The 70,833-nt window shown below is 37.8% G+C and overlaps 6 protein-coding genes across 11 annotated transcripts; 3 read left to right on the top strand and 3 right to left on the bottom strand.

The window, feature by feature from the left end:
* Positions 1-20,252: 20,252 nt before the first annotated feature.
* Positions 20,253-27,869, top strand: LOC122084307. Of its 6 annotated transcripts, none has more exons than XR_006141867.1 (9): positions 20,253-20,446; positions 20,926-22,131; positions 22,215-22,305; positions 22,514-22,671; positions 22,766-22,817; positions 24,533-24,612; positions 24,723-24,816; positions 25,016-26,720; positions 27,067-27,869. XR_006141867.1 is itself a non-coding variant. In XM_042652443.1 (7 exons), the coding sequence occupies exons 1-7, from the start codon at positions 20,953-20,955 to the stop codon at positions 25,621-25,623; spliced, it is 2,262 nt and encodes a 753-aa protein (XP_042508377.1). In that variant the 5' UTR covers positions 20,253-20,952; the 3' UTR covers positions 25,624-26,844. The 6 variants fall into 6 exon arrangements, 1 of the variants encoding a protein (XP_042508377.1); XR_006141868.1 differs by having other exon boundaries at positions 20,911-22,131; XR_006141869.1 differs by having other exon boundaries at positions 20,253-20,809.
* Positions 27,870-31,094: 3,225 nt separating this feature from the next.
* On the top strand, positions 31,095-32,667 carry LOC122083471 (myb-related protein 308-like). The gene is made up of 2 exons (XM_042651291.1): positions 31,095-31,280; positions 31,658-32,667. The coding sequence occupies exons 1-2, from the start codon at positions 31,148-31,150 to the stop codon at positions 32,380-32,382; spliced, it is 858 nt and encodes a 285-aa protein (XP_042507225.1). The 5' UTR covers positions 31,095-31,147; the 3' UTR covers positions 32,383-32,667.
* Positions 32,668-36,971: 4,304 nt separating this feature from the next.
* LOC122084518 (pyridoxine/pyridoxamine 5'-phosphate oxidase 2) lies at positions 36,972-39,570 on the top strand. The gene is made up of 7 exons (XM_042652819.1): positions 36,972-37,168; positions 37,377-37,426; positions 37,497-37,554; positions 37,679-37,711; positions 37,921-38,016; positions 39,013-39,180; positions 39,276-39,570. Exons 1-7 carry the CDS (start codon positions 37,064-37,066, stop codon positions 39,372-39,374), a joined length of 609 nt encoding a protein of 202 aa, XP_042508753.1. The 5' UTR covers positions 36,972-37,063; the 3' UTR covers positions 39,375-39,570.
* Positions 39,571-40,139: 569 nt separating this feature from the next.
* On the bottom strand, positions 40,140-52,523 carry LOC122084517 (methyltransferase-like protein 17, mitochondrial). The gene is made up of 12 exons (XM_042652817.1): positions 52,303-52,523; positions 51,929-52,194; positions 51,773-51,846; positions 51,524-51,618; positions 50,329-50,426; positions 44,084-44,167; positions 43,277-43,357; positions 43,094-43,174; positions 42,901-42,996; positions 41,230-41,309; positions 40,870-40,958; positions 40,140-40,659 (listed from the first exon to the last, which is right to left on the bottom strand). The coding sequence occupies exons 1-12, from the start codon at positions 52,433-52,435 to the stop codon at positions 40,325-40,327; spliced, it is 1,512 nt and encodes a 503-aa protein (XP_042508751.1). The 5' UTR covers positions 52,436-52,523; the 3' UTR covers positions 40,140-40,324.
* Positions 52,524-55,690: 3,167 nt separating this feature from the next.
* On the bottom strand, positions 55,691-58,748 carry LOC122083181 (60S ribosomal protein L10a-like). Its single transcript, XM_042650889.1, has 5 exons — positions 58,626-58,748; positions 58,375-58,420; positions 56,496-56,715; positions 56,033-56,404; positions 55,691-55,932 (listed from the first exon to the last, which is right to left on the bottom strand). Exons 2-5 carry the CDS (start codon positions 58,377-58,379, stop codon positions 55,879-55,881), a joined length of 651 nt encoding a protein of 216 aa, XP_042506823.1. The 5' UTR covers positions 58,380-58,420; positions 58,626-58,748; the 3' UTR covers positions 55,691-55,878.
* Positions 58,749-60,277: 1,529 nt separating this feature from the next.
* On the bottom strand, positions 60,278-65,222 carry LOC122083686 (probable trehalase). Its single transcript, XM_042651560.1, has 11 exons — positions 64,408-65,222; positions 63,762-63,881; positions 63,095-63,210; positions 62,849-62,949; positions 62,656-62,765; positions 61,971-62,043; positions 61,698-61,865; positions 61,523-61,610; positions 61,069-61,168; positions 60,766-60,979; positions 60,278-60,435 (listed from the first exon to the last, which is right to left on the bottom strand). The coding sequence occupies exons 1-11, from the start codon at positions 65,013-65,015 to the stop codon at positions 60,352-60,354; spliced, it is 1,782 nt and encodes a 593-aa protein (XP_042507494.1). The 5' UTR covers positions 65,016-65,222; the 3' UTR covers positions 60,278-60,351.
* Between the last annotated feature and the right edge of the window lie 5,611 nt (positions 65,223-70,833).

Genomic DNA, 70,833 nt, shown 5'->3' with positions numbered 1-70,833 from the left:
ATTCCCTGTGCTATGACCCTTTTCAACAGGGGTTGAGGTGTTAGGTTATCATTTGGGAGGAAGCAGTGGTCATGGTTGTCGGGTCACTGTGGTGGTTAGACATACAACCCGACTGGTTATTAGGATAGTCGACAACTTCAGTGGTATATTCAAGAGGGTCAATTATACTGCTTTTAAATTGCCGGGGTCGACACCTTTACATTTCAGTCATTTACTTTTATGTTGAGAGCCGGTGGTCGGTATGCTTTACTTTTCTGAGTACTCACGGTGGGCCTTCTGCAACAACTCTATGGGTGTATCGCGGGATGGAGTTCGCGACTTGTACTCGGGGCATACACGCACTGTGGTTGTAAGTAGCATATAACCTAAGACTTAGTAATGTTGTTTAGGTGGATAAGATTAAAATGAATTCCACTGCATATAGTGCATATGGATGTGAATGTTGTGTGGTCTTTCTTTTCACTTACTGAGCTAGTGAGCTCATCCCACGTGCACACCTCTTTTAGATGATTTTGCAGGTCACTCGCTTGAAGATCAGGAGTTAAGCCCCATAGTCGAGTTTTCTGTTGAGGATTGGTGAGTCCCTGAGGAGTATGAGCATGGTGCTGATTGCATATGCGAGGGCTGTGCTGCGGGACAACAGTAATGACACCATACAGGATTTCACTTATTGATTTTTGATGATCTCCCCTTTTGTGTACTTGATATGTAAATTGTTATTCTTTTTGTGTAAATATCATGCCTACGAGCCCACATGTAGGGGTGTCAATTTGTGGCCCGAACCGGGTAAACCGACCAGGACCGACCGTTTAAAGACCGGCCCGGCCCGGACCGTTTATTAAACGTGTCGGGCTTGAGCCCGGCCCGTTTATAAATGGTCGGTCTCAGTTTTGCTACTTGAACCGTCGGGCGCCCGATCGAGACCGACCGAATAACGCCCGACCGAGACCGGCCTATTGTGCACCGACTTGGCCCGACCCTTTAATGATTGTAAAATACCTATTTTACCCCCCCAAATTAAAGAACAAAAACTAAAAAGTAAAGACATGTTCACATTTTAAATAATGATTATATTTTGTATCATTTATTGATTTATTGTCATTTTTTTGGGCTTGCATAAGTGGGCCGGAATATAATAGCACATTTTAAAGAGGGCCCGTTTAAAAACCGGTTAAAGCCCGTTTAACATTAAACATGTCCGTAGCCCGGTTAAGGCCCGACTAAAGCCCGATTAAGGTGGCCCGATTATAACCCGAGACCGACCGACCGAATATAAAGTGTACCATGCCCTCAATAACTAAGCCCGATTAGTTAAATGGGCGGACACGGTGTGGCCTTTGAAAGTCTTCAAGCCCGATTAAGCCCGACCGAAACCGAACCGGCCCGACCGGTTGACACCCCTAGTGGCAGCCATAAAGTGGGTGATCAACAGCCGTCAGATTTGCTGATAATGTGGGACCAGAAAATAAGACTACAGGAGGGCAGAGAAAGAGAGAAGGACGTGTGGCTGATGAGGAAGCATCAGGGAATATAAAACCCAAAATTAAACATATCTTTGAGGCGTTCGAGGAAGAAGACCAGAATAGAAGAGAGAAATAGGTGTGGGTCCCACCCAACTACTGGAGGAGTCGCTTGCCTAATAGCAAATATGTATTTTATTTTTCCTCACTAGCCAAGCAAAGAATCCGGGCGACCATCTCTCTTTCTTCTCTTTATCCGAGGGTGAAAGAAATGGATGACGCCACGTAATTAGCTTTTCAGACGTGGACAGCACGGAGATGGTGCTTCACACGTCACCAATTCTCCCCTATCCCTTTCTCGAAACTTTCAATCTTTCCAGAAGTCTTCCCTTTCTCTTTCGTGTAAAGCTGCTGCGCAATAGAAATCGTTTCAGATTTCAAGGTTTTACGGGGCGTTTGATTCGATAAATCAAATGATATATGTTTCATATATGAATGTCCATTTTTTTATAGGTATTCTTTTGAATTATGTTTCTTTTTAAAAAATCGTTTGATTGCCTTGAGATTAGGATATGTTTTTCACGGGTTGAGATATTGACTTTCGTAGAAAATGTCTTTTCGCTTTCTCCTTTTATATTAGGTAGTAAAAAAATTACTCAAATCTGAGTTTAAGTGTTGAGGTGAACTCAGATTTAGAACACATCTTTTGTAATATGATCATTCATGAAAAGTAAGATACTCACTTATGAGGGTTATCCTAGTGGAACCAAACAACCCCAAAAATTAAGAATTATCATTCTAAAGAATGTTACTCTAAGTCGGATATTTGAATCAATCTTCAATCCGATTCCAACTCAATCGTTTCATAACTCAGTTGAACCCAGAAGGTTATATTTGGAAGCCAAGAAAAAATTGAAAAGTTTTGAATTTGACGAAAAAAAACAAAGATACAAAAAAGAAAAATCATTGTGTAAATAAATTTTTTTTGTCTTATTATGTTTTTTTTTTGTATTATTTTATCTTTTTGTCTTGCAAACATAGCGTAAGGGTTTCAATTGATTGTGCGTAATTTATCTTTACCAATTTACATACATATCCTCTATATAATTCATTTGGATCGTTTTTTCAAGTTCCATGATAAAACAACATCTCATATGTTTTTTCCTTTGAAGTTATGATGGTGATGTTGATCGTATTTGACATTAGGGTTACTTTTTTGGGACCACTATTGCACCTTCTCCTTCCTTTTCCTTAATTTATTTAGAGGGCAAAATATTTGGGATGCAAATCAAGTATCTATCAGTGGATGGTTAGATAGAGCCTACATTTTATGGAAAAGAGATCGGAAGGTTTCTTTTTTCACATGTCACAGTTTAACTTAGTGGAGACTTGTCAAGTAGCAAAATAGACTTTTGAATGTTCGAAACTATGCTATGTAGAATACATAGTTATGCTAGTGGTTAGGGTTTCATATTTGAGAGTGTGGCATGGGGATGGATCGATGCTGATACATGATAGTATATATGCCTGAACTAGGCTTCGAAATTTGACACGTGACCACATGACACAATGAGGATGGGCAATAAGAATGAGTTTTACCTTCTTTTTTTAAACCTAAATAAAACCAATCTAGTGCAGTAAAGGCCCTGACTAGTGTGAGCGTAAAAAGATCAGGGTGCCCCTTGCTTTTATCTGATTATGCTCCTACACACCCTCTCGTTAGGCTATTGATTTGATGTTTCTTATGCTAGACTGACATAGTTCTATCACCCAAAATACAATTACACTTTGTTGTTATTATATGTTATCAAGATACAAGTTTTCATTATTATAAGGCAAGTGTTAGTTGAAATCTTAAAAATTCTATTTTTGTAAGAAAGTATTTTCATTTGGTTGTAAAACTTAGAAGTAATTCTTTTAGCTTTCCAGAGTTTTATGTTCTCATATTATTGGTCACTTCTTCAATAGTTGCACCAATGTAGTTGTCAAACATAATGCTTTACCAATTGAAAGTAGTGTGGCTATTATATTTGTATCTTTAGATTATAGATATTACAAGTTTAGTTTCTAAGATCTTTTCCACTTCATTTTTGAACAATTGATACATGAGATAGACATAAGGTTTGATGTAATTGTGGGTTTTGTGTTTTTTCACAAACACATTAGTCAACTTCAATAGACTAGGTGAATTATGGCAACCATGGAAGGCTTGAATTTCACATGGAGAATTGGTGAATATGTCTGATATTGGGCTTAAGATAGTCAATATGTAATTATGGATTTAAGGAGAAAATATGTAAAATGTTGGACCCACAAATTCATGGGTGTAATCTAATTTTTCTGGTCTAAAATGAGCTTCTAGATTGGCTCTTTGGCTGGTTTGGGTTTTTAATATTCTCTAATATAATATTACCATTGAATTTCTATTGGTATGGAAGTTTTGTAAATTGGCTTATACAAAATCCCTATCTTATAAAGCAGTTTATATCTATTTCATTAAATTTCAAATATAAAATCTGATTATCTATTTTATTAAACTCCAAAGAGAAAATCTGATTATCTTAAATTTATTCATCATTAATGTAGAATTTGAATTCTCTTGCAACAATCAAATATTCATTAATTTCATAATTAGAATATTGTAAGACTATTTCATTAATAAATCACATTTAGAACCATATATATATATATATATATATATATTGAAGGTGAAAGATACATTAAGTAGCAAAAAAAACAAAAAAAGAGCATTGCATTCCACATTCGTATGGAAGGATGGATACATTGAAGCATTAAAATGCATATTTTTATCTATTGAATAGTGGAATATAGATAGAGAGAGATTCTACAAGGGAAGAAAACTAATAATAATTTGTTAGACGTTTATGAGATTGCCTAAATGACACCTCATAGATGTATTTAGAATTTGACATATTCTTTTAATTGTTTCTTGTCTTATCCCCAAATATTATTTAAGTTAATTATTTAAAAAGATTTTAAAAAATAATTTAAAAGTGACTTATTATTAAAAGTTGTCATTGTTACACATATTTTTTAAGTGCGCATATGAATTGCCAAAATTTCTCTTCATTGAAAAAAAATAATATATTAAGAGGACAAAAAAGTAGAAAGGAAAATGATTTTTGTGAGTATGGCTCCTAAACCTAAATACATGAGTGGCAAAATGACTAGCCCTTCTCTTATGAAATGAAAAATGAGATATCTGTGAATATTTGTTTGTGCGCTCTCATTATTCCTTGCGTAAGCATGGGAATCACACTCTTTCACAAGAAATAGTACTCTCCCAAAGTAAAATTATAAATTATTTAATTCATATCTTAGGCAATGTCAATAAAAAAATCCCTTATATAAAAGAAAAGAGTATTGTAGGATGGAAGATGGCGATGTTAGGTATCTCTCTCTCTCTCTCTCTCTATATATATATATATATATATTACAACCATCTTAATTTTTGCCCAACAAAACTAGGCAACATACGATTCGCAGAAAAAACGTTTCATGGGTTAGTGATTCACTAAACCAGCAATAAACAAGTGGCCAATTTAATTTATTTATATGTAATATCACATAATTATAAAGAAAGGTGAGAGTGCAATTAAAACAATTAATGAACAAATTCTCATTTCTTGTCACTTTCCCAACCTCCAAAGCATTTTGCACATTCCACCAGAAAAAAAAATAGCATTTTGCACATGTTTTATGTTGTTGGCATTCATTCCCAATTTAGATGACTACAATCTCCATTCATAGACGTTGGGAAAATGTTTATTGCTTTACTTAATTATCTATTAACTGATTATGGATTATATGAAATCTTTTCTTTTTAGTCTCTTTTATGTGTGAACAAAAGGATCTGCGTAATATTTATCCATGTGGATAAGGAATTTCATAATTTTATTATTAAAAAAATAAAATTTATAAGCAATTTGATGACACTACATGTCAATTTTATCTACTACTGAGCATGGTCTCATATATATATATATATATATATTTTATAAAGGTTTTTTTGTCATGATTTTAGTCATTCGAGGTAGATCTTGGTGTCTATTCATGTATCTTTATTTCTTATTATTATTTATCTTCATTGTTTAAAAAAATTTTTTTGATATATACGACTCGTCAACTGAATTTGAACTCTAGCTGATTTGTCATACACCAATTTTAGCTAGTGCATACAAAAGGATTTGCAATTTTCAAAAAACAACTTATCAATGGAAAATTTTTCCATCCGAAGAGACCATTTCCTTACCCTATGGCCCCTTGCTTGGGTCGCTTGTGGTATTACCTCTGTTACCTTGTAAGAGCCAAATCTCAGGTTCTAATCTTGTTGCATGCATCTCAACAACTTTGCTTAGGTAAATAGGTAATGTTCATGTTCTAGTTGTAGCTCATGGGGCGTTGTTTGTTACTTTCTTTACTTGAACCGAAAAATAATAAGAAACCGTATATTTAAGCTTCACTTAATTGAATGAATGTAGAATGGATTTTTTATAAAATTAAGGGCATAAAGTGATGACCTAAGAAGTTGTAACCTTCTTTTAATTGTCATTTATCTTATTTTTAGAATTTATTTAATGTACGAATAGAGAAAGATTTACAAAAAGTTGAAAGTGACCATTTAATACAATATTTATGTGAAATGATAAATTTTACCCTAATTAAAAAAAAAAAAAAGTAATACAATATTTAACGTACAGATAAAAAAAAGGGCTTCAAAAAATTGTTAATCATGAATTCAATTCAGTATTTGTGGAATGACAAGATCTACCTTTATTAAAATATATATATATATATATATATATTTTTTATCTTCAAAGGATAAAAAGGTGAAATTATATTTTTTTAATTCACCACTTGATGACAAGAAGTTACACACCCAAATATAAATACCAAGAATCTTAGACAAATACAATCGAACAGGCTCCCAACTCCCTCCCATAAAGAAAGAGATCCTCCTAATAACTCCCATCCCTTTCTCTCTCATTATTATATTGTCATCTGGTCTGTGCTAAGCTGTGGGGACATGTGGGCCCAACCAACCAAAATGGACGGCCTGAAAAATGGGCCTTTTCATCAGAAATTACACAGCTTTGATATATATATATATATATATGCGCTTGTCGGCACCATTGAATTTCTGTTTCTTATGCACAAATACATTCTATTTATATAAGGTAAGATGAAGACTTTCAAGTGTTAAAAAAGAGTTGCAAACTTCACAGATAAGCCTTTTTTTTTTTTTTTTTTTTTGTTAACCAAGGTGTTCGGGCCTGTTTACGTGTACCTCGACCAATCATTGAGGAGACTAGCACAGCAACCTACCGCCATGATCTCCACTTAAATCACAGATGCACAGATAGAGAATCAAACCTGATACCGTGCGCCTAATCCACACAATCCCCAGTTCGCCCTAACCATCTGGGCAACCCACGGGTGGGTATAGAATAAATAAGAAAACACACACACACGCACACTCACACATGCGTACGACAGTGTTCGATCCCACAACTTCCTCCCCTGGGTGCCGACTCCATAAGTCGAAGCTATCACCACTAGGTTATCCTACTGTTCGTCACAGATAAGCCTTTGAACCAAGCCAAAACTAACATCATAATCATGTCAAGTGAAATGGCATGAGATGATGGTGATAGCTGAAGCTTCAGGCATTACTTTTCCCACACGCACCTCTCTCTCTCTCTCTCTCTCTCTCTCTTTCTTTCTACACTTGCAAACCTTGGAATGTCAAACCCAATGTTGAGAGGATTGATTTCTTGTATTCTTTGATTTGGGTTGTGGGTTTCTTTCGAAAGACCATTAAAAGCTTATTGGAGAGAATTTCTTGCAAACAGAGCAATGTGAAGAAGAGAGTTCGTAACCCTATTAATCTCAAGCTCTTGATTAATTATATGAAAGTACCAAGGACTAGAACAAACTACCATGAAACTATACTTCTATATAACTCCCAACATCTTGATACTCTCCTCACGTATGACTAATGGATGACATGGTTTGGGGAACTAAGGTGTTAATCTAGGTGGTGGATTGCAAAGAAAACCTTCTCTATATATAGCTTATATAGTTCAATTGAGAACCTTCTTAGACGAATCAAAAGCATTGAAAAGATACTATCCCAAGAAATCAGTCTTTCCTTTGTGTGTGTGTGGGTGTGGGTGTGGTGTGGGTGTGGGTGTGGGGGTGGGGGTGGGGGTGGGACGCGCGTGACGCTTGCATCCATTTTTCAGCTGGCTTAAAAAAGCCGTAGCACGCTAACAGAGGCTGAAAAGCTGAAGTGCGCTCAAGTGACGAAAATATGAGCCTCGACCACCCTGTAATTTTCTTCACGCTAAACACCTTAGCTGATCTCTAGAGAGGTATGGTACTAGTTATGGTTTTATCTGTAAGTGGGCTTTGTTAAGTTGCCCATTGTGATTTTAGTAGTCTTCCTACTTAAAAGAATGAGAATTCACAGGTTATTAATGAATTTTGATATGATGTTAAAAACGGAAAAAATTATTGTGACTCAGAATGCATACCAAACGCAGCTCAAGAAGAAGAAGAAAGCTAGGAGAGAAGAGTAGGACTCACTGAATTATTTCTTGGCTTTTAGGGAACTGAGGTTAATCCATTAATCTGGAGTGTGTGGTATAGATGCACATTAGGCCCGCCAAGCTCAAGCCCATTCGAAAAACTAAGACATGGGTCAGGGTTTTCAACCCAAGGCTAAGCAGGCCCAACATCAGGATGGGTCCATCAACAGCCGAAAGCCATTCCGAGTAATCCAATCTACTGATCACTGCTCAATATTATATATTAGGGAAAAACTTTCTTACAATGTCAGAGTGTGGGGGTTTTTTTTTTTTTTTTTTTTGGCCTTGTGGAGTACAGATTCCTCCCTACACTAGCAGCATGGAGAACCCCCTCCATATATACTATTCATGATATTCGCAAACCTCTTCCAATGTTCTCAAAAAAAATAAATAAAAATAAAAAAGTGGCATAAAGGCAAATCATTTACTATGAATTCCAAAACATTATTTGTAAAATTAAGCCTTGTAATGGCAAGAGAAGTGATAGGGATCCCATCTGAGGCTATTTTTCATTTAGCTCCAATGCATGTGAAAATGCGTATAACTTACGGAAATAACTGCCCAAGGAGGGCTCGCGTTTGATTAGCTGGTTGGTGAGGCAATCGCTTACGAATTAAGATGATCAACAGCTGGTCCAAGAAGATGATCAGCCACACTACATTTGACACATGGTCTAGACCTACGAGAAGCAACAATAGATAATTTTCCGCATTTCCGCAATGGACGAAAGCCTAATAGAGCAATGCTGCGTGGAACAATGATGGTAGCATTCAAATAGTGTCTTTTGAATTCATTTGCCTTCCTTCAAGCTAAATTTAACTTTGGTGAGCTCCATTAATGGTGAAGAGCTAAGTGAAAAACAATAATCTCACAGATTTGCAGATGGTCATTTCAATATAGGTGCAAACAAATATATATAAGCTGGTCCATGCAAATATAGAGCATGGACCATTTCCTCTTATGATGTCTCAATTCACTTGTCCTAGTTATACTGATTGTTACATTGATCAAACTTGAAATCTACTACAGTGTAGAACCAACAGCTCATATAAAGCTGTAGCCAAACCAAAATACGGCAGTGGTGGTTTGATGACATTGGGAACTCTTGTATGTGAACTTTGACTTACAGGAGCTACTTACTAGTTATCATCATCACCTATTGTTGGGGTTGGACCATCAGAGACCAATCTGATAGCCTAGTAGCAGTTATTGTGGCGGCAACCACAACCATGGCAGTGGCTATTGGCAAGTCAGTAGTCAGTAGTCAGTAGTCAGTCCCTCAAGGGTGGTCCTTTCATATTTCAACAAATTTACTTTCAGACAAAGTGACAAACTGTTACTACTCTAGGGCTCTGATGAGCTGAGGACAGTGATGAGATGAGAGAGAGAGAGAGAGAGAGACTTTTATGGACTTTTTTTTTTTTTTTTTGGTAAGGTTATGGACTTTATGGTTTCTGATGATTGATAGCACATTATGAAAGATCACTAATTTTGGGGTGGGGCGGTGGGGCTGACTTCACCAGCTAAAAAACTCTTCTCCCAATATAGATAATAGATAGGAAGGAGTGAATTCATGGACTCACCGTATCCACGCAATCTAGGCTTAAAGTAAACTCTATCTTTTGTTTTCACTTTTATCTATTTTTGATTTTGGGGTGGGGGACCTGGAAGACAACTTGTTACTGGAGTCAGCATTCCATGAATAGTTCATGTAGGGGTGGACATGAACCCAACTCAAGCCATAAAATACTTTTTGATAAGAATTAAGTTGGGAGAGTCGTTTACTCAAAAAGAGCCATATATTTAACATTAATTCTAATTCTAATATTTCCATGATCATTTCGTTTCTACGTAAGTTGGAAATGTTCACCCTGTCAATGCTTTTATGTGTTCTTTTATTGATCCTCCATATTAACACAGCCTCTATACTCTCAAATAAAAAATATTCTCCCATATATGGGTTTGTCTAGTTAGACAATTTTCTAGATCTACTAGATTAAAACAATAGTTATTTTAAAAAAAAAATATATATATATATATATATATATAAAACAAAATCAACCCCTTCTTTATTTTTTTCTTCTTTTTATCAAAAAGTAGATCTAGACAATTTTCCACTATTAAAGTCAATACCATATTTTTGGATGGTGATCTTCTTTTTCTTGCTAATTAGAAGAGAAACAAGATTATTGTTTTATGGTTGTCTTTGTTGGTAATCTGGCCACGTGGCGATGATGACGTGGTTAATTTGGGTGATGTGGATGAAAATGATGATATGACAGTATCCAGTGTCACCGATGAGATAACAGAGCCGCTTGGTATGCATGGAGTGGTTTAATATATTATTAATAGGTGGTGCGGGTTTCTTGGTCAAAATTGAAAATTTTTATTTATTTATGCTCGGGGGCATTTTCGGTATTGAAAATGACATTTTTGGAAGATTGCTTCCTCTTGAAAAAGATAGATTGTAATTTACTTAGTCCAGTGCATTTAATTTCATCACATTCTGATACTGTATGAAGAAGTTACGGCATTTGTGACAGTCGAGGGCAGTTACAGCATTGAAGATGACTTTTTTAAAGAAAGTGTTCTCCATGTAACAATACGAAAAAAATCCAATCTTTCCAAAGGTTCTAATTTCATCATGTTCCGATTCTGTATGACAAAGTTGCGTCATTGGAAATGTCTAGGGGCATTTTGGTCTTTTTATATGACTAAGTCAGATGATTAAGTCTTCTAGAAAGTCGTAGAGCGTCTAGTTACGGTTCTAACGCACTTCATTTTATCTCGATCAGATATCATGAAAAAATTATAAGTGTTTTCGTGAAGCCGGTTCGAAAATCCGAACTAGAAAATCAACAAATGCTCTAAGTGTTGGGTGGATTTTTTGGATTTTAATTTTGAAATTTTAGGGGCTTTGTGTAATTTCAAGGTTTTAAAGGTCTGAGTGGATAAGGGGTTTTTGGCATTAAAGTTTATAGAAGCAGGGGCTTATGTGTATATAAAAGAATCAGAGGGATCCTTAATATACGGCTCAGATTGAGCCACGTCAGTCAGATTCCGATCTGACGATTCGTACAAGAGCTTGTGTTGAAGATGCTTATCCGAAGCTTCTCATTGGTGGAGTGTATTAGATATGATGGTCTGGCGCTACACGATATTGTATTGACTAGTGTGTGTCGCATGTGCATCACCACCGAAGCTTAGATTCCAATCCCTTAGATCTGGATCAAGTAGATCTTATAGATCCATATCTAATGGTCTATAAATGATTCTCCTTTATGGGTTAAGCCGACATAGATCTGGAATATACGTTGATGTAGCCAATCCGTGGTCGACAACACTTCTGACGATGTCAGCACCTACGTCATGATGACGTCATCGAGATTCAAATCTAATGGTTTGGATCTATTGTCCGTTGGTTTAATCGAACGGCATAGATTATAAGATCTTTTATATGAGATCTACGGTCAGATTTTGCCCTGTTGCGCACGCTGCCAGTGTAGCCTACGCCACCCTACGAAGATTCCATTTCAAGCTATCTCATTGCTCTAACTTCAAATGGCATATCTCCCTCATTTTAACTCTGATTTGGGTGATTCAAGTTGGAGATTCTTCATCTCTCCGAGCTCTACACACCAGAGGAAAGAAATCAGGCAGAGGGTTTGTTGAGGTGGTCAGAAAAATGAGTTGAAGCTCATGGAAGGCTAAAGGTTTGAATGAAAGACTTCCATCCTCTTGTACTTCATCCATAGCCCCCATTAGAGGCTTAGGAAGCTACTGGAAACCAAGGTAGTAAGCTCTATTGGTTGTTGCCAAGAGAAAAAAAAAAAAGAAAATGGAAGAGAAGATAAGAAGAGGGAAATAGAGAAGAAGTTTTTTCCTCTCTTTGTGTGTGTCTTGAATGCCTCTCAAGAGAGATTTTTTCAAATCCAATTAATGGAGTTTGATGGTTCTTGTTGAGAATACTATTTCCCCATTAAAGCTTAAGGAAGACTGGAAGAGGAGAAGTAGAGAGAGAGAGGAGTGTGTGTGTGTGAATGTGAATTCCATTGTTGCTCCATGAAAGTAAGGACAAGGAGAAAAGAAAGAAGAAGAACAAGAACCTAGAATTTGGTTCTTACGAGTTGCTTCAAGAAACCCAAGTGCCAATTGGGGTTGAAGCATTGGCGGCACCAAGATAACGTGATTATGGTCCGCATCAAGTGAAGATCGATATTATTGCATCTTCGACGGTTACTCCTTGCCAAGGTAACCTCACTTTTGTCAAATTTCCATTATTATAAATCATTATAGGCAAGATGTTTGATAAAATGCCTAAGTGATAGTTGTAGTCTAGTTGGGGGGAAATTTGCATATATGAGTGCTTCACTATAGGGCATTGTTATAAGCCCAACTTTATTTTTTTTTTGGTGTTCAGTGGGTGCTGGACACAAGAGCTGTGTGTTCCTTGGTAGTTACAACTACCTAAGCCTATTTACCGTGGGTGCGGCATCCCATATCATTATGAGAAAACTAGGGTGAAGACCTAGCCATTGTGTGTCATTGGTGAAAATTGAAAATCTGTTCCCTTGGCTATGGGTCCAGTCATAATTAGTATTGAGTAAATATTGAGCCCGACAGTGGGCATTACTCCGTGCATGTAGGCAACTGGCCGAAGCACGTATTTCTTGTGTTGTAGATGTGTATGCTCGTATTTGTATTGTGGATTAGAGTGCTTGGTTGCAGAATGGGTGTGTACATCTGGTAGACCTGACCACTTGATGGTTTAGTGTGGATGTGCATACGACTGTGTATGTATGTGACAGTGATTACCATGTGAGGTTTATGAGACAGCTCTGGGCAGCAACACAGGTTATGTGAGTAAATTTCGTGCAACAGTAAGAATGGTCAGTAGTATAGATAGCAGCTCTGGGCAGCATTAGTAGATTGTGCTATTGAAGTGCAAATAGTGATTGCCACATCAGGGGTACAACTGACAAATGAAAAAATATTTGACACACTGATTCACCCCCCCTTTCAGTGTCAATCGGGACCCAACAGTAATGTGGATCTAGATCCTCTCCAATGACAGGATTACCCAGAGATCTGATAGTTGGGAGGACCTAGACATGCACCCCAACACATGGTCAAATCGTGTCAGTCGTTGGATGCCTCTCAGGGCAGCCACGCTGTTGGAGTGGATTGATTATGAGTCTCTGACACCAAATTAAAGTGGTGATGACAAATTAGGTGGAACGTTCTAGACCACCAAATGATGTTTCATGTCTTTGATCATAAGAGTTGAAATTGGTACTTGGTGTCTGTTGACATCCATGTTTTTCTATTTCAGATAACTTCTAAGAATCCCACTATCTATATGATAGTAACCTTACAACTGATTTTCACCTTAGATTATCTAATAATTCAACTTAAAGTTATAATGCAATCTAAAACTCTCTCTCTCTCTCTCTCTCTCTCTCTCTCTCTCTCTGTGAAAACCAATCAAAGATTTCTCGTTGCCCCGCCAGTGCTCTTAGTTCTCTCTTTTTTTTTTTCTGGTTTTTGTTGTTCCTCTCTCTCTCTTGTGAACCCTCTTTTTCCTCTGTTTTTCAAGAAGGCCTAGTTGTCCGAGCTTTCTTCTTCCTGGACAGCGACAATGGCAGTGGTTGCGGCTGTAGCTGTGAGAGATGGGAAATCGCCAGAGATAGTGAGGGAGAAGAAGAGTGACTATACAAGTACCCAACAATATTGATGTAATCTATCTAATCCAACGGTCTACATTCGCTAGCTTTCCTAATACCATTGTGTTCCACTGGCTTTCATGGCCTTTTCCAGTATATATATATATATATATATATCAAACCAATTGTAAGCATGGTTTCCATGCAAATGTTGGTGAGAAGAAATAAGTACACACTTTTTTTTTTAGGAAAAAAGGTATCAGAGTTGGTGACATAGATTACACAAACACTCTCACTTTCAGGGTGTTAAATATCAGATCGGTCGAGGTTTACCTAGATTCAGATTGGGCTGATTTTTTACAAAAACTCTAGATGCCTGGAATATATCGATTTTGAGGCTGATCTGAATCGAATTTTGCCTATTCCTATCTAGATGGATGGATCATATATGAATCTTGATTTTGGGTTTTGAAAAAGGTTGAGCACGCTAACGTGGTTCTATGAAATAGCCATAGAAGTATTAACAAATATGAAAAAGACTGGATAAGCTAGTGTTGTGTCCAAGACTCTCTCTGCCTTTTTCCTCCCCACGTTGAAAATGTCTTCCTACTTCTCTCATCTCATTGAGGGAGCCACTAGCTCTAGGAAAGTCAATGGCATGCCCAACATCCTCCCTGATAAATATAAGTTGTTTTAGGTTCTAAAGAACTGGTCGGTTACAACTACAAGGACTGATTGAAGGAAACATAACATGATGAGATCATTAAAAATAGGGTAATTTACAACACCACCCCCTGGAGAATGCCAATATTAGAGGGACGCCCTCTTTCTTTCACCAAATTAGATTCGAACCCCCTACCGTCAGTCTCTGTTAAGTGATGCCGTGAAATGACCATTATATCCTATTCACAAAGACAGAGTTGGAACCTGAAACACTCTCTCCAAGCTATTCACTCCGAAGGAATTTGGACCTAGAGCATGTAGACTGGGACTAAGGTCGTCACGTTCATGGAGCTAGAGGAGTTGATCGTGGAGCCACAAGTGAGCGGTGTCTATAAACGGGTTCACCTGAGAATAGTGAAGAAGATAACTGATAAAACACAGAGTTGTGACTCGAAAACAAAGGACGAGAGAGAGAGAGAGAGAGAGAGAGAGAGAGAGAGAGAGAGAGAGAGAGAGAGAGTAGGAAAACGAAATAAAACAAAGCTAAAGCATGAAAACCCTAATTCTGAATTCATGAGTATTATTCATACGCCATAACTGGAAGCTCCTCTTCGCCGTGTAGAACGAAAAAGAACCCACCAAACTGACCCAAAGATGCAGTGCTTGGAGCGTAAAACGAGTGATGATATTGCTTGACTGGGTTTGAAAGGTGGGTTTAGGGTCCTAAGGCTTCTGCGAATCTTCCGTGCCCAAACGGTGGGGACGAATCGAAGAAGACAAGAGGGAGAAAGAGGGCCGGAAACGAGAGTGCAGATGAAAGCAACAAAAAATAGAAGTAAAGAAATTGAGAGAGAAAATGCAAAGGTTTGACTCTACAGCCCATAGTCTTCATCAAGAGAAAGAGAAGAGAGAGAGAGAGGGACGAAGGCGAAGGTCTGGAGCCACAACCACCCAATCATCCAGTCCAAGCCTCCACCAAACAAAAATCTCTCAAAACCCAGCTTCAGCAATCACATTGACAAGGAAAATTCCATAAATTAATTATTTAAAAAAAAATCCAAAGAAGAAGAAGAAAGGTAAACTCAAACCTAATAACATATTAATTTAAAAAAAAAAACCCGCAAAGACTCAGTAGATCGACAAGAATGGCGGCCTGACTGAATTTGGGTGTTTTCAGTTTTCACATTTGTGAAGGGCTAACTAAATTACAACCGGCATTTTTCACTCACTCTCTCTCTCTCTCTCTCTCTCTCTCTACCCATTGGAGAAAACCTGGTTGAATGTTGCCGATGTCGCTGCCGCTGCCATTGTGATTTCCGGTGCTCTGTACGATCGCCGGCAATCCAAATCTATTTGAGATGGAACTTGTTACATGGGCATTTTAGATATTTCAAAGGGTATTTTGGTATTTAAAATAAAATATATTAGCTACATCACCATATAATGTATATTCCTTAACAGCAACTGACGGCAGGGGGTCCAAATCTCATTTGGTGAAAGAGAGGGGGTGTCCTTCTAATATTGGCATTCTGCAGGGGGTGGCGTTGTAAATTACTCTTAAAAATATAAAGATGGAGTGTCGAAAAGATAGAATAGATTCATCCCTTCCCATATAAAGTCAACATTAATCATATTCTCATTTTATCTGTCCATCTCTTAAGCAACCAACTAGATTATTAAAGATAAAATTAGGACTTTAATGAATATGGGTAGCTCAAATTAAGCATAAATTTTCTTGATCATTGGCATTCAAGTCAACAGTTAAAAGAATCTGGTCTGTTGTTTAAAAAGAAAAGGGGAAGGAGGATGGAGAAACGGACTTCAATGAAGTTGATGGATTACTGTGACTAATATGTATTTTATTTGTAGTTATAAGGAATTAAACATATTATTTAAGCTAAAACCAAGGGGAAAACATGGGTAGACATAAATCATGATTTGTTGCTTAATAAGCAGACAACCCTAAAAAGAAATTCATTGCATCTCTAAGGACTGCTGGTTATCATATGCCTACTTTCTATAAGGTAGGTAAAGTTTTTGTTGGGTAAAGTTTTTCTTCATCTACAGTATCTCTTCACCTAATGCTTTGATTTTATACTTATTTTCATCGCATTGAAGGTTTGAAATATCTTTTATTTTATTATTTCAGGAGTCTTATCCAGATGTAAACTTATGAATGAATGTGGGTGAAGAAAAACTTGATCCCTTTCTATTTTTTGGTTTCTTACGTTAAAAGGGTTAGGCCATTTCTTGAGATTTTATCAATGCTTCTTGTAAATTGTACATTTTAATTAGACATTAAAAACCAAAAGGCATACCTTCTCAGTCAGATGTTTTTGACATTTTTTTCTTTGACCTCATAGTAAAAAAATTCTGATGAACCATTAATCATGTGCACCATATCAATGCTATAGTTCTCCCTTCCTCTCTCCGACTAATAATACACATCTTCATTTAAACAAAATATTAAAAAAATCAAAACCCTTTTTTAGGTAATCTAATAATTTATCTATTTTAAAACCCTAAGATAAAAATAAAAAAATAAAAATAAAAAGGAGAAAATAACTCATGATTTAAGTGTTTTTCCTCCTCTGCATTTTGGTGGTTGGGTCATGGACTTTTCCCTGAGGTGTTAAAGTAGGATCATGAATCTTTTGTTTAATCAATTAACAAAATCACTTATACATGTAAAAACCATTTTCTTGTCAATAAAATCCCTTCAAAAAAATAAAGTAATGCAAAATGCATTGCATAATAACATTATTGAATGATTTTATATGTGACTAGCTAAGAAAACTTGAGATCTAACTATTCACCAAATTTTAGTCTCAACTGATATTACCGTTTGATAAAATATAGGTACGAATGAGATTATCTAGAAAAAAAGTGATTCCATAAAATATTTATTAAAAAAAAAAATCATACAATCAAATAATTTATGGTGGAATAAAGTTACGTTCTCGCCAACAATAATAATAATAATAATAATTTACGGTAATCACTCAAACTTAGGATTAAAAACAAGAAGTCAATCAAAGACATCTCCTTGTTTCCCTTGTAGCTTCACTTGAGTTTAATAGTAGTTTAATGATTATCTAACAAGCAGGGCTTCAACTTCACTTCTCTCTTGTTGCAACTAGAAGGACAGTATCCCCTCTAATCCACAATGGCGAAAGATTGAAAGTTAACATTATAAGTACATTTTCCTAGTTACAAACTAATGTTGTTTTTGATATTTAGTCTAGGAATAGATTTTGAATCTAGAATGCAATTTAAATTCGATTATTCTCTATTGTATCTCGAGTATAATTTAGATCTATAATCTATTCTGAAAATGTATTCTAAAACTCCATTCTCCCAGCAGTGATCAATATTTTTTTTCCTAAATGAAAGCCGTCATAGTCCTATTGTTGATAGTATAGACCAAGTTTTTATGTATGCCCATTATGAATAAAAATTCATTCACCATAAGACTTGAGATACATGCATGAATATGAAAGAGTGTATTTTGGAAAAGTTCAAAAACCTTCTTATTAGAGTTGAGTTTATGAACCTTTACCTAAACATGGTGGACGAAGGGTCATCCATGGTTAGGAAACTTTTTTTCTTTTCATATTTAGATGGAAGCAAAACGACAAAACTGTCACCGAAAAAAAAAAAAAAACATGGTCTGTTATTGTCGTTTAGTGGATATATTTGCTCACTCTCTGGACGGGGACCCACTAAAACTAAAGCAGAAACAAACAAAAAAGGAATCGTGACGGCCAACGGCTTTCGGCATCTGCCTCCCTCAATCCCGACCATTCACTGATCTCTCATCACACGGTTCCCACTTTCTCACACCCACTAACAGTAAAATAATAATAAATTAGCTTAAAAATAAAGGATTAGAAGAATCATCTTAGGCAGTAATGTCACTTAAAACTTTTTACTTAATTATTGTTACTCTTTGTTCTTCCCCTTTCCCTTCATTTTTCCGACATCATGATTTTGTCCCTTCTCTCTTTTATAAAAGAATGAGAATGAAGTCTCATTTTTTTTTTTTTCTTCAATTTTTCTGAAAATTTTTCTCACTCTTGTCCTTAATTTTAATCTATGGAAACATAATGTGGTAAATCTGATCTTTACCTATGTAGGGATTGATTTGAATGAACTTTAAATTCAAAATTTTATCTTTGATGTCATTTTTTTAAGAATCAGATTTGGATAATTAATTTTAGTTAAATTGAATTAGAATCAATGATTAGAATCTTGGTGGTGGAAGATTTAGTAGCGGATTTCACTTATTTAAATATTATTTACGATATCATACGCTCTTATATGTGTCCATGCACCCCTTAATATTGTTTACCTTCTTGGTAGCTATAAAATTTTAAATTATTTATTTTGTTGGTTGATAAACTTGGATGGTTCAAATTTAGGCATGTGAGCAAGAGACATTGGGATTTACTAGTTCACAAAATTTTAGCTTGATCTATTTGCACGTAACAAATTTAGGTGTTTGTTAAGACGATTCTTTTCTTAATTTATAGGAAAATCAAATCCTTTATTTTTAACAAATATGATTATTACCCAATCCATAAAAAGGTACTTCTTTTCACACATGGGTCATTGACTTTACTACCAAACCAAGGTTGGCTGCTCATGATAAAGCACAGAGGAAGATTTCTCTCGACATCTCATTATATTCTAGTAAGCAAGGTTCGAAATTTTGGAATTTGACTCTATTTTGAATTTTACCAATAATAAAATGTTTTGGTAAAATTTTAATCCGTTCGATATTGCAAATTCAATGATCAATTCGTTTTGATTTTGATCAAATAGAAATATTTCACAAAATTTAGTCTTGACTGATCAAACCATGATGAAATAGTTATTTAGTTTTCTCAATATTTCCCAAGCCATCTAAGTGGCAATAGGGCATTCTAAATCCTCCTAGCCAATGTTTTCCCACAAATGCAACATCAAATGAACCTCTCTCAATTATGGATGCCCTTCACACTTTTATTAGCTATTTGATAGCTTAGTTGGTGATCTAATTTTGAGGATAATCGACATTACCATATAATCATGTCGGCTAAACAATAATCTAGGTGAGGGAAAGGGTGCATCGTGCAATTTTGTCAAAAAACTGGCATTGTGCAAATCTTTATCTATTTTCTTATGATAAATCTTTATCCATTTTATAATTTCATCGTTGAAAATGAATGGAGAAAAAATCACCAAATGAAAAATCTTTAAAATGTAAAAAAGTTACCTTGCTAGTCTCAAACACCATAACGAAAATGAAAAATATATATATATATATATATCAATTCATTATGATGATTTTATATGTTATTTTTTTTCCTACCAAAAAAATATGTTATTATTTTTTTTCCTCAAAAAATTTTTTCTTTATTTTTTAGGGTTAGTTTGGTTGTTAAGAAATGAATAAAAAAAAAAAAAAATTGAATTGGAGGAGGGTGATAAACACATAAATTCAAAAAATGCCTTTTTTGTAAGTATACATAGATCACTCACTATTTTTTATCGAAAAAGAACTTTATACGTCTAACATTCCGGCCTCTACACACAGCCCCTCTCGGCAATGAAGAGTCGCCCATGCCTCCTGAAAATAAAGGTTGTGTGTAAATGTGAGAAGCTATGATCAAGAGATACAAACTCTGGCCGATTCAGATTGAGATCAGACTCAAATCAACTGATCCGATCCGATTTTTCAAACTCTGCATGATACCGATACATTGCACCATGCATGGTAGAGTCTTGAACAAGAGAGTTGTGATTGGATGAGATTTAGGCTTTATAAGGCCTCTGGGGAAGTGGACTGCGCACACATAACACTTCTATTCCCGAAAACCCCTTTATCGAGCTTTCTCTTCACGAATTGCGAGGCTTTGTTTTTTTTTTAAAATAAATTTGACCAGACTCTTTTAAATTTAACTTTTAACGTCTTTATTAACTAGTTGGGATTAGAAGCGAGCGCTGGCTGGAAGTCTCATGGATGAATGGATTTTTTTGGGTTTCACGAAGATTTAATGGAAACCAGGTAGGAGAGGCCTATCTTGAAATTACCCTTTTGTTTACTTTGACTATTTCTCCTTTGGAATTTTGGTTGTTGGGTTCTTGTGTGTTGTCGAATTATCTCTCCCGTTCTCATTCATTTCTTCAAGTTCTATGCTTGATTGTTTCACCGTGTTAGTCTTTTGTTCTTATTATGTGTTTTTGATCTGCGTGGACTTGTTGAGTTTTGATGGAGATCGGGGACTTGTTACAACTTAGGGTTTACTGGACTTTGTCAAGCCTTCTTTTTTTCCCCCGAAATGCGATTTTGTTGGCTGGTAGAGGCCAGCTTCAATGGGATTGGATTGTGATCTGTGTCGGGTGTTTTATTCCTTACGTTTATAGTATGGTGAACGACTGATCTTGGGTACTTTTTTTTTTTTTTTTTTTGGTGCTTCTCTTTTGTGTTTTTTTTGCTCAATTTTGGACATTGACTGGGGATTTAAAAAGATTTCTCTTGAGTAGATTTTCATGGGTTGAACTTGAGGAATCATGGGGAGTTGCAGCGAAGAGGCAGAGGATCGATTCTTCGAATCCCGAGAGGAGCTCGCGTCCTTGTATGATTCGGGATCGGATCGCCGCGACAGTTTTGACTCCAGTTCCGGGCCCGTGAATGGGGTCTGTGATAGTTTCCAATACGAAGTTTGGGTTAAGATCCCAGAAAGCATTCGTGACCGCCGGAATAAGTTCCTGAAACGGATGGGTTTAAATTTAGATTGCACCCCAGTGGATGATTCCGATGATGTCTCCCTTAACCGCGTAGTGGGAACAGATAGAATCACAGAGAGCAGTGGGGCTGTGCTGGGAAGTTCTGATTTTGAAGATGGGTTTCAGTCGAGTCGGTCTTCCATCTCTTGCTGGTCCAATGGCGCTACTGATTTTTCTGAAGATGGGATCTCGGCTGAGAATTTTGTTTGTAAAATCAAGAACTTAGATGATGGAACAGAGTTCATCGTGGATGAATTAGGACAGGATGGGATGCTGAGCAGACTTCGTGAAGTCGGTTCAAATCGACTGGTTACCGTGGAAGAGTTTGAGAAAACTCTCTGGTTATCCCCTCTGGTGCAGCAATTTATGAGGAGAGAAGTTGTAGAGACAATCAATTTAGTGGATAAGGCGAAGAGTGTTAAGAGGGGATGGTTAAGGAGATTGGTCTCCATGTCCCGCCTTGTGAGTAGGCAAGGAGATGGTGGCGATTCCCAGCCCGACTATGCTAAGTCTTCTTTGGCAAGTAGGGTTCAGAGGGTCAAGGTTCGTCCTTATAGGAAGCGGTCGAAGGAGCTCTCTGCTCTTTATATGGGACAAGAAATATGTGCTCACGAGGGTTCAATATGGACAATGAAGTTTAGTCTTGATGGGCAGTGTCTAGCAAGTGCTGGTGAAGATGGGGTTGTCCGTGTTTGGCAGGTGATTGAGTCTGAGAGACCAAATGAAGATGGCATTCTGGATATTGGTCCCTCATTTGTATACTTTACCATCAATCACTCTTCCGAGTTGGTTCCCCTTTTTGTGGATAAAGAGAAACTGGGTAAATTCAAGACTCTAAGGAAAACATCAGACACAGCCTGTGTCATCTTACCGCCAAAGGACTTTCGTCTGTCTGAAAAACCACTCCATGAGTTTCATGGGCACAGTGGTGAAGTCTTGGATCTGTCATGGTCAAAGGACAAGGTAGCGGTTTTGACAGAAGCAGCTATAAAAAACCCTGTATTTTTCTTGATTACTCATTTTTTTCCTTCTATTGAATTGTGCAGTATCTGCTTTCGTCCTCCGTGGATAAAACTGTTCGATTGTGGCAAGTGGGATTTGATGGATGCCTCAAGGTCTTCTTTCACAATAATTATGGTATGCATCAATTATAATGACAACAACATAATAGTAATATTAGTAATTAAGATGATGATGATGTTGATGATGATGATTTATGTCTATCTGACATCTATGTAGTTAGTACATTCTATTTAAGTTGTTTGGGTTCGTTAAATTATGGGCTTGATCTTCTCTGCCTTTTAATTTAGAAGTACCTTTAATTGATCCAATTGTTGTTTTGCAGTGACATGTGTTCAGTTCAACCCTGTTAACAATAATTACTTCATTAGTGGCTCAATAGATGGAAAAGTCCGGATCTGGGAAATTCCTGGTTGTCAAGTTGTTGACTGGACGGATATAAGAGAAATAGTCACTGCTGTGTGCTATCACCCTGATGGACAGGTTTGTTGATTTTATATGTTATCTTGTCTAAATGAGATGTTGCCTCAGGTATCTCAGGGTTTGGGTAAATAATATTTGTAGTTTAACTGTGCAGGGAGGGATTGTTGGATCCATGACTGGAAATTGTCGATTTTATGATGCATCAGGTATGTGTACCTGCACCTCAACATCTTCCTTTCCTCAGAAAATTACTGCCATTACATCCAGTGATGCTCTTTCAGATATCCACTAGACCTGTGTTACCTTTATGATATTTTGTGCACACTAGGGTATTTTGGCTTCTCAGGCAGAAACATTTATGTCCAAATTGGTGCCAGATATTGTATAGATGACGTGTCTTTATATTTTACTCCATTGATAGTTTTCAGGCGTATTGGTTGTCATTATGTTTGGTTCTTCATACTACATAAATATTTGTCGCAAGTTGTTTTGATGCTCTTAGAAACAGCTTTATGAACATTTGAAGTTTTCATTCCCTAGAGGACTACAAAATTTTAGTTTTATGAAGGCTTCTACTAATACCATAGTGTCAACAGTCAGGTTATTACCTGTTTGAGACTTGTGCTGGAAATGTTGACCTATATCCTTTTCTCCTCATTCATTCATGTAATCATTTATGTGTCTTGCAATCAGGTGAAACCAGTTTGCTACTTGACTTAGCCACTTAGGTAGACTGATTCTTCAAGGGCTGATATTGCCTAGTTTACTAATTAGATCTAACAGCTAAGGTTGCTCAGATCTTATTTGTTATAGCTAGAATTTAAGAAGAAACATTTCAGATTTCAATAATTAGCTTTAAAGATAAAATTCAGAAATAAAAAATAACTTAAATATCAAATCAGTGAGGTGGATTGAAAAAGAGAAATTGGTGATCAATGGGTGGTGTAAGAGATGAAGTGGGAAAGGTAAATCTTAAAATATAGGATCTAAGATTAACATGCTATGGAAGGAAGGAGGGAAGAGAGGAGATAAAATCTGTTGTTCTGTCTCAATAATGAAGAGAAGAATTAACAGGAAAGATGGGTGAGAAATTGACAGTGGTGAGGGGGTTAGTACATATTTATAGAAATAAAGAAAAACAAATTTTTGTTCAACGGGGATCCCGACAATGAACTAACTTTTTCTAATAAGGTAGGACTCTAATTCCCTGAAAACAACCTATAACAAACAAACCCATATTTCTAATAAGGTAAGACTCTTTGTGTTTTCCATACATTTTTGCTGCCACATAGTCCAAGCTTGAAGTAGTCTTTTATACAGGGGAAATTGATTAGCTACCGCTACGTAACTGTGACAACAATTTTTACTGTTACCACTTAGAAATTGTTTTTTACTTGCGTTATGATTTTTGTTGGTAAAGCCTCATTCTTGGTTAACAACAGCATCAATTCATATTCTTTGATAGTCCTAGCAATTTATTATATGATGCTGTTTATATGTATTACTTCACTTCTTTTCTTTGTTTCTGGGGTAATAAATCACCATTAAAAAAAAAAAAAAAGAAAAGAGGTCATGAGTGAGCAAAACTAATATGTTTGCTGGTATGTTGTCTTATTTGGGTTGATATAAATTATTGCAGGGAAGAGCTCTAGGAGTTGGAAGTCTGTTTTTACCTTTCACAAAACCTTACTAAATCTTTGTGATAGGATTTATAGCATTTTTTTTTTTAATTAAATTATGTTGAGGGGTATTTCCATACTGCAGATTGGCCATAGAAAAGAACAAGGCCAAATATCCATTATAGTACTGGAGTTTTAATTCATCTCGATGTTTTTATGCCTAGGAATAGTTATTTTTTATTTTTGATGAAGAGAATTTTGCCCCGCCTAGTGATTTCTGGTTTGCATTTTGAATGGATCAGATAATCTTTTGCAACTGGATGATCAAATACGTTTACAGGGTAAAAAGAAGTCACCTTGGAAAAGGATCACTGGCTTTCAGGTAGCGGTCCCTCCTTTATCTTATTTCCCCCTCGTTTTTACCTTGACTGTCTTGATTTTCTGGACATCTTAGCAAGCATGTAATTTTGTGCTACATTTTTTGCCTTTTAGTTCTCCCCAAGTGATCCTAGCAAAGTAATGGTCACCTCTGCTGATTCACAAGTTCGAATTCTTCATGGACTTGATGTGGTCTGCAAATTCAGGGGTGAGCATTTAGTCCTTCATTTTGTTGTAGAATTTATTGAGCTACCCTATAAAATTTTTGTGGTGATCCACACTATTTACTGCAATGTTGGTGTCCCGCATGCAGCATGCAAGTGATGTGATTTTCAAGTTACTTGATGTAAAAATTGTAGCATGTGTAGCTTGAATATTAACAAGTTTTTGACATTTCCATCTTGCAGGTCTTCGAAATGTGGGGAGCCAAGTATCTGCATCTTTCACTGCAGATGGGAAGCTTATTATCTCAGCTAGTGAGGATTCTAATGTTTATGTTTGGAACAATGATAGGCAGGATGGACCCGCATCCTCCCAGTCAAAAAGTATTTGGTCTTGTGAGCACTTCTTTTCTGGCAATGCATCTGTTGCTGTACCTTGGTGTGGCTTGAGATCTGGGGATGCAGTTGGCTCAACTGTTTCTGACACACTTCCATCTCCTAAAAAATTTGGGGCTCCACCAGCTACTAAGACAGCAAATGGGTGGTTGCATTGCCAGTCGGACAAGAATCCGTGCAATGTCCTCCCAATGCCTTCACCTGATCATTTCTCTCTGAGCCATGGATTCTTTTCAGAGGCTTTGCCAAAGGGCTCTGCCACATGGCCTGAGGAGAAGCTTCCTGTGTCACGCTCACTGTCCATGCCATCGACAGTGTGTAAATCTCAATACAAATTTCTAAAAACTTCCTGCCAGAGCAAACTCAATTCTCATGCATGGGGTCTGGTGATCGTAACTGCAGGCTGGGATGGACGTATCCGATCCTTCCTCAATTATGGGTTGCCGGTTCGTCTTTGAAACAGTATAGGCTCAGGGTGGCTTTTGGAGAGAGTTTTGCTGCGGGGCATTTCAACATACGTTGTTGCCCCTTTCCTTGCTCTGGATGCTGCAGATATTTCAATGGTCAGCCCAACACGTGAAAGAAATGATACGTTGTGCTGCCTTGTCAAGTTGTGATAGGGTGTTTGTGGGAGGCTCATTTCTAAATTTTATCAGCATCCATTGCCTCAGCAGATACAAGTTTGGTACTTCACGGGCATGTGAAATGTAGAGAAGTTTTGAGAAATGTAGAGAAGTTGTGACAGGGTGTTTGTGGGAGGCTCATTTCTAAATTTTATCAGCATCCATTGCCCCAGCAGATACAGATTTGGTACTTCACGGGCATGTGAAATGTAGAGAAGTTTTGAGAAACTGGGATTCTCTGTTTGGGGCCCTTGAATAGGTTTTATACCATGGTCTAATTAGACCCTGACAGAGTGACAAGTGGTGAGTTATACATGGTTGTGTTGTAGGGAGGGCCTGGAGATGAGAAGAGGCCAGGTTTTGTTCATCTGGATTTAGAAATCCGGTTTAATTATACGATTCTTTTATTTGTTTGGTGGAGGGGAGGTGGTTGCTGCCTGAAGCCAAGGAAGGTTCAGTGGAGATATATATGTGCATATTGAATAATTAGGTATATTTATGGAGCACTTGTTTATTAAGAATAGCGAAGAGGGCACCGGTGGTGGATGGAATACATTGATGGGAGATATAATCAAGAATGTGCACCTTTCATGATATTGTTGGCTGGTCCGACTGGTTTTGCGAAATTTGGATCTAGTTCTTCCAGATCTTGCGCATGGTGGTAGCAGGCATCTGGAGTGGGTGGAGTAGTCTCTTTGGAAAGTGAGTGGGCTTCTGGACTTCTGGTAGTTAATGTGGGTCACCTTATCTGGAATACACAGATAATCGAAGTCTGGGAAACCAGTTCCTGTGTCGCTTTCCTGTTTCGTGTGCTGCCCGTTGCTTCTGGTCCAAATGGTCCAGCAGAGATGCAGCGTCAGCTGTACCCTCTCTACACGCAAGGCTGACTGTCCTGAATTGGTAGTTCCCACATTTTGTCTATCACTAATTAGGTCCGCTTGTTATAGTTTATATTATCAATTTTAGTACGTATTTATACATTGCTGTAATTTACTTTCGAAAGAAAATTGTACACAAAGGCAGCATTCCAGCAATATGAATTTTATCTACTTTAAAGTGGTGGTTGTTGCCTCTCTTTAGTCATAGATCACCATTCAGACTTGGGTTGGTGACATTGATTCTCTGATGTTCATTAGCCTCCCATTTGGTTGTATGAAAGAATTTAGAGTACTGGGTTCTTGATTGGAGACAGTTGCGAGCCAGTTTTCTTTTCTCCTGCTTCTGGATTAGATGGGTTGTGAGAGGATGCTGATAGTTTGATTTGTTCTGATTTTGCAGCCCATGCCATGCACTGTACAGGGATGATAATGGGCAAGCGGATTGAGATCCTTAGGTTCAATCTCGCTGATTTAATTCACATTGGCATCTCTTGCTGCTTTCCTGCGACTGGCGGGGCAGTGAAGCAAAGTTGTCACTGGAGCTTGGCCATCTTCCCATTTTAAAATACTACGCAGGTATGGGTTTGGAAAGAAGAACTAAACTGCGTCTGATGCTGATATTCTTGGTTCCCCAAGTCTTGCATCTGGCACTAGTCTTCTGCATAGGGCTTGGACCTTTGATCATAAGCATCAGAGACACCTGGGGTTGCTTAATCACCTCACTCTCATACACACCGTAGTGGCTAATGGGAAAGCTCACCCCTGCCTGCAAGACGAGAAAGCCCTCTTTTGCATCACATGAATTGAAATGCAAGAGGTTTGAAAGTGAATGAGTTGCTAGTCGTATAATATTATTCCTGCCAGACTTGAATCTGACGAAAACGGTTTGGAAAATTTTCCACACTTTTGCCAAAGGAAATCAACCATGAAAACTACCAAATTTTCTTCAAAGCAAGCAGCTGGGTATGAGAAATCTCTTGAAGGTATATTGCATTGTGGCATACCATATTCCACTAACTTCATTCTGGTTGTTGGGCAGGCAATTGCGTAGCTGGGCAGAGAAAAATTATTCTGTGGTAGAATGTTAAATAAGATGGGAGTTTCTATCAAAACTTCTGTTAAGAAGTCCCTCTCACTTGTATTCGACATATCAAACAATTAAAGAGTAGATTTTCAAGCTAAAACATATTTTTGGTTAGACAATGTCAAAATCTAATGTGACATATACTTGTTTGCTTTTTTCTCCTGCACGTTAAGGAATGATTTGGTCATTAAAGGTGTTGGATGGAGCGAACCCTAAGGAGTAGCGGAGTTGGCAAGGGATCTTCACTTTAGAAAGCGTGTGGTTTGGGGTTCTACTTCTCTTACCTTCTTGGGGCCACCAGCATAGAGGTGTTTGGTACTCTTCTATGTGTTCGGTGAAAGTTGAATGGTTTTCATTCAACCCTAATATGACATAGTCTATATGATTGTGGGGTTAGTATGAGTCTTTGAGACTAGTTAGCTGAAGGCTTAGATACCTTCCTCCAAAAAAAAAAAAAAAAGTAGATCAACCATATATATGGCTCTTCTTGGGGTACTATGATCATATTGCATCGAAAACCGAACAAAATCAAAACCAAGTTGATAAGAAATAAAAATCAACTTGAAACTTGTAATTTTTATTTATTTATTATTATTATTTTTTTTTTTAAATTATTCTATACATTTGCAACAAATGGAAAATCAAACGAAATTGAAATCAACTCAACAACTGATCGATAAAAGAAATTGAAACTGAAATTTTCTTATTGGTTTCCCATTCCCACACTGAAATCGAATCAAACTGACTTTCTTTTGTTGTTACAGATTGAAACCCACTAGAGTAAGGTGGCAAATTTGACTGATATTTAAGAATCGACTTAGATTAACGACATATCAAATTTCAACATCAAATTCAATTATTTTGCCGGTACTCTGTTCAATGTATGTGCACATAATCCATTATATATAGTTCCATGCTCCCTCTTTGTAATTATAAACTCTTAATGGTTTGTCATGCAGTACGAATAACTTCGATTTGATTGGAACTTGACATATGAATTGGGACCCTGGGATCTTTTCGTCCATGAAATTTTAGCCCTAACTTAATTGTCAAAGTGGTGGAAATGATATATGATTTACAAAAAAATTGATATATGATTAGAAAAATCTAATGTTACCAAGTGTTGATAATAAGTTAAAACCATTAGGTTTGTTGGCTTATTTGCAACTTGGCAATAATTTTTTTTTTGATAGAAACTTGAGAATATCTATTTGCTACAAACTTTACGATTAGTTAATCTGTCTTTATATTGATATTAACCTAATTTGACACTTCCAAATATTAAAATATTATTTTTTTGAAAAAAGAAGAAAATTGTATGCTCTACTGACCAGAGGTAGTCCAGAGCAATCAAGCGCCAAAATCTCCCCCTATTGTTTGAATTGCTTGAAATGCCCCACATGAATGTCAGTCCTTTTGATTCTATCCTCTGCCGTCCAAATGTTCTTCCCCTTTTGAAAAAAAATATATAAAGTGGAGTGTCGAAGAACACAATGCGCATTAACAAAATGGAAAAATCTCACTATAATTAAAGTTGGTAGAAATTCCCCTTTCTAGTATTACACATTTCTTTTTTCAATAATAGAAATTCCATCGCTTCACATACATATTTTAAAAGTATGCAAGACAATATTAGCTCTTCAAAATAACATAACGATAAGTTATTTTAAAAATTATTTTTTACGGAACTTGAAAATAAGACAAAAGACAATCAAAAGAAATTATGATCTCACTTCACCAGTTTGGTATGAGCTCTAAGGGAAAGGGAAAAGAAAACTTCATACTACAGGGTGATCAACTTCCATCTAGCCAACAGCTGGAATGACCTATCATCAACACATGACATAAATGGGTGATAGAGTAAAAGGTTGTTTCCTTTGACGCAACTCCAAGACCAATTTATTCCAATGTAAATAAGTGTTTGCCACTCACGTCCTCTCGTCCAAAAAGAGACTATAGTTGCTAAATAAATACTAGGATTTGACTCACAAATGGACATTATTTGATCAAACGATAGTCTCTTGAGGGTAGTTTCCAAACCTGATGTAAACATGGATTGGTATTCAAAAAGATAAAGGTACTTTCTCATAATTCCACTTCATGTCCTAAAAATTCAAAAAGACTTGTTGGCAATGGCGGGCTGGGTTCCTTACAAAAGAAAGGAAAATGTCAAGTGAAGTTTCTAAAAGTAATTTTCTGATGCTCATTTAGGCTATATTTGAAAGGTAAGAAAAGAAAATAGTAGAGATTTTTTCTTCCGGTAAGAAAAATTGTAGAGATTAGTTTTTGGCAAATAAGAGAACTAATTAAAGAATATTTCTAGAAGTGAAAAAAAAAATTCTTTCTAATTTTTTTCCCCCACATTGTATAATTAGACTCACAGTGATGTTTTACTAGTCACTTTGTATTGGCATGAATGAATGAATCTCATCACACCTTTGTATGAACTTGAATCCTAACCATCACATCTCCTTAGCACACATCCCACAGCTGACAGCCATCAACATGTACCCCAAGTGTCTTCTAACCATTGGATGCATGCTGGGGATGGTGTGCTAGAGAGGATCGACTTCCTATATTTTTATGAGAGAGAGAGAATTCATTAGAGAATATTCTATGGAAAATTTTAAGTGCTATCTGTTTCATGGTCTCTTCCTGGTTTTTCACAGTGTGGGAAGAGAGAAAATTCATTAGAGAATATTTTAGTGGAAAATTTTTCATGGTATCTTATTCATATTCTTCCTGGTTATTCCCCATCCATGAGAGAGAGAGAGAGAGAGAGAGAGAGAGAGAGAGAGAGAGACTTCATCCTCTTGTGAGGAGGACCTTCCTTGTATGCATGGCACAAAAATACAAAAAGAAAGCCAGGACTTACTCAAGCTCAAATTTCAAACGTGACAAGGGTGTTTTTGATATTTTGTCTTAATTAGAACGATCGGTCTCCATGCAATCCAAGCCGTGCACGCGATAATGGATGTATTCTTTAAAAGATTTATTAAAAATGAGGTCTCCATTCAGAGGTGAAGAAGAGAGAGAGAGAGAGAGAGAGAGAGAGAGAGAGAGAAGGGCAGATAGATGGTGATGAAGAAGGGTCGTTGGGCATCACCTTGTCTACCAAAAGTCTAGAGCTCTTTCCTCGAATAACCTTTGGAGATGGAAAGAAAATCCAATGCATAATTACTTTGGACAATTATGTGATTGCCAATTGTGCCAACACGTTTAGTATTCTTAAATAAATATATTCACAGAGTTACAGTTTCTAATGGTTTTAAAAGGGTCAAAAGGTTGTGACATTTTATGCTCATTTGAGCATCTCTCCCTCTCTGTTCTTCTGCTACTTCCCCCCCCCCCCCCCCCCCCCTTGGAGGATAAGATTTGCAGAGAAGAGGTAAGGGAGATGGGTAGAGCACCTTGTTGCTCTAAAGTTGGTTTACACAGAGGTCCATGGACTGCAAGGGAGGATACATTGCTCACTAAGTATATCCAAGCTCATGGCGAAGGCCACTGGAGATCTCTCCCTAAAAAAGCAGGTATCTTTGTTTCCTAAATTTCAAGGCCTCAACTTCTTAAACTTCAACCTGGTTATCACTTATCTTTGGTCCCTAACAATCATGATCTGACCCACCAAACTCTCTCTCTCTCTCTCTCTCTCTCTCTCTCTCTCACACACACACACACACACACATCACTTTCATGTTCCTCATTCACTTACCATCCCCACCATTACCATTCCCATGCTTCGATCAATTATTTGTTCTGATATTAATTGGTGGTGGTGGTGATGGCTATATTGATGGGTCAAAGATGGTTAAAGGAGGAACTGCATCTGGGCTCTTGTTAGTCACTTATTTGCTCTTCATATTTAAAGACTCACAAAGCTTATTTGTCGTTTACTTTTCCATCAAAGGGCTTCTCAGATGTGGAAAGAGTTGCAGACTAAGATGGATGAATTACTTGAGACCTGATATCAAGAGAGGGAACATCAGCCCAGACGAGGAGGATCTCATCATCAGACTCCATTCACTTCTGGGCAACCGATGGTCTTTAATTGCAGGAAGATTGCCTGGTCGAACTGATAACGAGATCAAGAACTACTGGAATACCCATCTCAGAAAAAAGATCAAGAACCAGGGGACTGATCCTAGTGCCCAGCAGAAAACAAAACGTGAACCCAGAAAGAGAAAGACCAGCAACAACAATGGCAGCAACAAGAAGCAAAAACAGAGCAAAAACAGGGGTAGAGCAAATAATGGAGGAGGTGATCAGATTCATCAGACACAGACGAAAATCCATCTCCCAAAGCCCATCAGGGTCACATCTCTGTCGATGACAAGGAACAACAGTTTCGAGAGTGGATCTTCCAGTAGTTATAATGGAGTAATTGAAAGTGATAATGGAGTTATTGGCACAGAAGTAGTAGAATTCCAATTCCCATGGTCTTCATCTGATCTCAACGAAGACATTGTGATTGGTTGTGGTCTAGGATGCGAATCTGATCCAGTTCCCACAAGGGAGAACATGTTTGAGAAGCTGTACGAGGAGTATCTACAACTCCTCAAGAAAAAGGAAGAAGAAGAAGAAGAGAAGGATCTGTTACAGTTAGATTCCTTTGCAGAATCCTTATGGGTCTGATGAAAAAGTAGTAGAAGGATTAAGAACATCAACACAAGACTACAAAGCCATGATTGAGTTTGAGACTTTTACTTTCCAAAACTGTTGCAGTCATGTGCTCACCTTCTCTTCCCCACAACCAAAACTCAAACCACGTTATATTTCTTAGGGTATTGTATGTAATATTGTAATGTCACTATGTACCAGTCTTTATCTGCACATACTGTCAAGTTTTAGTTAAGATTCTAGACAGAGTTGGTCTGTGTTTTAAAATTTCAATATATATATATATATATATATATTTTTATGGGGGATGAATTATTGGTCCAACGATAAATGTATAAATGTTTGCGATTTGGTGATCAAGCAGTCAAAACAGTCTCTCAACAACATTCTTGGGGTAAGACTCTGTAGTTCTCACCGCAACCTTGCACAAGTGGAAGCCTTGTGCATCAGATACACTCTTTTCATTTTTTTTATAGAAAAAAAAAAAATGATTGATTAGGCTTTAAACGGGTTAATTGGCCAATCCAACTTTGAACTGTCCTTAAACGAACCATAAATAGGCAATAATGGGGCTAAATAGACTTGAACAGGTTAATCAATGGAACACAATATTTGGTCAATCTTGGTTGGGGACTGTGGAGCCACTACAATGCATCAGAAATGCTTCATTATTATTCAGTCGATGCTTGGGCCTGACAGGTTTAGTAATCAATTGGGTCGATCTCATGCTTGACCCAGTCACTTCAGGTTGGATCTATCAGTGTCGGCTAACTTTCGACACCCTGACTCTTAACTAGGCTTTATACATGATTCAATGATTCAAGGAATCAGGGATAGATTGGTTGATTCCAATCAGACCGATTTCAATCCTGAGTCCAATGGACTCGAGTCAGTTGATCCAATGTATTTCTGTAGGGTGGAGACTATGGATTTACAATGCTGATCAGATTGAATGATCGATCGATTCTGACTGATTTGGATCAGAATCAGATGAGGTTGAGCCTGATTGGATCGATCTTTGTATTGAAACAAAGATCCAAATCGGAAGCCAATCAATCCAAATCATGATTTCATGTTTATGAACCCTAGTTCAGTCTGATTCTGATCCAATGGATGAAAAGCGATCCCATCCCTGGTCCAATACTCTTGAACCATGGCCCTGATGGCTTCTTTTGTTTGTCCTTGATTCTAAAGTAGTACGGGTTCGGGTCATCATATGGTGGCCGGGTAACAGACCTGATGGGCCTCCTAGCATTGATCTAATGTGTTCTTACGGATTACAATTAAATGGGGAGATGGGCTCCATCACCCGTGTCCTTTCTTGGTAGAAGTCCCATCACCCATGCCACCCCTTTAATTAGGTTCGTCTCTATGCATTTATGGCGTGGCGTTCAGTTTGGGCCTTCGTTTCACCATATCATCCCAATCCGGCCCAGCTCGTCAGGAGACTGAAGGACAGCCATCCAATCTTAGTGACATTATGACATTATAAGAAGCTAATCGGGTTGGTGGTGGTGGGGTGTGAGGGTATCAATATCAAAACAAAATTATTTATCGAATCGAATTGAATCCAATTCGGACTGAATAATCAAATCATTAAATCGAATAAAAGTGAATAAAATAATAAACAAAATAAAAAAAAAAGATGTAAATTAATAGTCGGGTGAATTGACTAAAGATAAGGATAATTCTAACAATGAATTAGGATAATTCTTGAAAATATTAGTGTTAGGGCCAATCAAGATCAGCCTAGTCCTAAATAGCAAAACAAGTTGAGGTTAATCAGGGTCAACCTGGCCGCTAAAGCTCAGGGGATCCAAGGTTGGATTGGGATTTTAAAGAGCCCAGCCTATCCCAACGTTCTTGTAGCCCTAGATTTTCCCCAATTAGAACTACTCCACTGATACAAGATTGGACAAGTATTGACATCGGGCATAAACGATATTGATATGAATCAGCCAATACACCCAATCGAATACCCTTTTTTTGAAACCATAACTAAGAGAGCAGCATGTAGGGAATTGGATTAGTGATTCTGATTTTATCTGGAATCAGTTGAAATTGGTAGCAATTTCCTCGAATCAGGAAAAATGGGCCATAATCAACTTGAACCCTAGAAATTAGCTGATCTTTGAATTGGGTATTAAGAATCAAGCAAAATCAGAAATTGGATCGGACCTAACCCTAAAAATCAATTTTTTGTGCCCCATATCTGTGGTGCAGGGATCGCTGCCGGACAGAAAACTTTGTTCCGATTTTTTGAATCAGAAATCAGGCAGAACAATGGGCCCTGTGCAGGGTGAGTACTTCTCCAATTTTTCATGAGACAACCCATTAACTTCCACCGGGCCCGGCCCAGATGAACTGACTATCATAATCTATGGATGGGGGAGGATGCGTCATTACCAACTTAATTAATAATGTTATTTGGATGGAAGATGATTAATTCATGAATGAAGGGTAGAGTAGCTAGATGAAAACACATGACCAACTATAATTCCTACTTCCCACTTTCCTTCATTCTTTCCTGTGGGGTTTAGCATTTAATTTAGGTTGAATTACTTGCACCAATATGTGGATCCTCCTTCTCCTCGTCCAAGAGAAATAGAGATTCTATCAAGGCCGATGGCCGGTGCTAATTCTAAGGTTGTCTTTGGTATGCATTCTCATAATAGATTCTGGGTCTAGAATGCATTTCTAAACAAGCAATCTATGAGAGACACACCAATGACATGTGAGAATATGGTATCATATTGAAGGACAACAAGGTCATTTTATCTAAAGAGGGAGGTAGACAAAGAGGTGCTATAATGTACCCTACTCATGCGGCTCAAAGAACCTTTTTTTCTAAATGTTAATATTTTACCAAAAACTGTAGGATTGCCATCAGTGTAGGAAAGATACAAATATTTTTTGTGGGGACGTAGCATATGCCTCTTGCCATCCATACTCTTGGAGTTCAGATCCAGTGGGTAATGACTCTTCGCATAAGAGCTTGTAACATGTGTTCTTTTACAAGTGCAAACATCTCTCTAAGCATTCCTAATGATAGTACAGAAGGATATTTATGAAAGCAAAAGAATGAGTGTCATCACAAAACAATATGTGAAGCTATTCAAATAAGGGGTCCATCACTAGATCTCTTCATTGACCATAGAATAATGAAATACACCATCATTTTAAGGGTGTCCCCCATGCACCTCTCCCTAGTAGGCCTCAATGATCGTAATTTAGTCTTTACTGATTAGTAAGGAAAAAGAAGAATGCTCTCTCTGTGTGGCCCCTTCACCAGCGGGGGGCCAATGAGTGGCGGACAAAGGCATCAAAGGGGTGAGGGGTGGATGGGTATTTTGTATTTCACAAGGGGGTCCATCATTTTGTCTCCAGTGTTTGAACATAGGGGCTATACAACTAGGGAGCATTCTTTTCCCTAATTAATAATTAAGAAAAAGAACTTTGTCGGATAAGCGCTCTCATGTGTTTAACTCTCTCCTTTCCATGTAAAAAGGCATCTCTACCCCTTGTTTGAGAAGAGAGAGATAGATAAACACATGGAGCACTCACCGGTCCACACCTCTCTTCCCCGCCCCCAATAAAATGGTCAATGATGCTTTTGTCGATGTTTTCTTGTGAGCTCTCCCAATAGGGGACACATATGAGACGCAATCTCCTACAAGAAACACTTCTCCATAAAATTTAATGTTAGGCTCTAGAAAATCCATCATTCTATTTATCTAATGTTCACTACCGCCACATCAGCCTTCTTTGTGGATCAAATGAGAGGCTGATTGCCGAGCTTGGGCTTGTCCACAATAACTTTGGCCCATATCTATAAAAAAGAACCATCAGCTTTATGGTCCTAATTTTGTCTTTAGAAAATAACAATAATACAAAAATATTTTTTTTGGGGGGGTAAAACCAATAATGCAATTTCATTGTCAAGAAATACGACTTAGCTGTAGCATTTCACTTTGCCATTAGAGCTATTGACTTCGAAGGACATAACCTATTATTTAGTGGTTCATTACAAGTCACTCATCTCAACCTTGTTAGGATTTGGTTTAATTTGATTAAATAATTGTTTGGAACACTAAAGCCCATCCCCAAGGCCTCAAGCCCCATCTATAAAATAAAGTGAGCAAAATTCAATATTATCTATTCATGTGGCAAAATAGATAATCTTGTGATATTTAAAAAAAAAATGGGAGAGAATGCTACCAAATTGCATGGCTTTTGCATTAAGTGAAGCATGAAAGCCAATGAAAATGTGTGTTCAAACATCCAACAAGGAGCAAGATGGTTATTCCAAAAAGACTCAAATCCTCTGCGGTGAGCGGTGAGGGGTGAGCAATGAGTGACAATGAAGATCCAAGGATTGGGAGAACCCTGGCATGCACCCCAACTGTTGGATCCTCACTGTTTTAAAGGATTTTTGTGCTTCAACACCCTTATGTTTCAACAAAAGAGTGCACGATCGGGTAATATTATTTTCTCCTCGAAAAAAAAATAAAACCTTTGTTACAATAATAACTGAGGATTCACCATCATGGTTTTAAAAATCGGATTAGTATATATCCGAGTTTTGAAACCTTGTGTATCGCCGTAGCTATTTTTGGGGGAATTCTTATGACGAAATAGTAGTAGTAGTTGCTTTGTTGTTTTTACCGAAGAAAGGCATCGTGGGATGATATGAGAAATGGCACAGTCGCAGACACAATGGGGGGCGGCAGCGCCTTGGAAGCAGCTCCTTCTCAAAGCAATCGAGTCCAACGCCAACCTCAAGCACTCCTTCCCTCAACTCGTAAGTAACTGCTTCTGACCCTTCCTTCCCTTCTTCATTCTTGTTCTCGAATTCAATCCTGTTCTGGAAAATTAGTTCATCCCTCTTTTCATGTTTAAACAAGTTTCTTTCCATTTTATCTTTTTGTTGTTGTTCTTCTTTTTCTGATAATATAGATTAATAAGATTTTCTTTGGGGTTCTATTGATTCGTCAATTCTGGGTTTTCAGGCAACTGTCCGATCTAATGGTAGACCTGCCAATCGCACTGTTGTTTTCAGGTCTATGTCTTTCCGCCTGGAATAAATTTTTTTTTTTTTTATTAGCTCAATGGGTTCAATGATCTTTCAGAGGATTCCTAGAAGGAACTGACAAGATTCAAATAAACACGGACGGCCGTAGCCGCAAGGTTATCTTCATTAATTCCATGATTTTACTGGTTCTGCTATTGTTCTCCCCCCTTGCTTGAAGAGTTCCCTTTTTCAATTACTATTAACTATAAATGAAATTGTGTTTTGTATCAACCTCTGCAGATCGATGATCTTAAGCACTGTCCTTTTGCTGAGGTAAATTGACTCTAAAACTGAGGTATAACGTATACCCGTTTACACCTTTTGTTCTTTCTTCCTAAACTATGATCCTTTCTTTTCTTTTCTTTTTTTTTTTTTTTTTTTCATTCGTGAATTTGTTTTGTTGTGATGCCCTTAAATTTTTTTTTGTACCTGGTTGTGGTGTTGGGGTTTATTTATTTGGTGTTCAAATTCTGTGATTGTAGATATGTTGGTATTTCACGGACTCATGGGAGCAGTTCAGGATCAATGGAGCGATTGATGTCATTGATGGGTCAAATACTGATCCTGTTAAGCTTCAGGTAAGAATGGAAGCTTTGCATAATCTACTGAACACTTCATTCCTGATGTTAGATTGAGTAGGCATGTAACCGAGTTCCAACCCCCCCCCCCCCGGGGCAAAATCAACATGAGGTTTCAAGAACTTCCAGAGCTAACAGTCCTACATAAGTTATTTTTCATACCTCATCTCTTATTTAAATTAGAGCCACAGAAATGTTGCACTTGGATAAAACACAGAAGAATCTTATATTTTGTATATACAAAATCACTTCAAAAGGATTACAACCCTTCTCCAATTATTCGAAGGCGGGGAAGAAGAAGAGGAAAACTTCTACATAATCATATACATCACAATGTAAGCATAATAAGTCATCTGTAGATTTAATTATCCCAGAGTATGATAATCTTACTGAACTTGAAGATGTCTCTGCCTATTTAATCATTGATATAAATTTCTTGGTTGTTCCTGTGTTTTACTTCTTTCCAGTAACTTGCAACATGCTGTGATAGGAGACAATTGATCTGTACTAATAATGACTCTTGAGCTATCGATATAGAGATTCATCATTAACCTTTTAGGTAAGACTGTTGGTGAGCCAAAGACATCAGTGCATGCAGGTTAGACGATAAAGAGTGACGGTCGATTCAGACCTCAAAACAGTGAAAATTGGCTCAACCAGGTTGGGTACCTGGTTTATGCTGGTTACCACATAACAGGTTGAGCTGGCTGATGGTCATCCTCATGATTACCTGTAATATGATATTCAATATGTAATTGCCAAGTACTCTATAGTTGGAATTGTGTAAGTCCTCTGTGCTAGGCTTATCATACATTGAGGTTATATTCAAAGATTTTGGATGTATATCCCTGCCTATCCCTCTGTTGATTTCTGAAGGCTTTTATACTCTAATAGACAAAACCGTTCCTTTTTGCCTATTAATACTTGGTTTTCACTGTTACTTGCATTTCAGTTCTTAATATTTTTTTCCCCGACTCAATTAAATTCATCATGCAGCAAAGGGAAAAGGCTTGGTTTGCTAGTTCTCTGAAGTCGAGGCAGCAGTACTTGGGGCCTAGCCCAGGTCTTCCATGTCTCAGTGAAGAATCACCCAAAGTGTCTCCTTTAGATCCATCTGCTGGCCCTCTCGGTGCATATTGCCTTTTGGTTTTGGACCCAGAGGAGGTTTGCTAGTTTTCAGCCTTTCTACTCTTATTGTTTCAATTTGATCCCGTTATCCATTCCTTTTATATATTTATGGTGATTTATCTTTCCTGCAGGTTGATTATGTGAACCTCAAGAGTAATGATAGGCTGTTATTCAAGTCTGAACAACGTGATGAAAGGAAATCTTGGATTTCTGAGAAAATTAACCCATAAACTTTGCTTTATGATCCACTATCACAAGATTTACCATGCCTTCTATCTACATATCAATTACTCAATTTTGGATTATTTGGATAAGGTCCTAAAAGGGCATTCAAATTTGTTTAGTTGTCTTTGTACCTAGAGTTTCCCAGTTGGAAACACTGGAATTTTTAATCAGGAAATCTTTTTTGGCCATTGGCGAACTCTATTGTTTGTGAACAACAAAGCTTTATGCACTCTTCATAGGAGAAGGTTGGGCTTTTAACAGAAGAAATATTGTTCTTGGAAGCAGCCAAGACCCCGCTATTGGTTGATTGGCAATTCTTACCGGTTGCAGTTGCATTTTTAGAGATTTAGTCCAATGGCGATCTCTAGAGGAATAACGTTTAGGCTCTTTGATCCCACCCATGAATGACTGTCTTGACTCATGACAACAAGATCATCAATGAAACTAGAAATCTCTGCATTTGTGTACTGAAAGTAAGCTATGGCTGGCACATTCAGGAAGGTGATATTCTGTGCAAACATATAGGCTCTCATAGCCATCAGAGTATCTGCCGATGGACCAAACAGTCGTCCACGAAGGGCTTCGTGATCTCGGCATCAATTTCTACAATGGTTTGCTAGTGTTTAACAATGGCAAAAAGTGGTCCATGTTCAATGGCTGTGTTTATAATCCTCAACATGTATGTCTTCGCTTGGAACAACCTTACATCAGGAACGGAATTACCGAATCCTTAGATTTGAAAAGAATTCCTTTATTAGTGGGACTGTGGAGAGGAAAAATGATAATAAATTTCAAACTAATAAATGTTTGGTTGGGACTGTTCATGGCCTTATCTTTGGAGGACTTTGGGATCTATTACAACAAAAGCCAAATAGAGCTTCCAATATACAAACATTAAAACATAGTTTCTTTACACAATTCAATTGTCTCACCGAACAGTAAAATGGTGGAAGACTCAAAAAGGCCACAAGTCCCCCCATAGGGACCTACTTGCCTGTTTGTGTAGGGTAGGGTTCTTGCTCTGGGTGATGACTATACGGCCAAAAGAGCCCTCTGACCCATCACGTTTAATTGATCGGCATACATCCATTGCTACTTGCTTGCCTCTCCGAACAGGTGAGAAGATAATGCGACCCCAACCACTTCCTAGATTGGCATGGGCAGCTTCGTCTTCCTCTTCTTCCACTTCATGCTCTGTCATGGCATCTGTCTCTGTAACATCAGAGTTGTAGGAAACTGGATCCTCCTCTTCATAGGGAGTATCCTCATCCTCAGATCCAAATAGGTCCTCTGTTATTGATTAACCCACAAATTCCAAATTAATTCCCCGAAAATTTTCTAACATGCTAAAAATTGTGTAGTTTGAATGAACATAAGCTTCTTAATTCATGGAGACAATAAGAATCAAAGACATGATCTCAGTGACAAAAATGCTTCGAGAAGGGATGTCTACTGATAATTTAAAGTGAAAATGTGCCACCAAAATCAAAGAATACATACCATAATCAATCTCAAGATCCTCAGGTCTCCTTCTAGCATGCTGTTCCTTAAGAGTTTCAAATGTCATACCATCAAGCGGCCAGGGTTCCCTGTTGAATTTTATTAAGGTTGGGGGGGGGGGGGGGGGAGTATATAAATTAAAAAGTACATTCAGATAAACAGAAGAGAGAGGGGTCAAAGTAGCCAAATGGTGCAACAGAACATAAAAAATCGGATAGGTTTATAAAGTATTAGTCCATCTCAAATGTTCATGTTGTTCATCTCAGTAGCTACGAAATTTTAGCGAGGTAACAAGGAGACTAATGCCAATTTCCAGATCCACATAATTGAATGTGACATTGCTATGGAAGAAGCACTCACTGTGGCCGTTGCCCCCGTCTTAAGGCAACAAAACAAAATTTCTCATCCTCAAATCCACGTAAAGGTTCGCCCTTGGACCTCTACACAGAAATATAGAGAAGAAATAGGAAACATTGGTCAATTGCCTTCTCTCAGGAACAAACAGAGATCAGGAGTGAGCCTAACAGATCATCAAAACATTGTAACACTAACTCATTGGTCAGATGAACGGAATTACAGAAAACAAAGGTTAAGAAAGAGTCAGTAATTTGCATATTTCAACTTCAGCTTACAAAAAATAAAGCATTTTTCAAGTACCAAGAAGCTAAAGTATGTACTTCCCCCTCCCCCTAAAAGGTAGAGTCAGAACCTTGAAGTGGTTCACTATGCAGTGGTATAAAACCCCAAAGTCATAAGGTGGACAATGTCAATGATTTGATCAAGAACAAATTTGACTGGACTGTTGGATCATTTGGAAAAGACCAGGCATAATCAAAGCTTTTCTAAATTACAAAAGAGAGAAAAAAACACTTGGGCAGTTGGGCCTAACCCATGACCTAGCTTTGACAATGAAATCGATTGTGAACTCCGAGTACTCTGCTAGAATCATAATGCTTTGGCTATGAAGCTCTAAAAACCGGCTCCTATGCCTCACTCATATATCTGTCTCATGTTTCCTTTGAGAGTTTACACCTCAGCCCACAGAATCGAAGAAGAGAGCATACAGGGGAAACTCACCGTTCACAGATTCGATCCGTTATATCAGTAATAATCAATGTCTCGATGGCCTTTGCTCACTTCCTTAGTCAGTCGGTTTTACCTAAATTATTTGGCCTTGAAAATTATAAACAAAGGGATAAGGAAGGAAAAGATAAACTGTACAGCTGGTGGGTGCTATATATCCAATTGTGCCCACATGTCCTTTTCCAAGTGGCAGTCTCAAGAATTTCTTTGTCTGTCTTGTAACTCCTCGTCTCCTCTACTCCACTACCCTTACGATTCATGTGTTTTAACAAAACGAATTATATATATATATAGCTATATAGATATGAACTTGTTTGTCCTTACATTACAAACTTACAGTACACTAACGAGGACTTTAGGGTGGGTAGCTGTGTCCATGAACCCTGCCACATGATTTATGCCCCTTTGGGTTTGAGAAGTGGGAACAAAATTGTATCCATGTTTTAAATTGTTCATGCACACTTAGGTCACCTAGGCACTTCCTAGCAGCCGCCTGATCGCCCAAGCACTTAGGAAGGCCCTCCAAGGTCTTGAGTCATCTAGCACTTTGACAACTATGGATTCAACCAGAAAGTCTGAATAGTTTTGGTTAAGTCGCATCTGTGAATGAAAAAAGGTGGCCAACAGGGTTCATACAACCATAGTTTCTAAAAGCGGACCAAAACAGCACTTGAACAGAAAAAAGGGAACCGCCCTACTTTTATTTTACAGTTTTTCCTAGTTTGGCCAGTTTTTTCTTCAAAACAGGTTTATAAAAAATTAAAATAAAAAAGTAAAATAAAAATTCGAAGTGAGACATTTTTTGGTTTGACCGCCAATCTACTTTTGGTAAATATATATGTAACTGTGAAAGGGACTGGCCTACCATCCATTCAGGTCCTGTTTCTTAAGCATTGCTGTTGACTATAAGAAAAACCAAAAGTCCAACACCCAATTTACACTACTCACCTTGTATGCACGCTGTGAAGAAGTCCTCTCCAAACGCTGAACAAAATGGCAATATTTGCTAGTGTTCTCCAATGGACAAGTTCCATCGTGGGGGCACTACAACAACAAATGTAAAGAACACACCCACGATCAAAGCTGAAGAAAAAATCAATGTAAAAGACAGCGCAATGTTGGGATTAGAAATGAAACTTACAGGAGCAACCACAAATGCACCACTTTTGGAAGCCACCATATCCTTGGAAGCCTCATCAGATCCATCACCTTTCCGACATTTCTAGATTCCATAGAAATATAATTAGTTGAGTATTCCTAATAACAGATATGGATAAACATCCACACTAAAAGATCAGTACAAATAGTATATGGGAAAAATTACCCTCTTTTCCATCCACAGGATATGAGATCGCATTTGAGATATGATGTTAAATCCATGCGGCGTCCCAGGCTCAACCAGAACCTACCCCAAATATGTCACCTTGTTTAGAAATTAATAGAGAAAATATCAGTCCATGAAAGAGTTTTCAATATAAAGACAACCCATCAACATTTGCAAGCTACACAGATGACCAACCCAACAAATTAAACCTACTTTTACACGAGTATGGGTTCCAAACACAGTTTGAGATCCTATTTTAGATACTGAAACAGAACTATAATTCTTCGAAAAAAATACGTTTAGCGAGATTTGTGGGAAGATTAGTGAGTAGGGTAAATTTTTAGCTCCTAATCAAAAGCAATTCACCGTTGACACTAGACAATTACAGGTAAGTGAGAATATCACTCCCTTCTATGAATTTTAGAGCTCTTCCCCCCCCCCCCCTTTTTTTTTTTTCTTTTGGGGGTGGGGGGGGGGGATAAAATCTACAAGGCAGGTTCAACATTTGATCCTTCAGTAGGTTTTGGAAAGCACATAAAGAAGGTTTATATTATATAGTCATAATAAATATGATATAAATAATAATTATATTGAATACAACAACAACAACAGCACCTCAGCCTTATTCCAACTAAATCATAATTATATTAAATATTAAATGAATATTTTTTTTAAATAGGGGTACTCATAACATTGCACCACATGAGAATTTTGCATACTTTCCGAAAATTTCATGAGTTAGATTATGACATGGGGAAAAAAATGCAGATAAACATTAACTCAATTAAGTGAGCAAAGAGACCATACCAGGACATCTCGTGTAAGATCCCAAAGCTGGCGAACCATGGTGATTCTGTCCTTAAGTGAAGGAACCTCGCCAAGTACATAAGACTTCATTGATAGTACAAATGACAAAACAAATTAGCACTAGCTGAAAACCAAAATTTAACCTTAGTCTATCGGAGAGAAAACCACAATTAGCAGTAAAAAAAATTCATAAGAAGCACACTAAGGTACATGAATCAGGAGAATATGTCATGTCTCCAGTAAATATTCTCTGTGGATCTTGTCCTACTATAGTTTTTTTTTTCTGTTTGTCAGTTATTTCATTCCCTTCCTTTTGTCACAGAACATCATGAGAGAGGGAGTCAGGGGGTAGGGGGAGGGTTCATTAGCTCCATATTTTGCATTTCCCTCCTTTCGAGGGGAAAGCTGCACCTTAAAAACACAGTTTTGGCAAGTCTTCTTTCTGAATTTGGGATGTGATATAAGTATGTAGATCAGCTGAGAAAGAAGAGACGAAGGTCCAGCAAGCCAGACTTTTAGGTCTATTTTTTATTTTTTGGTCCAATACTGTGGGTCTGGTTAGGCCCATTTCTGCATCAATTCATGCCTTGAGTGGAGAGGGGGTTTTTAGAAGATTTTCTTTTATTTATGTCTATTTTAAATACTTCTAGTTTAGTAGTAGGATGTTGCTGATATGTTACTACTTGTTTAGTTTACAAAGTTTCTACTTTTAGTGTCCATGATTGTTTTAGAAGGCTGGACTTTATAAAGCCTTACTAGTTTCTATTTTGAGATGTATCTAGAAGTTAGGTCTTACATTAGGCAAGTTTCTATTTTAATTTTGTAGCACTTCGTAAGAGATTCCCTCTCCACGCAAGGGGGAAACCCTATTGAAAAAAGAGCAACCCAGTGCACTAGGCTCCCGCTACTACAGGCTTGGGAGGGGCAAATATACGCAGCCTTACCCCCTATGATGTAGATAAGTCACTTGGGCTTATTTTATTGCAAATAAGCCTTGGGTTGTGTTATATATGTGTTGGGCATTTGATCCCATGGGTTTTCTTTGAAATGGACCACTTTAATGGGCCTAAAATATGGGTAGAAGATAGAAAAACGAGATTTAATTCATTAGTTTAGTTAGTTGCTATTTAATTCAATAAAGGCCCATTAGGCCATTGGTCAGTTGTAAAGTCCTATATGGACTAGTAGTTAGTTAGTCCTACTCTATGTTGGAGTCATAAAGTCAAGTCCTAGTCCTATTTTGAATTCCTAGTTGTAGTAGGAGTGTCTAATCCTATTGGGAAACTAGCTCCTAATAGTAGTTTGATTGCTATTCTGCCCCCTACAAATAGAGGAGCCTATGTACTTATAATTTCATATTGAAATGAATGAATTAGTGAGTGATTACTCTTTAGCTAAAAGATGTTATTGAGAGGTGAGATGCCTAAACCTTTGAGGGGTGTGATACCAAAAACCTGAGGGGTGAGCTACCCATTTCTTTATTCTCTTTCACCCTTCTCAACCGTCTATCGATTTTTCTTTTTCTATTTTTATTTTCTGTTTATTGTTATTAGAAGTTCAGACTTGTTAAAGCATACAAAATCAGAATCAGTCAGCCAAAGAGTTCTTGTTCTTGAAGCCAATCGACCCTCATTGCTGCCCAAGTTTGAGATCTGATTTGCAAATCCTTTGGAGGACGGGTTCTATACTCTAAGAAGATTAATCGATCCTCTCTTGAAGGTTATCTGAGGAAGACAAGTTGTTGTTCCTACAGAATTCTTCACATTCTCTCTCCTAGGTCTGAAAATCAAAAAAGCGCATAACTCCATAACCAACCGTCAGAAGCCCTTCATATTTGGGGGTTTTTGTACCCTCCCTAGAGACTATCTACACCCAAAAGTGCAGCTCAATCAAACTCCCATAGACCTGGCCGCACCTTTCTCTCTCCAGCTCTACAAGTCTTTCTCTCTCCTATTGGGTTGGGTTTTGGGCTGGTTTTGCTCCTATATGGGTATTGTATCCTTGGGGGTTTATTTGATGGTATTATTTCTTTGTTTCTTGCTCTTATTTGTATTGTTTGGGGTTATAAACTGCAAAGTTACTTGTAACCTACTCCTGCATTAAGTGGTATCAGAGCTACGGTTGAAAAAAGCTCCAAACAATTTATCAGTGCCTAACCGAATATGGTTCCATCAGTTCGTTACTTCGTTGGATAAAGGGATACATTCTACATCCTTGATTGGTTAGATTCTCTGGAGGAATATTTTGACTACTATAACTTGACAGAAACACAAAAGCTTCAAGTTGTTTGCTTCCGGTTGATTGGTCGTGCGAGAGATTGGTGGAGAGCCCATAAAAAACGACTCCGAGTTCGAGGACATGAGTCTAGGTCTTGGGAAGAAATGAAGTACGAGTTAGTGACACAATACCTCCCTGTATATTTTCAAAAAAGGTTCTTCCCTCCACAGGACTCCTATCAGAATACATCTACTTCTACCAAATCTAATGATTAACCACACTATTTTCATGGGAAATTCCTTAAATGGATGCGAAATTGGACATGTACTTTGACAACTACAACTTAATAGAGACACAAAAACGCTAATATGCATATTCTCAGATGAGTGATTGTGTTCGAATGCAATGGAGAGTCCGTGAAAGACAACTTCAAGCTCAAGGATGTAAACTTAGAACGTGGGACGAGATACAGTATGAGTTGGCAAGCATGTACCTATTTGAGCATGAACGAAGCAGGTACTTCCTTCCACCAGATGTCCAAAAGCCACCCACAATTGACAAGAGCATGAAGGAATCATCAGCGTCTAATGTAAAGGAACAACAAGAGAAGACACCTCTGACCAGTGAACCAGAGTCAAAAGTTGAAGTTAGTGTTGAAAAATTTTCAGTCATTCCTATTGTTGAGGAAAAACTAGTCATTGATGTTCCCATCAACAAGACTATGTGGAAAAAATCGAAAGCAACAAGATTGTCACAATGGACAATAAGGTTGAGACTAAGGAACTTAACAGTACAACAACTGTGATGATTGTGAACAGCCAAAAGGAAGATCCTAAGGAGTTCAAGAATGAAGTTGTGTTTGAACCATCAACGGAACTGATTGGGAACCACCAGGTAGATGAACTAAAAGAGCTTTATGTTGCATTAAAGTTAGAAGAGATCAAAGGTGCATATATAGATGACCCTATGGATACATCCGAAGATGTTGAAGTTGAGCATGTGGAGTTTGTCATCCCATTAAAGTATCTTGAAGATCGAGCCCCTCACATTCTAAACTACATCTTTACTATCAAAGAGCTACTTGAATTTTTCTACGGCTTGAAGAGGGACATGAACCATGATATAATCACCCACACACTACAAAATTCAAGGACGAATTTTTTCTAAGAGAGGGCGAGTTGATGTAGATAAGTCACTTGGGCTTATTTTATTTAAAATAAGCCTTGGGTTGTGTTATATATGTGTTGGACCTTTGATCCTATGGGTTTTCTTTGAAATGTGCCACTTTAATGGTCCTAAAATATGGGTAGAAAGTAGAAAAACGAGATTTAATTCATTAGTTTAGTTAGTTGCTATTTAATACAATAAAGGCCCATTAGGCCATTGGTCGGTTGTAAAGTCCTATATGGACTATTAGTTAGTTAGTCCTACTCCATGTTGGAGTCATAAAGTCAAGTCCTAGTCCTATTTTGAATTCCTAGTTGTAGTAGGAGTGTCTAGTCCTATTGGGAAACTAGCTCCTAGCAGTAGTTTGATTGTTATTCTGCCCTCTATAAATAGAGAAGCCTATGTACTTATGATTTCATATTCGAATGAATGAATTATTGAGTGATTACTCTTTAACTAAAAGATGTTATTGAGAGGCGAGATGCCTAAACCTTTGAGGGGTGTGATACCCAAAACCTGAGGGGTGAGATACACATTCCTTTATTCTCTTTCACCCTTCTTAACCGTCTACGATTTTTCTTTTTCTATTTTTATTTTCTGTTTATTGTTATTAGAAGTTCAGACCTGTTAAAGCATACAAAATCAGAATCAGCCAGCCAAAGAATTCTTGTTCTTGAAGCCAATCGACCCTCATTGCTGCCCAAGTTTGAAATCTGATCTGCAGATCCTTTGGAGGACGAGTTCTATACTCTAAGAAGATCAATCGATCCTCTCTTGAAGGTTATCTGAGGAAGACAAGTTGTTGTTCCTGCAGAATTCTTCACATTCTCTCTCCTAGGTCTGAAAATCAAGAAAGCGCATAACTTCATAACCAACCGTCAGAAGCCCTTCATATTTGGGGGTTTTTGTACCCTCCCTAGGGACTATCTACATCCAAAAGTGCAGCTCAATTGGCTCCCACAGACCTGACCGCACCTTTCTCCCTCCATCTCTATAGAAGGTCTTTCTCTCTCCTAAAGGGTTGGGTTTTGTGCTGTTTTTGCTCCTATATAGGTATTGTATCCTTGGGGGTTTATTTGATGGTATTATTTCTTTGTTTCTTGCTCCTATTTGTATTGTTTGGGATTATAAACTGCGAAGTTACTTGCAATCTACTCCTGCATTACCCTGCTTTGCAAGAGAGGCTGTTTCCAAGTTTTATACCGATGACCAACATGTTGCAATAGAGCAACTTAACCGTTGCGCCACATGCTCTCCCAGGGAAACCCTATTTGCTGTTATTAATAACAACGGGAGGCTGCTGCCATACGGCCCATACCCACAATTTGAAAATTGAAAACAAAGACTGGCTTGATGCTTAGTTTGCTATGAGAGACCCTATCGATTGGTGAGAGATTAGCCATATCCCTTCTTCTTTCCCTTCTATTTTCTTCCTGTACATTCATATCTTCATTCTTTTACTACTTGTTTCTATTTTCTACTTCAGTCCTCGCAGGCCATTACTTAGGTGATTCTTGATTTGTTTTATTACTGTTCTGAGGGCTGCATGGTATTTCACAGTGGCACATGTTTTTGTTACATCTGAGTTTCTGGTTTCAACGAGGAAGCCTGTGGTTCCTCACTCCGGCCTTTCTTAACATGAGGCATCAAGGTGCTGTAAGCATCACATCTGTTTGGTTGATCAAGGTAGGTTTTAAAAGGTTTACACAGCTGGGATTTTGGGGAATTCTTCCTTGTGGATTGAGATATATTGTTAGCTTCTAAATCTGTATCTAGGTTGCTGAGTGACTTGCTGTTCTGAATTATCCAGCCAGAGGAATGAATGAATTTTTACATACGATGATTAACTCATGGAGTAATGTTTGTCTATGTTCTGGTGCTATTCTGCAATGTGGATGAGGAGTTATAATGATGCTTCTAAATCTGAAGTTAGTTTTTAATATCTTTTGGCCAATTAGTTTTTGATTTCATCCTTTGGGCATTACTTAGAATCCAACCATTAGATTGCAACCAAACTTGTGAGGTTGAAGAACTTGGGGAAACCTTGTTATTCTATTAATTTGGGAATAATCTGAGTACTAGTTTGGGAATATCATAGAGCTTGGTCTGCTGGCTGCATACCTCCACAATTCTGTTGTGGGTAGGGTTCTGAATTCTACAATGATGTTAAATTGAATACACCAATTAGTTTTGGAATGACTGGTTTGAAAGGGCAAAATATTAGAGAAGTTGACCCTTTTATTATTTTCCTTTTCCTTCTCTTTATTCTTTCTTGATGTGTAAGGTGGGAGGTTGTGGAAAAAAGAATTCACGCTCAAGTGTATCAGGTGATTTGTTAAGTATCAAGTGAACCTTGACTTTCCCCTTGAAGGAATTATCCTGACTGCGATACCCTTCATGCATTTTTCTCAACACGTAACTAGTAGGTCAAAAGTGCCAACATGACCTTCATTAAGCACGGCTTTGCACCACACCTACTCCATGCTATAAGAGTAAGAATTTAGATCGACTAATATTACCATTTTTTCGAGGCCATATGACACCACAACATTTTTCTCTTAATAAAGAAATTACAAGTACATAACCAAATTATAAGGGCTAGTCAATCTTATAACTTTTGAAAGTACAAAAAAATTACATATTTTTACCCAGAACAAAAGAAATACAGAACAAGGCAACTATGAACTATCTATCCAACCATGAATTAACAATACAGCTGATTGTCAAGAAAAAAAAAAAGGTCAATTAAGAAATTTCTTAACAGTTACCCACACACAAGTGACCATGCAGGTTTGAGCAAAGACCAAATAAAAGTAGTTATATTCAAAATACCACTAGAAAGAAAATCTAATACAACTTACAGCAACTACAAGGTCATGCTCTCTGTCAGATTTTTCGAGATTTCGTGCCAGTTCCTGAATGCTATCATAGCTTCGAATAAGTGGCAAGTCCTTCAGATCTGATCAAACACCAATTTATGAGTCAGTATTTATTCAACCATTTCAAACAACCATAGATGTCATATTAAAAGAACAATTTTCTATACCCAAATGGTTATGCATTAGTGCGCCCAAAATTTAGAATCATAGGCTACCATAAGGCCAGAAGCCTATGAAAGTGACCCGAGACCCTGAGTGTTCAGTCTGATACATTTTTCTATTCTAAATTCATTACAAACCCTACCGACTTCAAGCCCAACTACCAAAGCTGGACCCTGCAGCCTGCATTCTACAATAACTCATTCCTTTTTTTAAGGAGAAATTGAGAACATTTTCACAAACTCACTTTTTAAACCACCCCCAAAATTCTCTCGTTTTCTTCAAAACATTTTAGTCTTACATCATAAGGATTTGACTCCCATGAAAAAGAGTCTCCTTTTAGATCTCCTAGGAAGATGTTATGTCACTGCTTTCTCTTGATTATCTCAGAATCAAAATACTGAAGCTTTCCAGATTAATGAGCACTCCTTCCCTCTACTTTGATGGGGCACATCCACCAGGCCCATTGAGGGAATTGTTAATGTGGAATTCTGCTGCAACTCTCTTCTAACTTGGCTGTTTTTTCCTTTGCACAACTGCAGATTGGACGGATTGTTTCAGATGGAATTGACTCAGACTGCAGTAAGCATACACGTGATGTCATGAATTTCAACACACAGGAACGAGGGCTAAAATTGAGGAAGAGTTCCAATTAACTGAGCCTTTCTAGAATCATTTACACCAAAACCTCATCGACATTTTCCACTTCTTCTATAACGTTTGGGAATTCCAATGCCATGGAATGATAAGAAACAATACTGTTGCATTCCTACAGAAGCATTTGAATGAGATTCTATGTAAATAGTACTGCCAGGAACTTGGAAACACGCATTCATACTTAAGCTGAGAAATAGACAAGAATGAAGCAAGAAATTGCTAGATCAGAAGAAGAGTAAGTGAATGTAGGATTCATAACCACTATTCTCAACCTTGGACTTCAATCGCCTCAGAGAGATCATGATGAACTTAATTAAAAGAAGCATGTTACAAGATTAGGAGATCTAAGACAAACGATTACCCAGTAAAAGGCTCTGACCAGCCCGTTGCATCGATTTCGATGGCTCTACTAAATTGATTCTCTCCAATGAACGAGGCCATATTTCTCGCAATGCCCTGCAATGTTAAATTTAAGAACAACTTTCAAACACCAAAAAGGAGGAAAGGAGAGCAATCAAATTCGCAACTCGAAATGGATACTAAGTTAAACAAAAAAATCTCCTTATTGAAGGAATCATCAGAAAAAAAAAGAATGGAACCAGCTTCTCACCACAGAACAGAACCGGTCCCAGAGCCAAAATCCAACACCCTAGCAGGAGAAAAACCTGGTAGCCTTCTACGAACCTACAACAACCAATTCGATGCCATTAGAAAAGATTTGGAGTTGAAAAACCATGATGTGAGAGAACAATTTTATTCCTTCAACCTCTCTAAGAACTCTGTGACAAGCAGAGTATACGGCGGGCATTCGAGAAGCGATGTAAGCGACAGTTTCATCGTCTCTGTACTTAAGACCAATGTCTCCATAGGAAGTCTTGATCTTCCATCTCTTCGACTGCTCCATGGACTTGAAAGGATCTTCAACGAGCTCCTTTGAAGTGGAGGTGGATAGCTGGAGATTTACTTCCTTAATATCGCTGAATGACTTGGATAGGCTCAACACATTTCGCTTCATATTAGGTTTCTCTTGCTCTGGTTTGAATTCAAATTCGTAACAACAAAAGCACCAACAATTGCACATGAAAGAGTGAATTATGATGAAACAAAGAAAACACTAGCAGAGAGAGAGGAACCTCTTACCTCGAAGGAATTTCTTGATGGCTCTTCGAAGTCGAACAGGGACGATGTGAAGTCGCTCTGATAGCTTCGCTGCGGAGCGAAGGGTTTCGGCCGTCAAAACCTTCGGGGCTGTTTCAGGTACCAGAGATGCCATAATCGAATCCCACCCTTCAACTCTCACCCCACCAAAGTCCTTCTAAACGAACGGGGCCTTAAGGGTTTAAGGGTGGCCGTTTGCTATGGTAGGGTTTAAGGGTTGGGCTGTGTTTGTTATGCATTCTTGGAGTAGACTCTGAGTCTAAAATGCATTTTGAAATCTAATTTTTTAACTCAAAATATATTCAGGGATTAATTACCAAACACAATCTTAAGTTCGTTTAGTGCCCTTCGGACGGTGAGGCATAACCGCATAAGGCATTAAGGCCACTTTGCTAGTCCCGGTAGATGAGAGAACAGAAGCACGTAAAAACGACAAATGGTAGCGCATGATTAGAATATGTGAGATGTCTTATCCAGAAGTTATTCTGATCTGATGGTTCATGAGGTTGGTATCACCGAATCACACGTTGGTGCTACAGCCTACGGTGCGGGGAAGATGATACATTTATCAAGCCCGCTTTCTTTTCTATATTACTGGTGAAGGCAAACCGACTTCTAAGAAGGGGAAAAAGAAAACACTCATGGGCGAGAGATCGCTATCTGGTAGTGTGGCCCTTTCATCAGCACAACGGCTAATGAATATGTGTTATTGCATGGGATTTTTTATTTCACGGGGACAAGGCTGTAATTTTAGGGGCCCTTATGTCTAGGTGCAAGAGCCACGCAACTAGGTAGTTCATGTTTTCTATGGGAGAGAGTGGGGGCTACGGCCAAACGCATGGAGGACAAAATGATCGCCCCACCTCCCCGCCCCCCCCTTATGAAAGGCAATAATGCATGTCCTATTGATGCTTCTACTTGCATTCCCATTGGCCCATATGTTGGTGCAAGAACCACACTCCTGAATAGAAAACTCTTGTCTCTTATTTATGCCATTTAGATGGTTTGGATTTGGGTGTCGGGTGGGGGAGTTCCCTCCACCACAGATTCTATCACGGATTGAGTTTTCCTTGAGCCCCTTATAAAGGAAATCCTTTGACTGCAAAACTTTAGATACTTGTGAGAGGGTATTCAAGGAACATACTAAAATCATATGGGTGTTTGTGAACCATAGGATAGTGTGGTAAACTTTCCCTAACTAAAGAAAACTTTCTCCTACTTCTAATTTGGAGAGATATAAAAGATAGGGAAGAGGATTTACACACCACTTACAAGTATTGAAATCTCAAACTAACCCAATGGACATATGTGAAAGAGAGACCAAGAGGGCGAAGAAAGCATCATTGTTCTTTTTAAAGGGAACCTACATGGTCAAGAAGAAAGAGAATTTGAGCCAAGCACACATCCTACATTCGAGAAGATTGAACTCCTCTATGGTGCAACATAGTGTTTGACGAGCATCCAACAGCTAAAAACGCCTTGACACAAAGCCCAAAATAGTCACACGCAGCCCAAGGCATTTTTGGCATTGGATGCACACCGGACATTGTTGCGCCACAGAAGAACAAAAATACTTCTCTTTCCAATAGGGTATTATTGCAAGTCTTTTTTATCAAAAAAGGAAAAAATATCCATTAACTAGATATAAAGCTTAAAACATTAATATTTAAGCCAATGTTCAATATTTGCATTATTGCAAGAGTTGTATTCACCAAAAAAAAAATCTTAGGATGTGTTTGGTATGCATTCCCATCATGGAGAATGAGAACATTGTTTGGGTACATGATTAGTTAAAATGCATTCCTAATTTTAGAATGCTCTTGCGTTTCATCGAACAACTGATGGGCAACACAAGTTACAAGCCAAGTAAACCCAACCCTTTCACCTGATCACATCTCTTATTTAACTACTGAGATCATCTCAGCTCCTCCATTTCAATTCTCAAATATTTAAGAATTGAAGCCAGTAAGGATAGCTTCCAGTTAATGGACAAAAATCTCTAGCACAGACATTGCAAAATCTAGTTGCTTCATTTCTAAAGGATTGGTTGCAGTTGAGGCTTATCAAATTGCCTTGCTAAAGGGCCGGGAGCACCAAACAGTCGAGGGATGATCAAATTTGGACTGAACAACCAAGATAAGCAGTAACTTTGAGAACTTGGAGAATCAACAATTTGCAAGTCCAAGTCAAAGACTCTTCTATGCACATCATTGCAGATCCAAAAAACTAGGTGCTCTCAGATTGAAAGTTGAGTCTTTCAAGGGCTTTTCAATTTCTATACTGCCTTAAAAGCTGATTCATTGCCCATATTATTGGCAAAACTACTTTGAAGCCAATCAATCCGCTACCATCTCTTAACCCCAATTACAATAGAAACCAACTTGAAAACCTTTACTCTCTTTTTGTTTTGTGCAAGAGAAAAGGTGGATGGGGCAGGAACAGTGGTGAAAATTTTCAGATTTGAAGGGAAGGAGCGCGCGAAACTTGAAGGATAAAGAAAGGGTTCACAGTTCACAGTTCACACAGTCAAAGATTCAAGGGTAGGATTGGAGATCTCCTATGATCGATGCTGCAACATCTGACGAAGAAAAAATCACACTAAACATTCAACAGGGGCACAGCTTCTTTTGGTCATTTGCTTCGTCAACCTGAGTCGCGACTCGTGAAAACTTCGTTAAATAGAAAGCCCGTCAAGAATGAGAACCTGGAATGGCATTTTTTAAAGTTCCAGAACAAGGCCCGTTCTTGAAGACATTCCAAAATTTTCGAACAAGAATATGAACCAAACAGAGTTCTTGAGGTTCAAGAACGCATTCTGGTCCTAGAATGCATTCTAAGAATGCATACCAAACACATCCTTAATCTTGTTTTCTGTCCAACATACAATAATATTCCTTACACCGAATGTTCCTAGGATCATTCAGTGCGGCACTTCAGATAAGCACATGAAGTAACTATAGGGTATTTTTGGGAAATTACTAAAACCCTATAGGGATTTGTAAACCCTGTGATGGTGGTTGAAACCATCCTCTATAGGTGTTTTCATATATTTTTTAAGCCACTGACATCGATTATGACCATTCACAAAACATTTTAAACCATGGCAAAAATCATAATACAATCAGATTTAAAACCACATCAATTACAAGAATAGAATTTGACAAATCAATTAGCATTTTAAATCACGACAACCACGATGGTACAACATAAAAGATCATTTTAAAACAAGACAATCACAATGGTACAACCTGATAAAAGATTGCTTCAAAAAGAAGAGAACAAATCAAGCACAATGATCTAAATCACAAAAATGTAAATGTAAGTAAAATCAGCATCTCTCATCCTCTTAAGTGCACAAAACATGCTTCCATTACCACAACCAAAAGTCATTTAATTAGAAAATTTCTAAATTGGATCCAAGTTCTGTTGAGAAACTAAATACGCCCTTGAAAAAAGAACAACTTAATTAAGAGAATGAAAGACTCAGGCAATTAGCGCCAGGAAAACTTGCTACAACTACACCAATCCAAGTCTCCAAACAAAAGGGACCAACGGGGCTCAGAATATTCTGTTTGGTTTTCCCATCGTACTCTTCAGGTATAAGCACCGTACCTGATTCAGATCACAAGAGTGAGAACTCAAAAAGAAACAAATTTATCTCATACAGGTCAAAAGGATACAAAAGGAGAACTGAGATGGACAGGAGACTTACATTTTGCCAATTCTTTTTCAAAAGGGAGACGAGGAAATTGACACTAAGCTGCACATTCTGGAAGATTTGCTTCTCCTCCATGCCACAGTTACCCACAGCAACCCCCATGCAAAGAACTTTCTTAAGCTGGAACTTAACCATGGCCTTGGTCTCATTCACCTTTGACTCAAGAGACTCCTGGTGGGAAACCAACGTTGGAAACTTACCAGCCTTGTTAAGACCTGGACCGAGAAGCCTTGGAATCTGCTTAATAATTGCCTCTGAAGCAAGGAAAGCATGGTACTTCTTCGCTAGCTTCTTTACCAGCTTCTTATTCTTGTTCATTTTCTTCAAAGCCTCGACGTCCATAGACTCCAATCCAATCCTCTCTGCCTATAATTCCAACAGAAAAAAAAAAAGAGATAAAAAGGGATATGCATGCTAATGTCTCTTAATAGTATTTAGTTCAGATCATGGGTCACACCTCCTCGACATGCTGGGCATCTCCAAGCATGCAGACCTTCATTTTGGGGCGAGGGATATGAGGCAATTTCACAGAACCACTGAAACGTTTATCTTTCTGTGGGTCATAGTTCTTCAGACCAATTTGAAGCTCTATTGTCTCAGTAAACTTTCGGTTCTTTTCCTTAACAGCGACCATGATCTGGCCAATGGCCTCCCTCAGAACATCACTCTGAAGCTTACTGCAAGTAAGGACAAAAACAAAGGGACCAATTAAGGGAGGACTAAAATGCAAACATAAGTCCAAAAGCATCCCAAAGCCACTCAAAATACACACAAAGTCAGTCCAAAAGCATTCAAGAAGAAAGTGCATCATCATGTATGGCGTGTAATGGTTCAGAAAAAGAAGAGGGGAGGAGACAAAAGAAGTGCCTTCTGCATAGGACAACGGTGACATATTAAACAAAAATAAATTTAGTTCAAGGCATAATTTATCAGTTCACATGAAGAATATGAAGAAAATAGTGGTTGGCTCATGCTCTCCACTTAAGAAAGAGGGATGCACAACAAATCCCTGCTCATTGTAGGATGGATTATTCTCAACTGACTTGGTTTGATTAGTTTAAAATGTCACATACATAGCAGTGAACAAGTTTCTTTTTTTTTTTTAATCTCCACCTACAGACAGCTCCCGTACAAATTTAATAAGCAAGCAAGGTTACATCCTTCATCATAACGATGCGGCTTCAAAGAACAGCCTAAAACAATTATGCCCTGACATTGGGAATGCACATGTGCTGTAGAAGGCATGCATTAAAATTCATGTCACGCGAGAGCACCTGCCTATCACTTTAAGAGGCAAATTATTTTCTAAACCCTCAATCATGGATCTTCACCTTTTAAATGGCAAAATATCCAGTTTAAAAGACCGTCAAGTTTCCAGGGGAAAAAATGCAAAGTATGGAAAAAGGATATCACTTTAAGAGGAAAATTATTTTCTAAACCCTTAATCATGGATCTTCACGTTTTAAATGCCAATATATCCAGTTTAAAAGACCGTCAAGTTTCCAGGGGAAAAAAATGCTAAGTATGGAAAAAGAATATAAAACCCAAGACTACATGCAAACATATCCCTAACGGGAAGGGAACAAGTTATGAGGCTACACAATACCGACCACAAAACTACCTCTTTGTAGTGGAAACCTTTCCAAATGCATAGAATCAAGGGATCAGCCGTGCAAGTACAGCTACTTAGAGCACAGTGCAGTCCAAAGTCTTATGACCAGCATTGAAATCTTATAAGCTATATTATCCACATAAAATAGAGATACTGATACCCATGATCTGATGTCACATGGTATATTTCTCACAGATCAGCCCTAATGAATTCATTATTTTGCTAAATTCCAGTTCAAATATGTTAATGTTATTTTCGCCCTTTCTGGAAAATGAATCAATGTAGTGTGAAGTTCATCAAAAAACCGAGAGGTATGCCAAGCTATTTGACATCAATTCACGGTTTTTTATCCACAAAAAATCACACTTTCTGTATTCATTCCTTCATACCAGACCAACCCTTCGTTTCTTCTAGGAAGGCCATCGGAGTTCACTATAAAAGACGAAATTAACAAAAATATGAAGCAGAGCTAATCTAAGTTGCAGAGTTATATCAACGCTATGGATGTGCTCTCGCAAGCTTAAAGTTGATCAGGAAGTCGAGAAATCCAAAGAAGTTTAAGACACGAAATAAGAAGATCTATTGGGTGCATGTTAATCAAGTCAAAATGATCTGAACCAAACAAAGCAAAGAGATGCAAAATTAACGATCGACTAAGCAAGATCTCATAGAATACATATCAAACGAACTAAAAACAAAAATGTATACGAATCAGAACCCTTACCTCATTGTTGTTTCCTTTGATTTCTTCTACAACAAATGATCACGACCTAATTCAGAAAGGGGAAAAGATAAAGAAGTAAGTGTATATGAATTACAATGAGCAGAGAGTATAGACTATAGCAAGCCGTCGGAACAAAAAAACTTTTAACGATTGAAAAAAATGGATCAAACGAAATCAGTCCTAGAGTCTAGAACCTCCCGATGAAATCCTCCATGAGAGAGAGAGACTTAGTTTAGGGTTTAGAAACTTACAGAATTTCTGGCAGAGCCGCAGCAGAGAAAGAGAGCTGTGAACTCCTCGTCGATGGAGGCGCGGATTTAAAACCCTAAACTGTCAAGTTCGATCCGAATAGGCAATCTCAACATCATCCAACGGTGGGCACCGTAAAGAAAGGGCCGGGGCAAAAGCCTATGGGCAAGTCCTGGTGTTTCATTTTTGGGTCACTAACACCGTTTTTGCTTTTTCTTAAGGAATCGGATCCGTTGAATCAGCTGATTCGAATCAGAATCGGCATTGGTCAATCCCAGTTCTGGATATTTTGGACCAACCGATTCTAGGGATTTTGAAACCGGATCGCTGGGTTTTCAGATTTGAGGGGGTCAATTCTAACATTTCTAAAAATTAAGACGGCCGATAGTATTGTCAGAGCCTAATACCGAATATACAAAATTACGAATCGTGTGAATCAGGCAAAAAGTGGTTCGGCCTTGAATTACAATCGATACAATCCGATTTCATCTGTTATGTATTGAAATTGATATCAATATGGACACTGATACCAATACCTATAACGTTGCCAGAGAGTCTGAGTTAGGGAAAAAGGAGGATTTCCAAAAGAAAAGGGATCAATCTTGGTCGATGGCACAGTGGTTCGAGTAATTGAATCAGGCCTGAAATCGGTAATGGTCGATTCCAACCCGAATCGAGAAGAATTAGCCATAATCTACAAAGAATCGGAAGTAATCAACCCAAAAAAAACCCTTAAATTTATTTGTTCAGATCGGTGCAGCCTGTTCTCAGCCAATGGGATCCTGATCTCTTGAAACGTTGATGGCACAGCATAGAGAGGGGTGGGTGGGTTGTAGGCATAGTTTTAAAATCAGATCGGTCAAGATCAACTGGATTGGATTGGGTCAGGGTGAGACTGATCCTCGCTCCTGACCCATGCATGGGAACTAGATCCCCTATAGCACCACATCTTGTGGCACAAATTCAAGGGTTGAGAGCACTTTGGGTTGCGTGTCTGATTTCCAAGCCTTGCATCTGCAAATATCTCTTGTTATTTTTAAGATTTTAGTGCAATTATTAGGAAGAGGGTTACTCACGATGCCAATTTAGGAAGAGATCTGCACATGAACCAATGGTTGCTTTAAAAAAAATATATCATCCACATAAAACCCACATATTCAGAATACGAAAGAAAATTGATTGAAAAAAAAAAAAAAAAAGAGGGGAAAATTGCAGTCTAATGTCGTGAGAAAGTTTTTCTACTTATCATATCTCTAATATAGTTCAGATCATCATTTCTTCTAGAGAGAGGAGAAAACAGTACCCTATAAAATCTTCAAGGTGATATAAAATCCAAAAGGATAGGAATCCCTGGTCACTGGGTGACCTTTACCAATTGGACCTGGAATTCCTTACAGCATGAAGCAAATATAAAGCCTCCGTGAGTTATTAAAAATGTGTGTACAATTACAGCTTCGATTACTTCTGATCTCTAGAGGCATGTTGTGCACTGCTTCTTTGATTACAGCAACAATAACGTCACCACTATGAGCATATCAGCAATTACTAACTCCTATGATTTGAATACACATCAATTCTCGGCCCTGCTGCTTTTCATTGTTGAAAGCATCCAGTCCACATTCATCAGAATAAAAATGCCAATGGAAACTCGCGGTAACATTAAAATTGAATTTATTAATATTGGAGTAAGATTTTATAAAACGTTTTAATTCCCATTCTCCTAGCTCACTAGCAATCTATTTTTTGTTCTTGAGGCCATCCAAAGTCCTCCAAAAATGCTAACAGCACTCCATTTGACCATCCAAAGCCCGTCTGCAACAGAAATAACCACAAATAAATCTGAATCAGTTCATAGCAGGGAAATCCACTGAAATGAGGGTGGAGGGGAGAGTCTAATAAGGGACCAATATTAAATCTTCTTGAAAGAATACCCAACAAAAAGAGATCTTTTAGAAACTAAAGAATTTAATGGAAATTGCCATTTGACTTGTAATTTGATCCTCATGTTTCATCACAAGTTCTACCAAAATAATAATAATAATAAGGGTTTCATCACAAGGACAGGGTGACTCCAATATCATAGAAACTGTTTCCACAAAGCATGCATTTTCAAATGATCAATAATGTGAATACAGTTCTTACCTGAGGTATGTATTCACCACCCCCTCCACTCTCACCACAGGCCTCCACATCATATTTTTCATTCATAGTGCCTGTTTTCTTGTAAGCAGCATAGTTTGTTCTGATCCATTTAACAGCAATATCTTTTGCCATGGACTGTGCTTCCTTTGACTTAGACCTTGCTAGACCTTCTACAATCATGTGTTGAACTGGGGCCCATCCATTTGGAAAATCCCTGTTTGTTTCCACTTTCATTAGAACAAAGAATAACAAAGCTATCTCCTACCTATCCATGGATCAACAGCACATTGAAAGCATACGAACCATTGCTGTCCTGAATTTGTTAAGGAAGTTGCAATCCCAGCAGCACAAAGCAAACCTGAACTCTGGAGACTTTTCATAACACTTTCCACCGTAGCACCATCTTCAAGTATAAATCATTCTCAGAAGAGATCATCATGTTAGAAAAAAGCCATTACGTTGTTTCTGCATGTTACTGTATGTTCTTTTCCTATTTGGGGTAGATTATGGCAAGATGAATGTAGTAAGGGTAAACTACTTTTCTGCATTTTGTTGTATGCCCATCTGTGTCTGGCTTTATGACCAATTATTCAGAATGAAACAGAGCCTCAGGTTGTTTATAGGCCAAAGACAGTCTAAAATGATAAACAGAATATTCTAATAGGGCAAACTACAAAAGAAATAACTTATATCGAAAGTTCAGTGACCTATGACATCACAGAATGATAAAAACATAGTAAATCAGAGAAACATGAACCTGAGCTAAACGATTCAATCCACATGGGAATGAAATTTGAGGCGAAAATATTCTGATTCTGGTTTTGAGCCTTCCACCCGGAAACTTCCTGAAAGCATCAATTTTAAGGATATCAGGAGAAATTTAAAATTTGGAACATTAGAAATGACTGACCAAATCTCTTATGTTACTTTACTTCACAAGTGTGGTTGTTTATGAGCCAGTAATCAAGCCATTGGCCCATCTTGTCATTCCAAAAGATAGACTTAAAGGCCTTCAATCTTGCCCGAGAAGCTTCCAAGAAGTGTTCTGCAGTTTGATTTTCCCCTATAGTTCTTGCCATAAAAGCTATGTCTAGCTCCATCTGAAAAAAAGGGATATATCAGCTCATGCCACGTTGAGTCCATACTGTCTGATCAGCATTAGCATTTCAAATTGAAGCACTTCTAACAAAGTTTTCCAGCCATACCTTGAGTATGTATGCATTCAAATCCACAGGTAAGATTGATGTTGTAACCAATGTTGTAAGATCCGATGTGTTCCTGCAGCAGAAATCCCTGATTTGTAGTCATATCTCCTTAAATAGACTTTGAATGCCATAAAGTTCAGGCAGCAGAGGTCAACATGCTTGCACCAAATGATGCTTATAAAGTTTTCCTGTTTGGTCAAAACTAATATAATTACCAAACTTTCTTTTTGCTACACTGCATCCGTCTTGAAGACAGAAAATCACACCCGAGAAGTTACAAACAACTTCATTTTTCATTGGGACTCCAGAAATGTATTTACAAACACCAATGTAAGAATGTGCAACTATTTTTCATGTAGCATATGTTGTGTCTTCTAACAGAAGACTCCCTATACATATTCTATATCATGCTGCATGCATGCATGTATCTTATCAGGACCATTAAGATGGTAGTCAAACTCCTTGATATGAGAATCATAACCATATCAAGAGTTAAACTATGGGTGACCAAGGTATATATGCAAAGATTTATCACCTTATAGTTAGACATTTTAGGCTATGGTTCATCATTTGGGTGGACTAACAATCAATATGAGCCAATAAACCCCAAAAGATATTATAGGTGAATAATATAATAAAAAATATTAGATCATTCCAACATGGAAATGACAACTTGAAAAATTACCTCATCCATCTTGTACTGAAATCCCACCCCGTTTCAGCTGTGGTTGCTAGTTGGCGGTAAAGTTGCTGTTTCTCAGAATCATGCAAGAACTTCGAGGCAGTTTCTTTGTCCTGAGTAATCAGATAATTTTGAAAAATAAGTCAACATCAATATTTTTCAAACAAATTAAGATTTATTAAACCATAAGACATACAATAGTTGAAGATTCTGGTCTGGCTTTGTTCCACATTGCATAGTATCGACTTAGAGTGTGATTGCATGCTTGAGAATCTTGAATGGTCACCTCATGAATGCCTAAGAGAAATAACTTCCATGTTTTAGGTTAAATGAACAATAAAGTGATGCTAAAAGAATGCAAAAAAATACCTAATCCTGAAAAATTAGGCAGAGGACACAGTAAGCTCAAACTAGTGACAAAGGGAAACTGATTTCCCAGTACCCGTATTCCAGAAGCGATGTTCTTTGAGCAGTGAGGGAAGTGCTCTTCTCAGAAGTTCCAAATCATTTGTTCTCATGTATATCTCCAATATCATAGAACTCAGGAGTGGTGGCTGGCTGCAGGAAGTTCCATAATGTTGATATATCAAACTTCAATAAATAATAAGGAGCTGCAAACATAGCAGAACTTGAAGTATTTACAATAAACAGGATCAAGCAAAAAATAAACAGACAAGAAGGTCAACAAAAGAAATTTTCCAAAAGGTAAAAACAGATAGTCACTAACAAGATATTCTAATTTATAGCTTGGAAACAGAGTCATGTAGATCTTTCTTGCAATCTGATGTAGTTAAGTGATCCAATGACATTATGCAGATGAGGCAAGCTACAATTGCTCATTGGGTAGAAAAATTCTGCTATGGAAAAGCAGTACCTGCAACAGGCATGCCAGCTGAGAGATGGGCCAAACATAATCACTATGCTAAATATATATACACAATTGGAAGATTTAGTCATCTGTCTATCGATATGCTTCTCAATTTTCACCAGGGAATCAGAAAAACAGAGTATATGATTCCAATCAATCCCTTATCATACAATAGATTAGGCTATTTTTTAGGGTTTAAACAATGAGAAAACAAGTAGAAGAAGAAATTATGAATCCTTACCTTCTATTAGTATAATAAACCCTCGCACCATTCAGGACATAACCATATTCATCAAGGAGGTAAAGAAGATTCAACACAATTGACTTTGCAGTGGCATACATTTTGCTTGCCAACAAACCCCTGAAGAACCAGTATATTATTATTTCCAGAGGATGCTGAATAAATAAGCTTTAAAATCTAGGAATAAATTTTAAAGAGCATATCAAGATAGTGAGAAGAAAACACTAAAGCAATAATCGATTTTCAGGATAACAAAAACAACAACAACAACTTAACCTTTTCCCAACTAAATGTCAGCTAAATGGATCCAAGCAAGGACAACATATAAAAAAATATAATAGTAAAAAAAAAAAAAAAAAAAAAAGGGGAAACAACACATACTACTCAGCAATATCCCACCTAAATAGGGTCGGCTACATGGATCTTAGCCCTCCAAACAGCTCTATTTGAGGTCATACTAGGATAAAGACATAAACTAAGCCCTTTTAGTTCTTTCAATCTAAATCAAATCACACCACCATATTGGTGCATCCCAAAGACTCCATTTTAACATGAGCATGCTACCTCAAACGACTTTCTTAGAACTATCATAAATGTTGATGAATATGATCGAGGAGAAAACAAAAAAAGAAAAGAAAAAATTTACCTGATGACCCAATAAGAATCCCAATAGTAAACCTCTCTAAATCGCGATCCAGGAATAATGAAAGGCTCAGGCAAAGGCAGAAGCGTATGTAATTGAGGCTGTTCTCTAACCTCATCAGCCACCTTTCGACTCAAATTTTTCCACAGGGAATGAACTTCCAACGCCCACTTCCTCACCTCCAAATTCTCCACCTTAGGCAAAAATCCAACAGGCTCCGCTACGAAATCCACAGGCTCGACGTACACCATATCGCTTCCAGCGCTATCCATGAACATTCCGATAAACTTTTCGAGATCCTTAACAAGAGCCGTTCCGTTCTCCGTCCTCGGAAGCTTATCAAAAGCATCCTCTGTAGTCGAAAGATCGAATTTCAGGGGCATATCAACGTAAAGTTTGGGATCGAAGTTGGAATTACCGAAAGAATCAAGAGCGGATGATTGGAAACGTTCGAGGAAGGAAACCAGTGGGTCAGAGGGTTTAACTGGACCTGAATCAGAGAGGTCGCAGAGAGGTAAAGGTTCTGAAACAGCCATGGCCGTGAGGAATGGGAGTAGGAAGAAGATGAAACTGAGAGTAGGGCTTGTTGGGGAGGTTTCAGTTCGAGCCATGATCTCGGGAATAGTATGGTCCCCGAGGTGTTCGAGCAGCGAATATGCATGAAGAAGACGACGCCATTGGAAAGAGCCCGAAGTAGTCGGCCGTTGTTGAACAGGAGGGAAGAATAGAAAAATACCACGGGTGTGGGGAGTTGTTTCCCTTCCCACTGGGAATTGATTCGTTAAATTTTCTCCACTTTTTTTATTGTTTGCTTTGTAAGATTCTCGCTGATCTGTGTCCAGTGTCCAATGGCTGCGCAAATATAAAGAGGTAACGTCATGTGCATAAATACATTAGTTTAGATTTCATGTCTATCGTTTCCTGCGTTGCCATGCATCATCAATTCAGCATTCGTGTCCATGCAATATCAATATAACAAACCAATGGGGGTTGGTAGAGTAGTGTTAATCGGTTCGGTTTTGATTTAAATGGTATAAATCGACTTGATTCATATTTATTTAACTAAAATCATAATCGAACCATTTACTAAACGGTTATAAGTTCACATTTATTTGACTAAAACCATAATCACATCATTTATTAAACGGTTCCACTTTTTGAAACTGTGACCATTTAGTAAACGGTTTTGATTTCCACGATTTATAAACGGTGTCGATTTCACAGTTTTAAACGATTTTGGTTTCGATTTATTCTATATGGTTTGTAAAACGGTTCACAATCGGTTTTTTATAACTTGCAACCATCTTTAAACTGAAGATCATAAGCTTATCCTGATATAGCCAAATTGACCTCTCGGTGGGGGGGGGCAATGACACGTGTCGCCTCTGAGACACGTGTCCTCTGCCAGACGAAGGTTCCAAGAAATCACTCACGCTCAAGCACGCTCAATCACTGAGGCACGCTCACAAAATCACGCGGGATCACATCGTCTGCATGAAGGGAATATTCCCCCCCAGAAGGATGGATGTATTCGAGTAGGACTCTAAGAGGGAAGAAGGTAGACTTGGGGAAGACTCCTCCGAGAAAAGGAAAAAACCCTAAACCCTAAGAACTATATAAGAAGGCTCGGAAGAAAGGGAGAGGTAAGCTCTGATACCCTCACCATTACTCCCTTATTGAACTGTACGGCCGACCCTGACTTGAGCGTCGGAGGACTAACCCTACGAATCCCCTTTTCCTCACACAATTCTTTAAACTGATTGGATAGATACTTGCGTCCCTGGTTAGTGCACAGAGTTTTTAAGCTCTTACTTGACTGATTCTTAACCTCTACCACAAAGTATTTGAAGCAATCTAATGCCTCGTAGCAGTGAGCCATCAGATATACATAATCGTATTACAAATAATCATCAATAAATATGAGAAAATAAGAAGTGCCATGGCATGCCTTTACATTCATTGGTCCGCAAATATCTAAGTGGACAAGTTCAAGATGTTGGGTAGCTCAGATTGACTTTTTAAAAGGCTTTCGATGAGCCTTACCTACTAGATAGGGTTTGCACACAGGGAGGTTGACTTTAGCGAGTGGGCCTAAAAGGCTTTCTCTAGCTAACCTAGTCATCTTGTCTCGCCCTATGTGTCCCAATCTAGCATGCCATATAATAAATTCAGAATGATCACATGTATTAACTACATAAGAAATAGATAAAGAAGAATCAATTAAATCTAATTTAAAAAATACATCAAGTAAGGATCCACGTCCAATAGAAGTACCACTAAAATAAAACTCTAAAGTACAATCGTCAATATAGAAAGAATATCCCAAAGGTAATAACACAGAAACTAAAAGTAGATTATGCTGAATATCCGGTGCGTAATGTACATCGTGAAGAAGCAAGGTGCTTCTAGTATGCATTTTGAGTTGACAAGTACCAACTCCTCGAACAACTTCACTAGTACCGTTCCCCATGAACACATTCTGGGATCTAGTTGGAATTTTACGGTAATCTACAAAACCTCTTCGATCTTGCGCTATATGTTTTATTGCTCCTGTATCCACAATCCAATTAGATTATGTATGGGCAACCAAAGCATGAGTACAAACAAAAGTACAGAGAGAGGGATAGAAATGGTACCTGCTTCGGCTTAGTGCAATCATGAGCGAAGTGCCACATCTTTTGATAGTTATAGCATTTAACCTTAGATAAATCTTTCTTTCCGCCATGTTTGCCTCTTTTGCGCTTGGTGGGCTTGCCTTCTTTTGGGGCCTGGTTCTGAGCCATACCCTGATTTCTTGGGTTGCCCTGTCTTTTATGCTTGAGCTTGCGCTTGCCTCCCAGGGCGACTAGGGCAGTTACATGGTTCGCTTCTTGACACTCTGCCTTAAGTTCCACATGTGTTGCAACATCAACAAAATTTTTAATGCTGTCATAACAAGTTTTATGGGTTTCCAAGAACCTGGTAATGTCCTAATGATTGCTTGAATCTGTTGCTCATCAGTGAGAGTGGTCCCTTCATCTTTCAGCTTCTGAATCATGTCCTTGACCACCCTAAGGTGTTTAGGCATAGTATGCTTAGGATCCATCTTATACATCTTAAACTTTAAGGTCATACCCCTTAACCTTGTAGCAGATGTACCTCCAAAGTCAATGTTCAGTTGGTCTCACATAGACTTAGTTGTGGTGTGTTTCTCATAATCACCAAGCAAATCATCATGCATAACACTTAACATAATAAAGCGTGTACTACAATCTTTATTCACCCACTAATTATAGGCTTCTATATCACGATGGTGTTGAGTAGTAGTACCCTCAGAGGGTTTGTCCATAACATTGATCAAATACTCAAGATAGTTTTGCTTATTGAGCAAATATTGAATCTTTCGATGCCACATGTCATAGTTGGGTCCAGTCAATTTGTCACCCTTGGTGAGGTCCGCAACATGATTTGTGGCCATATCACTGCACATAAAAATATGCAAGGTAAACATTAGTTGCACATTAAGAATTTATTCCAGAAACCCTAATTAAAATTAATGGTTCCTTACTACACACGGTGAGACAAAAAATTTCGCTACGTTCATAATCAAATCTCACATGTGTAGGTCAAGGACATATAATTTTAATCAATTTCGAACAAATATAAGGAGAATTAGGTATCTCCAATCCACAAAACTGAGCCATACAAATGGATGCGCATGGATCCCACATAGGAACCCGATTGGTACTTAAAGTGGCATGTCGAGGTAGTGTAAGTGTATGATATACAGTGCGAGGCGCTTTCCCTTTATAAGGCTTCTCAAAAAATTAATTACATTGTCCTAAAATAATCACATCCTTTAAAATCTTACTACATCAATCTACTGAGTAGGAAGCGCCATGTTAGAAACACCTAGAGGTGGGGTGAATAGGTTTTCTCGAGTGTACTTGATAATATTTTGATTTATGACAATTTAGATGAAATAAAGAAATAAAGTGCGGAATTAAAATAGCAAGACACAAAGATATTATAGTAGTTCAACTTATAACCAAGTCTACGTCTACTCCTCCCAATATCCCTTGAGAGATTTTCCATTATATGTTTTTTTTACCAGGAAAGAAACAAGCCTTTACAATCATCTTAGTTACTGATCAAGTGTAACCCACTCTTGAGTACAAGCAAGAACAACTCACAATCGTCTTAGTTACAGGTTATAACCCACTCTTGAGTACAAGTAAGAGCAACTCAACATCGTCTTAGTTACGGGTCAAGTGTAACCCATTCTTGATTCCAAGCAAAACAACTCAAATCACTCTTGAGTACGAGCAAGAGCAACTCACTTCTTGAGTACTGGCAAGAGAACTGACAATTGGAATGTAAATAAAAATACAAATTATAAGAGTTGAACAATGTTACCCGTGGTATGTAGAACAAGTACTCTTATATAAATGTGCAAGTGGATGAATGCAATGAATGAACGTGATTGCACTTTGAAGCTTCTAAATGAGGATGATTTGAATGGTTGAAGCTTCTTCTTCTCTTCCTCTTCTCACTCTTTTTTTAGTCATAATCTCTCTCTTTCTTTTTTAATGTATTTCTCACTTAATTGTATGCACAAAATGTGTCTTATGAATATGTAGAGAGGTTCCTAATACATTACCTAAGAGTGGGTATTTATAGCCAAGAGAGTGAGTGAAAGAGTGCTTAAAAAATCTTCTAACGGATCTATTTTCCCTGATCCGGATTCTGATCTGGATCTGGATCCTTGATTCAGATTCAAAATATCCATTTATGACCATTAGGTGTTTGAGGTTCTATCCTAATCTGAATTTCTGGATTGGAGTTTTCTCAATCCGGATTGATCCATGTTTCCAGATTCATCTGGATTGAATCCGGATGCCTCTGTCAGTCAGTTTTTTGACAAACAGTGTAGACTATACAAAAACAGTCATATCTTTCTCATACAAACTCAGATTGAGATGATTCAAGTTGCATTGGATTCACAACTCAATGCTATACAACTTTTATGAGATTTAATCTTCTGATACTGATTTAATATTACCCAAAATGCCAAAGAATCAGGTCAATGTGGTTTTCATAGAATTTTACTGAAACATATTTTTCTTAATATGTTTCTAACCACTTAGGGACTTTCATACTTGGTCAAGGTATGTCCTAAGGTAATTCTAGTATGATATTATGCATTGTATGAGGTGCATGCACATATATATGGAAGTTTACAGATTACATATAAACAACCATTCTATCATAAAGGTCTTCTTCTCCACTTAAGCCTTGAAGTCTTTATCTTGACTTCTACTCTTGCCACTTCTTCTTCCATTCTTCTTTTTTACAATTCCATGACTTTGAGCTTCATGTCTTGACATCTTGAAGCTTAAATTCTTCTAATACCTTCTTCAAGCATTGATCCAATATTGTTGATACTTCTCATTTGATGACATCAGCAAATTTAGTCTTTGATATGAAGTCTCTGTAAAATAATATTTGAAGGAAAATTGTTGTTATCATCAAAACATGAGTGTGAAGGTGAAATACCTTCTTTGATATGTAATGCATGCTTATGAGATGCAATGTAGTGCTTGTGCATGGTGTGTGCACTATTTCATTGAGCATCACTTAAGGTCTTCTTATTTTTCTTGCAGTTGGTCCTCAAGAGTCTTTATGTTCTATTACATTGACCTTGCATGCTTGAAGTCTTTTATATACTTCAATGTACTTCAAGCTTTGATGCTTTAGTGATCTTCTTCAGCTCTACTAGAGGTCAGGCAACCTCGTGTATTGATCCTTTATATCACACTTGGTATAAAATATTAGTTACATATACACTTTTTTGTTATCATCAAAACCAATGTGGAGAGTGGTATAGAGTGGTATTCCCAACAATCTCCTCCTTTTTGGTGATGACAAACAAGTGGATTAAAGAAATATGAGAGATAGAAAATTTCACAAAATTTCTCTCCCTTTGTTTAGGAGTCAATGATTTCTTTAATCAAAGATCTCTCTCCCCCTTTTGTTAACAAAAAAATGGGAGGGAGGTACATTATAAAGTGCACAAAAAATGTTTGGCTCCCCCTAATCATGTGCATGGTATAGTAAACAAGAGGTGGCATACAAGCACAAGCATCAATATCATCTCCCCAATATCTTCTCCCCCCATAGCATCAATATCATTATCTTCTCCCTCTTTGGCTACCAACAAAAAGTGAGAGATATAGGTTTGATCAAGCTCCCCCTTGAGGTGAGCTCCCCCTTAAGAAAAGAGATACATCATAAATGGATAGCTCCCCCTTGATATGAGCTAGTGTAGAGACAGAGATGTAGCAAAAGTTGAGAGATAACATCAAGATATAGATATTGAGTGCTAGCCAAAAAATAAGCTAAAACATATCCATCAAACCATAGATAAAAACCATCCAAATTTAAACAACC

This window comes from Macadamia integrifolia, chromosome 7, assembly GCF_013358625.1.
Source record: "Macadamia integrifolia cultivar HAES 741 chromosome 7, SCU_Mint_v3, whole genome shotgun sequence".
NCBI lineage: Eukaryota > Viridiplantae > Streptophyta > Magnoliopsida > Proteales > Proteaceae > Macadamia > Macadamia integrifolia.
Note: the sequence above shows the minus strand (reverse complement) of the source record. Positions and strands in the feature narration are given on the sequence as shown.

Bases quoted from the DNA above. Each gene is read 5' to 3' on its own strand.
- LOC122084307 (XM_042652443.1), top strand. From the start codon at position 20,953: ATGGGGAGTTGCAGCGAAGAGGCAGAGGATCGATTCTTCGAATCCCGA. The intron at 22,306-22,513 runs GTATGCATCAAT...GTTGTTTTGCAG, and splicing joins CTTCTTTCACAATAATTATG to TGACATGTGTTCAGTTCAAC. The intron at 22,672-22,765 runs GTTTGTTGATTT...TTAACTGTGCAG, and splicing joins GCTATCACCCTGATGGACAG to GGAGGGATTGTTGGATCCAT.
- LOC122083686 (XM_042651560.1), bottom strand. From the start codon at position 65,015: ATGGCTCGAACTGAAACCTCCCCAACAAGCCCTACTCTCAGTTTCATC. The intron at 62,766-62,848 runs GTATGTCTTATG...CTGATTACTCAG, and splicing joins GACCAGAATCTTCAACTATT to GACAAAGAAACTGCCTCGAA. The intron at 60,980-61,068 runs GTTCGTATGCTT...GGAAACAAACAG, and splicing joins ACAAATTCAGGACAGCAATG to GGATTTTCCAAATGGATGGG.
- LOC122084518 (XM_042652819.1), top strand. From the start codon at position 37,064: ATGGCACAGTCGCAGACACAATGGGGGGCGGCAGCGCCTTGGAAGCAG. The intron at 37,169-37,376 runs GTAAGTAACTGC...CTGGGTTTTCAG, and splicing joins AGCACTCCTTCCCTCAACTC to GCAACTGTCCGATCTAATGG. The intron at 37,555-37,678 runs GTTATCTTCATT...CAACCTCTGCAG, and splicing joins CGGACGGCCGTAGCCGCAAG to ATCGATGATCTTAAGCACTG.
- LOC122083181 (XM_042650889.1), bottom strand. The intron at 56,405-56,495 runs GTGTGACCCATG...TTGGAATTATAG, and splicing joins ATGCCCAGCATGTCGAGGAG to GCAGAGAGGATTGGATTGGA. The intron at 55,933-56,032 runs GTAAGTCTCCTG...GATCTGAATCAG, and splicing joins TGAAAAAGAATTGGCAAAAT to GTACGGTGCTTATACCTGAA.
- LOC122083471 (XM_042651291.1), top strand. From the start codon at position 31,148: ATGGGTAGAGCACCTTGTTGCTCTAAAGTTGGTTTACACAGAGGTCCA. The intron at 31,281-31,657 runs GTATCTTTGTTT...TTTCCATCAAAG, and splicing joins ATCTCTCCCTAAAAAAGCAG to GGCTTCTCAGATGTGGAAAG.
- LOC122084517 (XM_042652817.1), bottom strand. From the start codon at position 52,435: ATGGCATCTCTGGTACCTGAAACAGCCCCGAAGGTTTTGACGGCCGAA. The intron at 44,168-50,328 runs GTAAGTTGTATT...CTATCAATGAAG, and splicing joins AGCATGACCTTGTAGTTGCT to TCTTATGTACTTGGCGAGGT. The intron at 43,358-44,083 runs GTATGGTCTCTT...TATTTGGGGTAG, and splicing joins ATCTTACACGAGATGTCCTG to GTTCTGGTTGAGCCTGGGAC.